A 71,184-nucleotide genomic window follows, 5' to 3' on the forward strand; every position below is an offset into this window, starting at 1 on the left:
ATCGGGCCCCTGCTTTATAGAAGTTGTGATTTTCGTTAAAGCAGGGCACACACACACACGTGTGTTGCTCTGCTTTATAGAAGTTGTGATTTTCTTTAAAGCAGGGCACACACACGTATATATTAGTTATTTATGCCTTCCAATACTCAAAATAGCTGCTATATTTTCCAAATTTTTTTTATATTTTTCCAGATTTTATTAATAACTTTTTAACGAATAACGAGCGCGAGCTGAAACCTTCTGAAGGTCACTCAGGAGGGTGCCATGACCTTGACAACATACTAAAATATCAAGGTCATCCAAGGTGATTCCCCCCATCTAAACAATTACCATATTTATGCATTATAAGTATGCATACGTTTAAAATTCGCACACTTTTGCATGCGCGTGCGACCACGGAGCATGCGCGTGTGGCCGCGGGGCATGTTCGATCGCTACATCACGTCGGTATGACAGGATTTCTAACCTAAGAATCATCAACTTTAACGCTAAATATCTCGCTTCGCAGGGCAGACCGCCGCATTTTTCTGCCAGATTCTTTCGTTTCGTGCCAAAATGCGTCGAATGAGCCTATTTTTATTAATTTTTGAGGTGCAGTAGCTATTCTATATAAATACCTTTTTCCAAATTTCTCCAAATGATTTCCAAACGATCGGAAAAGATAATTATAAATAATTTTTAATTTTTTTGCTAACTATTATACGTTGGTGAAAACATGCTCCGTGTGCCGCTGGCTACTTCATTGAGGTTTGCCAACCAACTAAGCTCTCGCCTTGTTCATTACAAACAGTTACTTACCGAGTTGGTTATCATACAGTTTTAAGTTTTGGGCTGTATTGCGTATTGCTCTATGCTCTCTGAAAAGAGGCAAGAACCGTATCTGGAATAAGATCAAAATTAAAAGAAGAAAAAGAAGAATTATCGCTAGTGGTTGCAAGTTGCAATTGTTTTTTTATATGTTTCGTAGTGATTGTCCAGTATGACAGACGTGAGAAGTTTAAAAGAAGCTATTGAGCAGTATAAAACTCAGGTATGTCAATATCAGAAATTTATATGTATCAACCATTCATGACGAAACATAATTTTCAGTTTATCGCAATTTATTTTTACTTAGCGCCTTTTATTTACTTTTGCAGTTGTCACAAGTAGACACGACACTGTCTACAACGCCAAAAGGACCTGACAGAGACAACTTACTTAGCCTGAAATCTGATATTGAGGAGCTCATATCTTTGACGAAAGAAAGTTTGCAAACTCTTGAAGGGGATGTAGAAAACAAAAATGAAGACGATAATCCTGATGACAAGATAAAAGATCTATTGGACAAAGAATATGCCTTGTTCAAGGTCTGTCTTAGAAATGATTTTTAATCATTGACTACGTTTACACTGCCTGATTTACGCCGAAGTTATAACATATTATAACTTTGGTGTAAATCGGGCCGTGTAAACGTAGTTATTGACGGCAGCTTATAATCCGGTTTAATAACTACTGTATACTATCCGATCCAAAATTTTCCTTTTTTTATCATAATGATTATTTAGATATGAGTCTTGTTTGATACTTAAACTACAACTTTTTTAGTATATAAATATCAAAAATTGATTTAAATGTTCAGAATATCAAGATGGGTTCATATTTAAATGATCAAAAGGAGAAAAATTTTGGATCGGATAATATACGGTAGTTATTAAATAGAATTATAAGCAGGTGTGTAAACATAGTCATTGCCAGTGGACTAGCCTGTTTTACTGTCCTATATTTTTTTATTAATTAAATTAAATTTATTACTATCAAAGATAAATAAATTGACTAAAATAGAATAATATTGTAAAGTATATTTTATTATCACATGCAGGTTTTATTACAGCGTATTATTATCATTTTCAAGCATTATGAATCCATATCTAAAATATTATATTTATATTTGGTATGTAAAGTTATATAATGTAAAGACAGCTTTGACGTATTATTAAACACATTGCTTAAATCTATTAGGCAGAGCTGGAAAACTCATCAGATGTCAGTGAAGATAAACAGGATGACAGAACCACCGCTGCTTCTGATAACATCGAAGTCAGTATACAACTATTCTCTATGTCATAGCAATGACACAATTATACGGTGCAAGTTGACCTTTTAGGATGAATTAAAGGAGCTGGAGGGTATGAAATGTAAAGCTCCTCATGGCAGTACTTGGGGTGGTATTAGTTATCACAATGCTATGATATGTTCTGTTTATAGAGACAGTGACGAAGAGATTAAAGATATCCATGACATTAAGGCAAGTTAACGATACTGATTGTACTAAAAATTGTCATATATTTCAACTTGTTATTTACTCTTGCTTCTCTTTTTAACTCCTAAATTTGATTATTTTAGGTTCGAGTTTTCTTTCTCAATCCGACACACAAAGAAATGATTCCATGTCCGTATTTTCTCAACGGTAGCTGCAAGTTTTCTGACGAGAATTGCCATTATTGTCATGGCGAAATTGTGCCGTTTTCAAGCCTACAGGAGTACAAGTATTTCTTCTTGATCAGTTAAAGCAAATTTATATTATTTAGAACTTACTTCAGTGGTAACTTTTGATTTGCAGGGAACCTGATTTCCGTAACATTAAAGTAGGAAGTAAAGTGTTAACTAAACAAAAGAACAGTATGTGGCATAGATCCATTGTTTTAAAATTGCCTGAAAAGGATGAAGATGAATACAGAGTTAAGTTTGAATCGAGTGGCAAAATTGTAGAAGCTGGTTTACAAGATCTCTTGCTTCTCGGTAAACTAATATTAAAAATTAATTAATGTACACATTTTTTCATATTCAGTTTTTGAAAAAAATATTGATTATGTTTGCAGATGACACAAACTTAGAAATGTCAGATACATCTGATGATAGCGATGACGAAGATGCTAATAATATTAATAACGATTTCGAACTTAATTCGTGTATAAATGATCAATTGGTTCACAAATCTCTTTTGACGTTACAATCCAATGAACCTTTAGGAAATTGGGAAAGACATACACGTGGCATTGGTAGCAAATTAATGATGCAAATGGGTTATGTAATTGGTACTGGTCTTGGAAAACAGAGCGATGGTAGAATACAACCTGTTGAAGCTCAAGTTTTGCCAGCAGGGAAATCATTAGGTTTGTTTAAATTTTTCCGATCGTGTAATACGTTATTAACTTGCTTTATTTTCCAGATCACTGCATGGAATTACGTGAATTTGCTGGCAATGATAAAGATTTGTTTTCCGCGGAACGTAAAATGCGTAAACAACAACAAAAATTAGAGCAGCAAAGAGAAAGGCAGTATCGAAGAGAAAAACAAAAAGAGGATAGCAATGTGTTTAATTTTATAAATAAAACTTTAGGTGATAAACGTAAGTTGAAGAAAAACCAATATTGAATTTATATGATTAATGTATGTACATTATATTTAAGTATTATTAATTATTCTTTTACAGTTAAAGAAGATGCAGCTAATAGTTCGCAAAGTAGAGATAAACTTAGAACAGAATCCAACAGAAATCTAAATGTAGCCAGTTTTCAAATTGGAGAAAACATAAATCGTTTAGAAAAGGAATCATCGAAGCTCAAAGAATCATTAGCAAAGCATGCCAAGGGTAGTGTGCTTTATAATAACATTGCGATGAAGTATAACGAAAAGCAGAAAGAACTTACTAATTTAAGGGCTTCTGAGAAAAGTATCGCTGCCGAACAGGATCAAAGGAAGAACAAGGCTAAATTATCTGTGTTTTGATATTTATATGATAACATAAGAGAAATGTATGTTATGTATGTCTGTATATAAAGCGAATCTAAAATACATTGTTTTATTAATACTTACTGTGGATTTCTTTCGTTATGAGATAAATATCTCAGTAATTGAAAATCAATATATTTGTAATTATTAAGATATTTGTCAAGGATAGCAAGAAAGTGGCAAACTACAAAGAAAAAGTTAAATATTAAAAGTTAAATATATTTTGTATTGAATTAAATTAAAAATGTACAGAATGTCCCGTTTTCTAAACAGTCCAGTCAAATATCTCGAAAACTGAGTCCAGCAGGCAAACATTGTATGGAAGAAGGGACAACTAATGGTAAAATCAATTTTTTAAAATTTAAAGTTATATTCATATATTTTAAAAATAAAATTATATGATTTTTGTTAACGTAAAGAGGAAGGACTTCTTCGTCGATTTGCTTGAAACTTCACAATTTTGTGTATTTTGGTGCATAAAACATGAATCTGTAAGTTAAAATTGTCCCTCTCAATTAGGAAAAAGTTATTAAGTACTAAAGTTTTTTTAAGGGGGGAAACCAGTGTAACAGCTTTAAAAAAAGATTATTTTTAAGGATTTTTTTCTGGCAAATAATTATTGTTTTTCGAATTACTTTATTAACATCACAAAGTATATAATTTGAACTACTGGCCCAGTAAAATGACAAAATTTGGAGGAAATAATACTGACTGGGCTGAAACTTTTTAAACAGGCTTGTTTTAGGGTACTATTTAACATATTAAAAGTCCCCATGTGTAGACGCTACGTTGCGGGCAGGGGAGGGTCCAAAGTTAACGAAATACACTTAAAAAAATTAAACAAATTTAGTAATTTCTGTCGGCTAGCTTCATAGAGGTCTTTACTCGCTAGTGCGGCGATATTCTATCCATGGTGTAAAGCGGGGAGCACACTCTTCTGCACAACGCATAATGCGTAAGCATAAGAAAATTGATTGGTCTATACACATGTGCATAAGGAAATAGACCAATCAATTATCTTATGCTTACGTATTATGCGTTGTGCAGAAGTGTGTGCTCCCCGCTTTAAAGGTGGAAGCACATAAAATTGCAGGAGCCTTGAGCAGAATGCAGAAGCCATATGCGCATGCGCTATGGTATTTGTAGAGCTCTACAGATACCACAGATACGAGCTCTACAGATACCACAGATACAAGGCTTCTGCCTTCTGCTTATAGTTCCTGCAATTTTATGTGCTTCCACCTTTATTTGTCGCGTGCGTCTGTTGTGCGGAAAATAGTTTAACTTTTGCTACTTTAATACAACATACGCAGTAAGTAGTAAATATAATTAATGTTGAGAGGCATTGGCTGCGTTCAGCCGAACCTCTGCTTAGCGAAGCGAAAGGTAGCAATTAAGGGGTTATACGCAGTCAGGAGGCCGAAAAAAATCGAATTTTTGAAAATTTTTTTTGAAAAATCATAAGCATATATTTGTACAGAAGTTTTGTATTTGAAACAGTAACATTTGAAGAACATTCAGTAATTTTTTCGTGTAAAAATATTCATTTATAAGGAAGTTACAGCCGATGTCCGGGAAGCACTTTTTGAAAAGTACTTTTGCAGTGAGCACTGCCGTTCGGAACCAGAGGTTATCTAAAATAAAAAAACCAAAAAGATTTCGTTAGTATATTAGTTTATCTAGTAGTTAATCGATGGAATTTCCGAAATATTAAGTTAAAACAAAATGGCGGGTGTTTAAAGTTAGAGTCTTGATTTTTGCGAAAAAACCGGACATTTTTCATTCATCAAAACGAAAGTATACATAGGAAAAAAAATCCTTCGATTAAACACTAGATTTTTATATCTAAAAAAAGCACAAAAAATTTCAGAAAGATTGATGTAGTAGTTTTTGAGATATTTTGCTCACCGACTTTGAAAACGTAGTTTCGAGAAAAACGCGTTTAAAGTTTCAAAAGCTGATTACACGTAATTAAAACATTTATTTTTTAACTTACACAGAGTCATCTATTCCAGGCCCACACAGAAAGTCTTCAGCTGTAGCTGCTGCTTCTAAAACGTCGATCTGCTTTTGCCTACGAAGCATTCTTCCCTCCCGGGTGTTCTCTTGCACTCTCTTGTTGGAGATGTTTATGCGTTCCACATCTTCTTTCTCCGCAAATTCATGGGCGTTTCGGCCGATACTCACTCCCATGGTGTAAATAGACAGGTGAAGCATTCCCGATGCTGCGCACTCGTTCAGTTTTTGAACCAATCAGCGCGCGACCTTTTTTGCGAGAAAAGCAATATGGCTGCTTCCATCAATTCGTAGTCCGTTACGTCCGTTATCCGTCGCTGTACGTCTGTTGTGCGGGAAATATTTTGTGTTCAACTTTTGCGACTTTAATAAAACATACGCAGTAAGTAGTAAATATAATTAATGTTGAGAGGCATTTATATTGGTTGATATCTGCTAAATAACCCAAGTAGCAAAAAAATATTTTTCAACGTTTTTAAAAACATTTTTAGTAATAAAAAAAATATTTAAAAAACGTTTAAATTAATAGAACAGATCCTTTTTTTTTTAAAAAAGTATTTATTTTATTGATTTTTTCATTATTCACTGGCAATTTAAATTCTTATTTTTGCTGTATTTATTTTAACATTGTAAAAAAAACGTTTTTTTAACATTAAAAAAATGTGTTTTTAATTATTTTAAAAAATTAAAGAATTTATTGCGAAAAATATTACCTCAGACGCTCTTCACGAAATGAGGGAGGTTCCAGATTCGAATCCTGGCTGAGGTAATATTTTTCGCAATAAATTCTTTACAGTTTTTTAAAATAATTAATTCGCGTCGTATTATGTATTATGTATTATGTATTATGCGTCGTATTATGTGCGTTGTATTATGATCATCTAGGAATCATGCCGACTTGTTGCGTGAGAAATTGCAAAAGTCGTTCCGGTGGAGCTACGAAATCGAAAGACATCAAGTTCTTTCCATTTCCGCAAAATCGCGAATTAAAAGAAAAATGGCTCGAAGCTTGCCACCGAGAAGAAGAAAATTTAAACATAAACAGCGGTAAATTTCAAGAATCATTTGAATTCGTATACAGTATAAAAACGTTACCTAATTTTATTCTGTTTGAATAAAATATTTATTTTTTTCGTTACATGTCTTTTTATTATTATTTAAAGTAAATTGCGTTTCAACCGAGGTTTCAACCCTTTTTCCTCACACTATAATTCAGAATCTACACTGTGGACGTGCGGTTAATTGACTCTAATCAAATTACGTAACCGAACTAGAACAGAATTAAAACACAAGTTTAATAAATAAACTAATAAATGTAAGTTTAATTGTCATTAGTTTATTTATTTATTTAAGGTTTTATCTAAAATTTTACATGATTCACACATTTTTATTTCTTATAAGCGAACTTCACCTTAAAGTGAGCGCAACAAAATGGGTCGCCTCCTGATTGGTTCAACCGCCAAAGCTGCCGCCATTATGCGCAATGCTTCACCTTGTTTTTTACACCATGCTCACTCCCATGGAGTACATACATCATCGATAGTAGTGCACTTGTACCTTCATTAAATACGCAGGCAGCAATGTGTGCAGCTAAATTGACAATAATTGAGCCACTTGAAACAATTTTTGGGCTGATTTTCCAGATAAGTTGGTTGTAGCTCTTGTTATTGTTTTGAGTAAAACCGCCTACACATCTTGTCAATAAAGTATCTTTACTCAAATCTTCATAAACAGGTTTTATTGCGCTCAAAACATCATTGTCCCTAACGCAGCTGCCGCTGTATATCTAACCTAACCTAACCTAACCCGCGCGAGCGTTCCGACGGGCGTCTACATAAAAGCCTATAACTTTGTGAATTTTTATCCGATCAACTTGAAACTTTCAGGGAATATTTATAAGATGATATACTTTCAGAAAATGTCTTTTCTAAAAAATCGATTTTTTTGACATTTATGACTGCGTATAACCCCTTAAGTGTAATTTGTTGGATCCAAAGGTAAGAACCAATCACATTCAGTTGCTACCTTTCGCTTCGCTAAGCAGAGGTTCGGCTGAACGCAGCCATTATATTGGTTGATATTTGCTAAATAATATGTATTTATGATCATCTACGCGTGTGAAAATTTATTTGGCTTGTGGCCACAAGGGCTGCGCTGCGTGTTATGGTCCTGGTTCGCATAGCGCAAGCGCCCTGCGCATGAAATCTTAACCTATATATATATATATATATATATATATATATATATATATATATATATATAACGCTATATAACCCAAAGGCAGGGTTGAAGGCGCTTTGCTCCTTCCCAAAGGAGCAGAAACCAAAAAAAAAAAAATATATATATATATATGTACAAATGCATGTGTGTATGTATGATATATTATAAGACCGTGTGTATGATATATATGTATATGTATGGATATTTCCGGAAAAATAGAGAATAAGAAATAAAATGAAAATTAATATGCCTATTATACATTGCATATATGAATAATTTCATCATTATAAATATTGAAAGACATCTAAAATTTCGTTAATTGAAACGACGCTGATAAGCATGTACGATTTTTAATCAGAAAGGGGAAGAGGGTGAAACATAACATTGAAAATCATAAAAAAATTTTATTGATTCGTCAATTTAGACAATTTTTTTTTTACAACAAATTTCTTTGCAACTTTGAGATTTTCTTGGTGGGCATTTTGTCTCATTCTTAGTCGTATGTAATATATTATCGAATATGACAAAATGTCTGAGGCGTGCTCTTTGCAAGGAAAAGTGAATTTAAAAGAAGACATAACTTCATCTAGCGTGCAATCAAAAACATCGCGCCGGGATGCATATTTAGCAAAACATGCCTCTACGTGACGAATTAAGTTGAAAAAACTCAAATTTGCGTGAATCAGTCCTCCTCTTGATTTTAGATCGACCAAATGCGACACTGAAGATGAACTAGAAGAGTCTGATTTTATCGCTTCTTGACAAGTAACGCATTTTTTGTGAATTTTCAATACTTGCTTACATAGGTAACCTGTGAATCCCATATAATATGTAAAGGAGTATGTCGCATGTCCGGATGACATGCAACGAGAGGAAATATTCTAGTCTACGATGATATCTATGAACAAAACTAAAGCATGCAATAGCAATTCATAGCAAAAACGAGAAGCAATATCAGTCTACAATACAAAAATACCTACGATATAAGAAATAGATCTTAAAATAAAAAACCTGTAACGTAGTAAATAATACAGTCAAGGATAGGGGAATCGGACAGGGCATAATCGTGGTCAGGATTATTTTCAATGACGTCATCTGCCTCCCAATCGTCATGCTGCAGAATCTCGTCTAGCTTCGCTCGAATTTCACGTTGATACTTAACACTTTTTGCCTCAGACTTTTGCCCATAGGCTGTTTTTAAATCATGCAATGACAGCAGAAGCTGTGGCGACGATTGTTCGGACACAGTGCAATTTCCAAATTTTGGAGGCTTTATTATGCTATACACCGACAATATTTTATATAGCTGCAAGAACGTGGGGCTGTGTGGGTGATCGTTACACCCTGCGGCTTGACGAATGGTGCCAAAGAATTTCTAGAAAAATCGTACGTACATGTACATTTATTTATTGCAAGTAATTATTGTATTAAAAAAGTCATATAAATTGGAAAGTACCTCCAAGTTATCTTGATTAACTTTTCCTGTTAATAGATATTGGAAATCAAATTTTCCGATGAGATAACAGCACATATCCATAGTAGATCGCAGAGATATTCGCAACGCTTTCGAAGTCTCTCTTGTTAAATATTCATCAGCCGTTATCTCCCCTTTTTGCAATGCCGTCTCCCACTCGTTTAACCATTCAAGAGATTCTTGCAATACCTGAAGTTATAAGATGAAGATAACGCTTGTACGAAAGCAATTGTCGACGAAGATAAATAAATTTTCAATAATTTATGGTAAACTTTTCGAGAAGCATCATATGCATACCTTGAAGTCTTTACTCTCTGGGGTAAGCCCTTCATTCGGAGTTTTGCGGTTCAACGCATCGAACATATCATTCATTCGCTTACAGAATCCGATCGTTTCCTCACATCCTTTCAGAGGTCCTTCCGGATTATAGCGTAAATAAAAATGTAACCCTTGTACCACAGAGTTGCTAAAAACCTGTAACAGTGCAAATACAAAAACACATTACTCATGAAATGGGCAAACTATTTAAAAAAAGTGAAAACGTAAGTGGAACATAAATTACCTGTGTCGCAAGTCGAACGCGCATTTTCGAAGTGCTGTCTAACACAACGTGCCGTTGTGTTAACTTTGGACAGGCCCTCGCATTCCCAGCATGTTGGATGTCAAGGTTGAATAGAGCTGCGATGTAATCCCAACATATGTAATTGTTGGACGATTTAACCTGTGGAATTGAACACATAAACATTAATTTCATTGCGATCAGGTAAGTTACACTCTCGCGTTACTTTCTCAAAATTTTTTTCTTTTTAGTTCGGGTTTCCAGGGATACGTTAGTCAAGCAAGTTTTTCTTTCAAGTAACGAAGGCATTATGAGGGTAAGATTTTTCTCTCCGTGTAGGAATCATGCCGACTTGTTGCGTGAGAAATTGCAAAAGTCGTTCCGGTGGAGCTACGAAAACGAAAGACATCAAGTTCTTTCCATTCCCGCAAAATCGCGAGTTAAAAGAAAAATGGCTCGAAACTTATTGCTACCGAGAAGAAGAAAATTTAAACATAAACAGCGGTAAATTTTAAGAATCATTTGAATTCGTATACAGTATATAATTTGTGTTAGAGCCAAAGCACATAACATGGCGTAGCGATATACGACAGTCGTAGTCCTCGACCTAACAAATCAGGATACGCCAAAGCTTGTGCGTTACTTACGTCCACGACTACGACTGTCATATGTGCTTTGGCCCTTATTCTGAAAACTTATGTGTAATTTTCAGCAAGTATATGTGAGCGACATTTCTCTTCGGACTGCATGGAAAATAAATGGACAAAGCCATTGCACGTACAAATACTCAAAATTAATTAATCACCAAATAATCACTTATTAAATTTCGATAAGGGTACTATTAAATGCATACTAATATTAGCAAATTGTACTATTATGTACTATTTTACATTGCAGCACTGGAGCGATTACTTGTAATAATAATAATTTGTATATAAATAAAACATTAATATTTATATTGCTTATATCTATTTTATTTTATGTCTTTCTTTTATCTAGCAGTCCTGATCCGCGACTTCCGTGTAACGAGTGAAGAATTGCAATTACTTGAACAATTCGAAAAAGATGTTGCTAAACAAACTATTAAAAAAGTCGGGAGGAAAACAAAACATATATGCAATAAAGTTTATATTTAGATTGTTATTTTATTCAAGTCTACATTTTATTTAAAATTATTAGATGTTATTAAATGTGTATTTTAATAATTACAAAAAACGTTCCCTAATTTTATTCTGTTTGAATAAAATATTTATTTTTTTTCGTTACATATGTTTTTTTATTATTATCTAAGTAAATTGCGTTTCAACCGAGGTTTCAACTCTTCCTCCTCACACTATAATTCAGAATCTACACTGTGGACGTGCGGTTGACCCTAATCAAATTACGTAACTAAACCAGAACAGAATTAAGACAGGAGTTTAATAAATACATAATAAATTAATAAACGTAGGTTTAATTGTCAATAGTTTATTTATTTATTTAAGGTTTTATTGTATTTCATTAAGTATATATTTAAAATTTTACATGATTCACACATTTTTATTTTTTATAATCGAACTTTACCTTAAAGTAATGAGCGCCTACAAAATAGGTCGCCTCCTGCAATGATTGGTTCAACCGCCAAAGCTGCCGCCATTATGCGCAATGCTTCACCTGTCTACTTTACACCATGATTCTATCTAGATCGTCGACTCGGGGGTGTTGCCAGGCCGCGGTTTCACGCCGCGCGGTGGGTGTATGAACGAACTGCCGGCGCGTCCGCGCCGTCCGCTGATCGGCTGTCGCCACACATGAAAACATAACCAACGACCGATTCCCCTCCTCACCAGTGCTTCCATGGTGGAATAATAGCGTTTTTCTTTGGCAGAACTGGTGCGCACTCAGTGCACATTAGGGCTCAGTCACAATGAAAAAAATAAGGAAAGATAAAGGAATAAGGCATGTTGCATCTCACTTTAAAGGCCATTGCACGTAACAATGTTTTGGTCATAATCGTAAGGCCATAAAAAATAGACCAATCACACTCGATTATTCTTCGAGCTCAAGGAGAATAATTGACTGTGATTGGTCTATTTTCTTACGGTCTTACGATTATGACTAAAACTTTGTTACGTGCAATGGCCTTAATGTACGTGTACTGAAGTAAGATGCGACATTCCTTTATTCCTTTATCTTATTCCTTATTTTTCTCATTGTAAGGGCTCAGTCACAATGAGAAAAATAAGGAATAAGATAAAGGAATAAGGAATAAGGCATGTTGCATCTCACTTTAATGTACGTGTACTGAAGTAAGATGCGACATTCCTTTATTCCTTTATCTTATTCCTTATTTTTCTCATTGTAACTGAGCCCTTAAAGCCGTTGTATGTACACAAATCAACGTAATGTGTATGTTTAATATTAATGCTAGGTCTACAATGCGAGTTGTAAAGTCGTGAGTCGTAAGAATTGGCCAATCACAGTCGATTATTCTCCTCAAATTAGATTGTGATTGGTCAATTCTTACGACTCACGACTTTATGACTCGCATTGTAGACCTAGCATAACGGGTTAAGTCACGAAAGTCTTAATATTCTTTATTGTATGTACTGTTTGGTAAAATATGTATTGGCTATTTTATCAATTAAAATATTTGCATTATACTTCAAATATTAAAGATTAAATCAGTGTACAACGGCTTTAATGTGCACTAAGTGCGCACTAGTTCTGCCAATGAAAAACGTTATAAGGGCTCAGTCACAATGAGAGGATAAGGAATAAGGGCCTTGGCACATAGAAAAACTTAAGCAGTAAAACTTTAATGCTAAGACTCCATAGACGCGGAAACGCCATGCGGCAGAGTGCGTTGACCAATCACAAATTTTGATTTTGCCGCAGGCGACTTGCGGCAGCCTTCTGATTGGTCAACGCACTCTACCGCACGGCGTTTCCGCGTCTATGGAGTCTTAGCATTAGCATAAGCAGTAAGAAATCAACAGTATGGATTCGCTACCGCTTAAGGGCCGTGCCTTAAGTTCTTGACTGTGATTGGCTGATTTGCTTACTGGTTGAGTTTTACTGCTTAAGTTTTTCTATGTGCCAAGGCCTTAAGATAAAGGAATAAGGAATAAGGGAATGTCGCATCTCACTTCAGTACACGTACATTAAAGTGAGATGCAATATGCCTTAAGGCCTTGGCACATAGAAAAACTTAAGCAGTAAAACTCAACCAGTAAGCAAATCAGCCAATCACAGTCAAGAACTTAAGGCACGGCCCTAAGCGGTAGCGAATCCATACTGTTGATTTCTTACTGCTTAAGTTTTTCTATGTGCCAAGGCCCTTATTCCTAATTCTTTTATCTTATTCCTTTTTATTCTTCTCATTGTGACTGAGCCTTATGGCTCCTGCACACAGGACGCGGCAGCGCGGCATTCCGGCAACGCGGCACCGCGGTAACCAATTACCGTCTTGCCTTTCCGTTCTACTTTTGAAGTAGTACAGAAGGCAGATGGTGATTGTTTACCGCGGTGCCGCGTTGCCGCAATGCCGCGCTGCCGCGTCCTGTGTGCACTGAGCCATTCAAGTTTCCTTCCACCATGAGTGCTTCACCTGACTTCACCCCACTTCACCCCTGTAACCTTATGTTTACTCCTTTACCTCTGTTTATCTCCGGCAATCTCCGGTGTGGAGTCTACAAATAAGCACGTTCAGCAGACACAACTGTTGAGTTCGTCTTATCAGCACTCTGTGTTTAAAATTTGTTGAAAGCGAGAAGAGAAATTCTATTGCGGTCCAATACAACAGTAAAAAAAAAGTACAGTATTAGTCGATGCATAAGATAACAATGACATCAAAAGAAATCTTGTCAAAGGTCTTGAGCCATGGAAAAGATAAAAGTGATCCCGCAACGTTGTCGGAGTTATTTGACAATGCTTTCGAGCTATTCAACAGTATTAATAATACAACAGAACCTACAAACAGTTCAAAAGTACAGGTGAGATCTTAAAACCTCCTCCAATAATAATATTAATCGCCAGACTTATGGGTCTGTTTTCTATTGCTGAACTGGCTGCGCTTGTTCAGAGTTTATCTTTTTCCTTCCAATATGGAATAAAGGGTAATTATTCAGTTTACACCCCTCACAGGGCATGTTCGTAGTCGCTACATGTCGTCGGTATGACAGGAATCATAACCTGAGAGTCGTCAACTTTAACTGTTAATATTTCGCTTCGCGGGGCAGAGCGACATTTTTTTCTGCCAGATTCGGTCGTTTTGAGCAAAAACGCGTCAATTAAGCCTAAGTTCATCAAAATCGGAGGTGAGCGGTGTAAACTGAATAATTACCGAATAAAGAACTAGTGCTACCAGTTCAGCAATAGAAAACAGAATCTATGTATGTATGTACACACATACCACACACACACGTGCACACATACAAAATTGATTTCTATATTAAGTAGGACTTTTCTCTCTTTGCAACATAGATTATAATACTTTGTCTTTTCTTGTCGCAGTTGGACGTAAAACGGGCAATGCACATGTTTGAAGATGCAACAAGACTGGTGTCTATGGTGGACATGTTTAGCGATAACGAAACTTTCGAGGAAGTAGCTACAGAAAATATCAAATACTTTTTATTACCGGCTCTGTTGGGCAAGCTTACCAATCAGATATGCGGTACCGATGATAGGATGCATTTGGTTAAAGTAGCGGAAGTCTACTTTGTAGATTTTTTAAAGCGACTAAAGGTATATGGTCTGACTGATGTTAAAATACCAGAAATTGATTCAACCGATGAGAAGAAGGAAGCAGGAGATAATCAAAATACACCAGAATCGTCATCAAGGATGTTAGAGAATATGGTTGGCTCTTTTTAACACATAATCATAAATTGTTACAGAGCTAAAGTATATTCTGATTCCGCCTGTTTCAGGTACTTCGTAGAAATGTAAAGTTACAAAGGTATCAACAGGAGAAGGATTTGGAATCTCGTTTGGATACTTTAAAAAAAAATTTAGACAATCCAAATATTGATGACGAAATCAAGAGAGAATATTTTGTCACTCTTGTAAAGTTATATGCAGTCCGAATTGTCGAAGATTTAAACTTGTTGAAAACAGAGAAAGCGATTTTGGAGAACATGAAGGCAATGGAACCAATGCATACTTTCGAATCACAAAAGACTCAAAAGCAAAAAACGGCAGCTCCAAAACTGCAACCTATTATCATTACGCGTGACGAGGTTCAAAAGAAAGTTTTTGGAGCAGGCTACCCAAGTTTACCAGTTTTAACGGTACAAGAGTTCTACGAGCAAAGAGTCAAGGATGGAGAGTAAGTGAATATTATATTCAACGAACATTTTTTTTATTAAAACCTGAGAAGAACAGAAAGAAAAATCAGTGATAAAACACGGAATTTGTGGTGTCATTTTAGCTGGCCCGATCCATCGCAGCATAACGCAACGAATTCTCAGTGTTTACAAAATATGACGAACAAAGATACAAGCGCAAATAATGAGGAAAGTGAGGCCGTTTTGAAGGAAGAGATGGAAGAGAAAGACGATCCCGAATATCTTGAACAAAAGCGTGCAATGGATGAATATAAAGATATGCATCGTCGCGGATGGGGTAATCGCGATAATAGAAGTTAGACGTTTGAGAATATATTTAAGATTGACATACGTCACATTTATTCTGTACTTTGGTATGTTTTTGTGTTTTTGTTTATATTCGAAACTGTGACCATTGAATCATTTGTTTTATCGAACTTCGACACAATTGCGAGTCTGTCTTAACAAATGGACCGACAAATGCGTCCTCTGAAAGCGAGGGAGATGTTAATCTTAAAAAAAAAAATTAAAAATGTACATATTATGTACGTGTATCTCATCAGTTAGTAAACCTAAACAAACATTTCTATAATGAAATGGATAATAATTCAGTATCTCCTCGAAATCATTATTTAAGATAATTTTAGCCAATATGCTAAAAAATTTTGCAAAATATACGTATTATATATACGTTTTTGCATTGTGTGTGTTTAACATATAAGATCTCGTCAAGAATATGACAGGAAAACAGAGTTCTTCCTTTGAAAAGAATAAAATAATGACCAATAATACGGGAATTATACGACCGTTATGATATGCAATCATAGATGCAAATAGATTAAGATTAAACTAAATCGCCATTTACGGTTTGCGCCGGATTTTGGTAGCCTAATTATTATAAAATTTTATATATATATAATATATAATATATATATATATATATATATATTATAACACATCTTTTCTCCAACATTATAGGCCAGTCAAATTAGACATTGAGGTCGAAAGTGATGCGAACTTTTTTATTCCTTTTTAGGCGTGTAGGGGGTGTTTAGAAAAGCTTATTTCTGAGTTGTCGGGGTATTTGACCCAGAGCTTTTTGAGGGGGGGGGAGGGAAAACCAAAATTTTCGCGGTTTTTTGCATTTATCTCGTTTCGATTAATAGATAGCACTTTTTTGCTCGTGAGAAAGTTGTAGGGCTTGAAAAAACGAAGAAAATGAGCGGTGATTCGTTCCGATTCGTCAAAAATTGAGCCCAAGGGAACCTCTGGAAGTCGCGCGTGTCGAGCCGAGCGTTCGGAACTCGGCGCGTTTTTCGCTTCTGTCTCTTTTCTGATAAATGCAATCGAAAAATGACTAGTATGAAACTTGTAGAGGATGAAAATACCTACCATTTGCCGCATATTACATCAAAATTCATTGAATTTTTGGGGTCTTCAATTTTTGGAGACTTACCCAGGGGGGGGCTCAATTTTTGACGAATCGGAACAAGTCACCGCTCATTTTCTTCGTTTTTTCAAGCCCTACAACTTTCTCACGAGCGAAAAAGTGCTATCTATTAATCGAAACAAGATAAATGCAAAAAACCGCGAAAATTTTGGTTTTCTCTCCCCCCCTCAAAAAGCTCTGGGTCAAATACCCCGACAACTCAGAAATAAGCTTTTCTAAACACCCCCTACACGCCTAAAAAGGAATAAAAAAGTTCGCATCACTTTCGAGAAAAGGCCTTTTTTTTGTCTAATTTGACTGGCCTATTAGTAAACCGCGCGCCGATTCCTTTGTGACATGTTGACAACCTATTTTGTCGTGCGTGGAATTCTCTTATTATTCGCTCTGTACTTATGCTATAACGTTTAACGTATTCGTGAAATTGACCGAGGAGTAAGATTTGCAAGGAATACCTACATATGCGGAGGAACATTTTCCACTCCTTTTGATAGTCGTCAAACGGCTTGTTTTCCCGTATGTTTAGGCTTCGTTTTATGGTTGTTTGTTGTCGAGGGAAAAGAATAGTCTCCGGAATAGTCAATTTTAGAAGTGTTCTGAAACGATCTATAGTGATTTTTTTTATTGAAATGGCTTTTTATTTGAGAATGTCACGCACGACAAAATAGGGTCATTTTTCGCCTCGATAGCAAGAAATTCATGGCCACGGTGACTATACCCAGGAACCCTATCTAAATAACTGTAAAGAAATTATTGTGAAAAATATTACTGTGGGGTTGTAGGTCAGGATTAGGTTAAGGTGCGTCGTTCCCACAAATAACGAAATGTTCAATTGGATAAAGTCTCGCTATGTTTATTCTTGCTCTATGTACAAAATAATTATATCCTCTATGTGAATGTGTAGATGGTCGTGTGTGTTGGTGTAGGTTATCTTTGTGTAGTGTAATATACGCATTACGATTCTTGGAATAATTGTTTAACGATTGATTTCTTCTTCTCGAAGAATTTCTCTGGCGGGACCACTAGGTTCCGTCCGGGAGTCCTAGGTTTGCTTATTGGGGTTGACGGAATAGGACTCAGTCGGATCTTCAGGAATCGTGGTCGTGTAGGCGTCTTGAAGAGGTGGTCGGTCTGAGTCGCCACAGAGTTCTCAGGATCAATGGGATGAAGAGGGCGTCGGAAACGTGGAGCTCTTGGTGGTAAATCAATGGGATGGAGCTTCCACGGTAAAAAGGTCTCTATCCTGGAGATCGGGATAGCGTCCTTTGCCTGGATCTCAGGAGCCGATACGTCTTCAGGAGCCGGAACGGTGATGGGTATTAACTTCCAAGGTAGAAAGGTTTCTACCTTGGAGGACAAGTTCGGACCTTGTGATGTATCCTCAGGAGCAGGAGCTGGTGTAGGGCTCGGTTGGTCTGGAGTCGGTCTCGAAATGGATGGTGATCTGTTTACCACCGATTGTAGTGTAGCTGGGTCAGTATGACTCCACTTGGCAATCGGGGTAAATCTCCACTTAGTTCTGGATTTGTTCAGTAGGAGACGTTTTTCAGGTGGTAGAGTTTCTACCTTTGTGATCACGATGCGATCCTTCGTCTTGGATACAGGAACAGGAGTCGGGTTCACAAGAGCAGCAGAGGTCGTAGGAGTCGGAGACACGAGAGCCGGAGTACTCGGAGTAGAAGGCAGCGTCTTGGTCTCAGGAGCCGGAGTCAGGTTCGCAGGAGGCAACGTCTTGGACTCAGGAGCCGGATATGGAGTCGCCCGACGGACCGGGTCGCGACGACCCCGGAAACCTTTCCGCGGCAGGATGCTGGTTGTCTATTACTGTATTAACGTCCTGCCAAGCAGGTGTTTTACGAAGGCCCACTGTAGAGCAACACTTCGTAAAAGAGACTTATGTCAGGGGCCCCGAAAGGTAGCACGCCCTGACTGGCGTTCTCGAAGATCGCTGGAGAGGTCCCGCTGAGCTGCCCTTTATATAAGGATCGATGTCGAATCTTACTTACGAGAGAGATACGCCGCGCAGCGGTGCGCGCCGAACTATTCCGCCGGTCGATCTCATGCCGCGCGCCGATCGATATTACGCTACTATCCGTGCTGCGCGCCGCGCGCCTCCCGTCATACTATTCGTGTAGCGTATGTACGGTCGCGCGCACGTGGCGGCAGGCGGACAGCTGACCGCCACATAACCCCCTTGGTTGTTTTAGAGTCCCTGGAAACGGACTGGTGGACGTGAAATACGACCGCTTCTCGTCCGTTGTTGTTGCTGTGGCTCTTCGGGAGTTTGTGTGGTTCCAGTTGATGACTGAGCTGGCTCCGGTTCTTCTTGCTCCAGAATGTAGGCGGGTTTCAATCTATCGATTGACACGTTGACAGGTCGACCATTGACGCAGATTTTGAAGGTTTTCTCTCCTCTGTTTAGAACTTTGTATGGTCCATCGTATGGTGGCTGCAAAGCTCTCGTCGGTGCGTCATGACGGAGGAACACTCGTTGTGTTGTAGCTAAGTCTTTATACATAAAAATAACTTTTTCTCCGTGCCTTTTTAGTTTTGGCTGCAGGTTTCTTATAATTTTATTTAATCGTGCTGCGAAATCTTCCGTGTCGTCAAATTTTGCACAGGTCTCTTCGAGGAATTGTCCGGGTAATCGGATCGATTCTCCGAAGACTATTTCAGCTGGTGTCGCCTGCAGGTCTTCCTTCCATGCTGCTCTAATTCCCATCATGATTACCGGTAGTATTTCTGCCCATTCTTCCGTCTGGTGACTCTTAATGGCTGTTTTCAACTGCCGGTGGAATCTTTCGATCATGCCGTTAGCTTGTGGATGGTACGCCGTGGTGCGAAGGTGTGCTGAACCCGTTAGCTTCGTGAGTTTTTTGAATAGCTCGGATTCAAATTGCCGTCCTTGGTCCGTTGTCACCCGTGCTGGTGTGCCATATCTGGCTATCCAGTTGATGAAAAACTGTCTTGCTACAGTTTCTGCTGTGATGTCGGGGACGGGTATTGCTTCTGGCCACCTTGAGAAACGGTCAATGATAGTTAAGCAGTATTTGAAGCCCTGGGATGTCGGCATGGGTCCCACTATGTCCATGTGGATATGCTGAAATCTTTTGGTGGGTCCTAGGAAGTTTCCTGTCGGTGAGGCTGTGTGCTTGTACACCTTGGCTTTCTGACACTGAAGGCATGCTTGAGCCCATTTTCGACAGTCGTTTTGTATGTTTGGCCATATGTACTTCTGTCTGACCAATCTTGCTGTAGCCTTTATCCCTGGGTGTGATAAGCCATGCAGGCTTTGAAAAACCTGCCGTCTATATGGCTCCGTCACGTAGGGGCGTGCGACTGGTGTCGAAGTGTCACAGTACAATTCTGTTGCTGAGCCAGGTATTTGTATTTTTGTTAATTTCAGTGATGACTGGATGCTGCCATCTAATAACTGTTTAAATTCCGGATCTTCCTGCTGTGATTTTGCCAATCCTTCGAAGTCCGGTGCTTTCTCAATTGCTTCGATGCGAGATAGTGTGTCTGCAACAATGTTGTCTTTCCCAGCCACGTGTTGAATGTCCGTTGAGAACTGTCCAATGAGATCTAGATGTCTTGCTTGCCGAGGAGAGCTGCGCAACAGATCTTGTTGGAAAGCGTATATTAAGGGCTTATGGTCCGTGTAGATAGTAAATTCCCGTCCTTCTAGTAGATGCCGGAAATATTTTACTGCCGTATAGATGGCTAGAAGTTCTCTGTCATACGGGCTGTATTTCTTCTGAGCTGGATTAAGCTTCTTGAATGCCAATGGCTGCCATCCGTTGTCTGTTTCCTGCTGGACCACTGCTCCGAGTGCTGTATCCGAAGCATCTGTAGTTAGTGTGAGCTTGGCTTCAGTTCTGGGATGTGCTAAGAGCGTGGCTTTCGAGAGGCTATCCTTGCATCTCTGAAAAGCTTGTTCGAGCTGCGGAGTCCACTCGATTGGAGTTTTTCCTTTTGCTTTAGGACCCCGTAGGACGTCATGTAATGTGGCTTGGTCCTTTGCTGCTCCCGGAATGAACCTCCGGTAAAAGTTCAAGGTTCCCAGGAATTGTCTAAGCTGCTTAATATTTTCTGGTTTCTTGAAGTCGCGTATAGCCTGGACTTTTTCGGGCAACGGGCGAGTGCCTTCTGCTGATACGAGGTACCCGAGAAACTGCACTTGTGAAGCTCCCAAAACGCATTTGGCCGGATTCAGTTGGACACCATATGCCTCGAGACGACGAAATACTTCTTCTAAATGTTTTAGGTGTTCTTCTTCCGTTGCGGAGGCGATTATGATATCGTCTATGTATGCGTAGCAGTAATCCAAGCCGTGCAGGACCTCGTTGATGAATCTCTGGAAGGTCTGTGCTGCGTTTCGTAATCCAAAAGGCATATATAGGTACTCGAATAATCCGAATGGCGTGATTATGGCTGTTTTGGGGATGTCGTCAGGGTGTACCGGAATTTGGTTGTAAGCTCTGATTAAATCCAAAGTAGAGAAGAATTTCTTCCTGCTCAAGGAATGGCTGAAATCTTCTATGTGAGATATGGGATATCTGTCAGGCTCAGTCCGAGAGTTCACCTTCCTATAATCCCCGCAGGATCTCCAGGAGTTTCCTTTTTTAGGGGCCATATGTAACGGCGAGGCCCAAGGACTTTTGGACGGTCGAATAATTCCTTCTTCTAGAAGTAGGTTAAACTCCGCTTTAGCTGCTTTTAACTTGTCAGGTGCCAACCTCCGTGGTCGGCATGCTTCTGGAGGTCCTGGTGTAGTTTTGATGAAATGCATCGTTGAGTGCGGCTGGTTTTGTCGGTGCGTTCCCGTGGTTCTCGTGATACCGGGAAATCGAGCCAACAAATGATGAAAGGGGGTGTCTCCCATGACGGCTTTAACCGAAGGCATGGCATCTCTATTTGCCGTTCCACTTGCTTTAAGTCCTGTTTTTGCATCTACCAGATGTCCCTCTTTCACATCCGGGAGTAGATGGAAATGCGCCAGGAAGTCGGATCCGATTATTGGCGTAGTTACGTCTGCGATAATGAATCGCCAAGGAAAGGCTCGGCGAAGACCGAGATCAGGCTGCATAGTGAGATCTCCGTATGTCTTGATGTTGGATCCATTGGCCGCAAATAGCTCTCTTGAGTCAGCCCAGCGTCGTGTTCGCACCAACGAGCGAGGATAAACGCTGACATCGGAGCCGGTATCGATGAGATATTGAAGCTTCGTGCTGCGGTCGGTGACAAATAAGCGGCATGGGTTCGGGCAAGGGCCGTTTGCCGCTGATAACGACTGCCCCGTTAGTTTTCCAATGCTTTCTTGAAGTTGCACGGCTGTGTGCATTTCCGAGCTTTCTCCTTGAATCGTCGGTGAAAGTAACAAACGTCTGCTTCCTTTTCTTCTTTCTGGCCTTTTCTGGAACGACTCCTGGAACGATTGCGCTGGTTGTTTCTGTTTCCAGGACGAGACAGCCGGCTTTCTAATCTTTCCAGCTTTTTATTTAGCTCAGCGATTTGATCTTCTACTGAGGAATTCGTTGTCGATTGCATACTGGCGACTGTCGTGGCTCTGCAGGTGACTTCGTGAATTCTGTCAGCCTGCTCGGCTACATCCTCTAGTTTGTCAGCGTTCCGTATGGCTAGAATAGCTTGTAATTGGGATGGCAATCTGCCCATCCATAATGTCCGTAGGAGCTGTTCTGGAATGGCTGAACTGGCCAAGGCCTGTAGGTGCCGGAGAAACTGTGAAGGTCTTCGATCTCCCATTTCTTCGTGCTCTAAGAGCTGGCGGATTTGCTGTTCCTGAGAGGTCGATAGGCGTTGTATTAATGCCTTCTTGATACTCTCATATTTATTTTCTTCAGGTGGCTTTGTTATCAAGTCCTTAATTTTTTTGGCCTGCTTAGTCTCTATGTGTGACAAAACATAAGCATATTTAGTGCCGTCCTGCGTTATGCTTCCCAGTGTAAACTGGCCTTCAAGCTGTGCGAACCATAATTCGGGTTCGTCTGTCCAGAAAGGAGGTACTTTTAAAGCCACCCTGTTGATTTGCGAGCGTTCTCCGTTCGATGTGTTTATTTCTTGTGAGTCCGTCATTGTTAATTTGTTTATGTAATAGAGCAAGCGAGATAGAGCAATATCGGGGTCACCAATTTGTGGGGTGTTGTAGGTCAGGATTAGGTTAAGGTGCGTCGTTCCCACAAATAACGAAATGTTCAATTGGATAAAGTCTCGCTATGTTTATTCTTGCTCTATGTACAAAATAATTATATCCTCTATGTGAATGTGTAGATGGTCGTGTGTGTTGGTGTAGGTTATCTTTGTGTAGTGTAATATACGCATTACGATTCTTGGAATAATTGTTTAACGATTGATTTCTTCTTCTCGAAGAATTTCTCTAGCGGGACCACTAGGTTCCGTCCGGGAGTCCTAGGTTTGCCTATTGGGGTTGACGGAATAGGACTCAGTCGGATCTTCAGGAATCGTGGTCGTGTAGGCGTCTTGAAGAGGTGGTCGGTCTGAGTCGCCACAGAGTTCTCAGGATCAATGGGATGAAGAGGGCGTCGGAAACGTGGAGCTCTTGGTGGTAAATCAATGGGATGGAGCTTCCACGGTAAAAAGGTCTCTATCCTGGAGATCGGGATAGCGTCCTTTGCCTGGATCTCAGGAGCCGATACGTCTTCAGGAGCCGGAACGGTGATGGGTATTAACTTCCAAGGTAGAAAGGTTTCTACCTTGGAGGACAAGTTCGGACCTTGTGATGTACCCTCAGGAGCAGGAGCTGGTGTAGGGCTCGGTTGGTCTGGAGTCGGTCTCGAAATGGATGGTGATCTGTTTACCACCGATTGTAGTGTAGCTGGGTCAGTATGACCCACTTGGCAATCGGGGTAAATCTCCACTTAGTTCTGGATTTGTTCAGTAGGAGACGTTTTTCAGGTGGTAGAGTTTCTACCTTTGTGATCACGATGCGATCCTTCGTCTTGGATACAGGAACAGGAGTCGGGTTCACAAGAGCAGCAGAGGTCGTAGGAGTCGGAGACACGAGAGCCGGAGTACTCGGAGTAGAAGGCAGCGTCTTGGTCTCAGGAGCCGGAGTCAGGTTCGCAGGAGGCAACGTCTTGGACTCAGGAGCCGGATATGGAGTCGCCCGACGGACCGGGTCGCGACGACCCCGGAAACCTTTCCGCGGCAGGATGCTGGTTGTCTATTACTGTATTAACGTCCTGCCAAGCAGGTGTTTTACGAAGGCCCACTGTAGAGCAACACTTCGTAAAAGAGACTTATGTCAGGGGCCCCGAAAGGTAGCACGCCCTGACTGGCGTTCTCGAAGATCGCTGGAGAGGTCCCGCTGAGCTGCCCTTTATATAAGGATCGATGTCGAATCTTACTTACGAGAGAGATACGCCGCGCAGCGGTGCGCGCCGAACTATTCCGCCGGTCGATCTCATGCCGCGCGCCGATCGATATTACGCTACTATCCGTGCTGCGCGCCGCGCGCCTCCCGTCATACTATTCGTGTAGCGTATGTACGGTCGCGCGCACGTGGCGGCAGGCGGACAGCTGACCGCCACAATTACCTCAGCCAGGGTTTCTTTACGGTTATTTAGATTTTAGATAGTTAAATCGAATCGGTTTAATTACGGGGGGGGGGGGAGGGAATTTCACTTCAACGGGAACTGTTATAAGTCTGATAAATCTAATAAGAGTAGTAGGCACGCAGTTTACTAATGTTGGAAAAGATATTTGTAATACACAAAAAAAATTATATATCCGGGACGTTCCATGTCAACCGGGACAGGGCCGTCTCCAAAATTCGATTGAACCGATTAAAATGGTTTAGGGCTTAAAATCTTTGTTTTTGTGTGCTCTATTAAATACAGTGTGGTACTTTTGAAAATTCAATATGGCGGTCAAAATATGAGTTAAAAACACAAATCATATGATTAAATTGTTGTTTCTAATGGAAAAAAGAGGATACATAGCTTGTGAGTAGATAGCACTAAGATTTGGATGTCTCTCAAAAAAATAAAAATAGCGGATCCAATATGGCGGACAAATTTTTCTTAAATTCATCAGATTCACTTGAAACTCGTTACTCGGGGGTTTTTGGGGTCGCTGATTACGAAATTAAAGTCAGTTTAGAGAAATTCAAAATGGCGGATCCTATATATCCAACAAAGGCAAGATGTAATAATCCAACCAACGAAGGCAAGATGTAATGCATAATCCAGCCAGCAAAGGCAAGATGTAATCGACAATCCAGCCAGCAAAGGCAAGATGTAATAATCCAACCAACTTTGGTTACGAACGAATGTATTTGACGTATTCTTATTGAACAGATACAGTAATAGGCTGATACGATACGTTATGCACAAGACTGATGCAATAGACTGATATAAAGAATGTAATAGCGGATCGTAACAATTAAGGCACGCGTGCACGCGGGACGTCTCTCTCTGAGGGCGAGTAGAACGAAACCGGATCTAATGAAATTAGATGGCGTATGCGCTGCCGTCTCGAGCGTTGTCGTCCCGAGCGCTGTCGTCCAGACCGTCCAGAGCGGCCACCTCAACAAAATGGAATGTTAATGAAATGATGATTTGCTGATCGTCTTTTGTTTTCAGGGTTTCGTAACTCTAGGCTGAACTGTTTAAAACGAGACTCAGTCCGCTCGACGCTCACCGCTCCTAGGGTAGAATATAGGTCCAATGTAAGGAAAAATAGGTTCATTGTAAGACAAAATAGGTTCTATGTAGGATCAAAGTAGGTTTAATGTAGTGACAAAGAAGATTTAGTGTTGGTTAAAAGTTAGTTCACCGTTAGATTCGTAATCAGCGACCCCAAAAACTCCCGAGTAACGTGTTTCAAGTGAATCCGATAAATTAAAAAAAAATTAGTCGCATATTGGATCCGCCATTTTGAATTTCTCTAAACTGACTTCAATTTCGTAATCAGCGACCCCAAAAACCCCCGAGTAACGAGTTTCAAGTGAATCCGATGAATTTTAAAAAAATCAGTCCGCCATATTGGATCCGCTCTTTTTATTTTTTTGAGAGACATCCAAATCTTAGTGCTATCTACTCACAAGCTATGTATCCTCTTTTTTCCATTAGAAACAACAATTTAATCATATGATTTGTGTTTTTAACTCATATATGAAGCGCCATATTTTGACCGCCATATTGAATTTTCAAAAGTACCACACTGTATTTGGTAGAGCACACAAAAACAAAGATTTTAAGCCCTAAACCATTTTAATCGGTTCAATAGAATTTTGGAGACGGCCCTGTCCCGGTTGACATGGAACCATATATATATGTAATAATTAGGCTACCCAAGATCCAGCGCGGACCGTAAATGGCGATTTAGTTTAATCTATAAAGTAATCAGTTATTTAATTCAAATCTAATGTATTTATCGGTGGAAATCTGGAAATTAATCGACGCAGATTATTCTAGATTCTTCAGGGAATTGCGCAGCGGCAATTCGCTCATCTCGAAGATCTCATCAGCTCTGCATTCGCATCTCGATATCAACATTGACTACGTTTACAGTGTTTACACGGTCCGATTTACGTCAAAGTTATAACATCAATGTTGTAACTATCTGACTTTAGATGCTGTGTAAACGCTCTTTTACAATAAAGTTACTACGCGTAGTAACTTCGTCGTAAAAGAGCATTTACACGACATATGTTATAACTTCGGCGTAAATTGGGTCGTGTAAACGTAGTCACCCTGATAACCGCCAACGATAGAAAACGATAAAAAATTTCTTATTGTTTTTAATATGGTTATAGTGAATCGTTTATTTACGATACTCTATCAGAAATTTACGTTACAAAATACTTGGGATCCTATTGTAAATGTCTTATCAGCTGCACATCAGTTTCTATCATTTTTAATATGCTTAGTGAATCGTTTATTTACGATACTCCATTAGAAACTCACGTTACAAAATACTTGGGATCCTATCGTAAATGTCTTATCAACTGCACATAAATTTCTATCGTTTTTAATATGGTTTAAGGCATCGTTCTTTTGCTCTAAAACATAATGTAGACTTTTAATATGTACATCAACCGAATCATATTATACATCCCAGTAAGCAAAAAATCATTATTACAATGTTATTGCAACGATATTCTATAACTTGTAATGTTGTTAAATATGTAGTTCTTAATGTTGTATAGAACATCATTATGAACATACTTTGACCACGATTCCGAAATTTCAGTAATGTTGAAATGGGAGTGCCATAACGTTGCAAATAACATTGTGCTAACGTTTTTCTATCATTCCTGCAATGTTTTTGAGATAAAAATTTAAATGTACTATCAACTTTATTACAATATTATATTAAGATTACCGTAATATTAATTTTAACATTTATTTAAAGTTCTTACTGATGTTTTATTTCTATTACAGGCAACATGTTTTCAATAAATATGCAATAGTAATAAAATATCTCAATATTTATTATCTAATTAATATTTAGATTGCTTTTATAGACCAGGCTTGGGCAACTTTGAACTCCAGAACCACGACACTTTTTTTCTATCCACGGAAAGTAGGGAAGTGTCGTGGCTCCGGAGCTCGAATTTGCCCAGGCCTGTTATATACTAATCTGCATTGGGGAATAATTCACTAATTATCATAAAAAAAGTTTTATTTATATAGAAATAATATATACTATATATTACATTTTCAGTTTATCACAATATAATATCTTTGGTGAAGGTCACTGATCCTAATGGAAGGTTTTAGGATAAAACTCATCTTTCAAATAAAAAAATCGAATACGGATACAAACAATCGGAGACGGATTATTAAACCACATACAGGTTTTTTAATCCTTAAACTTTTGGATTCTTAAACCACGAATCCTTAAACCATTTACTTCCTCTTAATCAATCCCTCACAGTGAAACAAGTTAAACGAGGACTCTGTATATGCGGGATGCAGACTGAGTCGAGATCGAATCCTTAAACCATTTACTTCCTCTTAATCAATCCCTTACAGTGAAACAAGTTAAACGAGGACTGTATATGCGGGATGCATACTAAGTCGAGATCAAACCCCTTATTTTGTTACTATAATAATACTATACTATAATAATATACTATCTAATACTAACTAATATACTAATAACTATAATAATATAATAATAATATATCAACGCAAGTAAGATAATATATTTATCACTTCCTGAAAAATAAAAGTAGAATTAAATTAGTGAAAAAGTTACTTATAAATTATAACGCGGCAAACTATAATGATTTTATTTTATGGAGAGTATATACCGAAATACATTACATTACCTTTTTAATGTTTTTTTCTTTCCTTGCGGACGTTTGCAAATCTGAACCACTCCATTACAAAGTGTTCAAAATCTTTTTCTGTACTCCGAGGAAATATTGCTCTAAAAGCTTCTGGAATAAGAAAAATTCAATACAGTTTATTGTTAGATGAAAGAAATAATTAATGTTAATTAAAACTTATGATAATTATTGAAATAACACAAAAGTTTCCGGAATAATTTATATATGTACTAAAACGATCAAAAGTATTAGTTTATGGATATATATTTTTCTTTTATTTCGTAAGAATTTTTAACGTGTGTGTGTCCTGCTTTTTAACGATGATTGCCACAAAAAAAATAGAAGACAATTTTAATAAATTCTGAGACAAAAACAACATTTAATACTGCAGGTAATATATATATATATATATATATATATATATATATATCTCTTAAAAAATTATTTTTAATACTTACTTTTAATGATCAGAATTGTGTGCGTATCTCCAATTTTATAATTATTTTTTTGGCCAGTCCATGAACACATGGAGGCTAAGTCATCAGAAAATGTAACACTCAAACTTCTTCTAATAAAATCCTTTTCATGTTTCCCTTCAATTAACATAACCTTGTTCACCTGAAAAATTTATACTTGTAATTCTATATAATGCAGTTTATTATTATAAATTGCAAAGAAAATAATTCAGAAGACTTTTAAAATATAATAACACATATTATAGGATATTATAGAACATATTAAAGGACTCAAGACTTTATTTGATCGTTTTATACATAAAACATACAGTTGAATACATTATAGAGATAATTAATACAAATGCATATATATATATATATATATATATTATATATATATATATATACCTATATATATGCATTTCCATATCAAATAACTACTAACGCATTCACACTACATTGTTCAAGTCTTTTATGCATATAGATCTTCTATATATAAATGTGTGTTGCTTTGTTTTACCATATTTAGCAGAAAGTTTAAGTATTTATATATAAAAATCTTTTTGCAAACTTTTCATATATTTTTAAGCTTTTAAATTTAATTGAAGTGGTTCAGTAATATTTTTTTACAATTTTCTTTATATATATAATATATTAATTTTTGAAGGACATACTATATTTGAAAACTTTACCGACAAAATTCTACCTTCTTTTAGAAAGTTTACATATATCGTATTGGTTGCATAGAATTACAAATGCTTTTACATAGTAAAAATAGGTGTAAATCAATTAGAGCATTTGCTAAATATATCACAAAAATAATTAAAAAATTTCAAAGTAAAGATCTCGAGCTGTCAGTGTAAATATTTATCTGTTTACAAAAATTGTACAACTTTTATATATTATCAGTATGTTTGCTCCGTTAAAGAAAATTGTAAAAAAATATTACTGTACTACTTCAATTAAATTTAAAAGCTTAAAAATATTTGAAAAGTTTGCAAAAAGATTTTTATATATAAATACTTAAACTTTCTGCTAAATATGGTAAAACAAAGCAACACACATTTATATATAAAAGATCTATATGCATAAAAGACTTGAACAATGTAGTGTGAATGCGTTAGTACTTATTTGATATGGCGTTTGGATGATTTTGTCTGTATGTTACTGATACTTTTAGAGTTTTTCATCTATTTTTTCATCTAATAAATTGTCATAAACAAAAAAATATATGCATGTTACGCCACAATCAAAATAACTATAAACATAGTAGATACAGATAATGCGCAATTACTATCTTTGCTATAGGCACTACATTGAAAATAATACCAAAAAATCGGTAAAAATTACAAGTCCTGGTGATCTCTTTGTCGACTCTAAATTGCAAATATTATATTTATTACTCTTGGAGAAAAAGGGAAAAAGAGGGAAAAAAAGGGAGGGAGAGAGAAAGAGGGAGGGAGAAGAGATATCTCTTACAGTCTTTTCTCTTAATTCTTAAATTTTCAAAGTCTGATTTTATTGTGTAAATTTATATCTACTACGATTATGTAACTACTAACCAGAAATGTTATTTGTAAATGTTTATAGAATTAATTATAATTGTGATAAGCAGCTTTACTTACAACTTGCATGAAAGCTTCTTGATCAGTTTTTAGCATATCTTCAAAAGTCAGAAAATTGTCAATGGAAGATAAGGGGAGATATTGTCCAATTTTTGTATCTTGTACAATACTTTCCTTAGAATATTGCTCACTGTTTATCTTTGCCAAAATCAAATTTGTAGTTTCTTGAATTTGAGATAGTGATTGTTCCTGTTTTTCTTTTATATTTGTCACTTTGGCTTCAATACCTGATAGTATCATTTTAAGGTCGTTTATCAAAGTTATTAAAGCTATGTTATCTTCGAAAAGTACAGGTATATTATCCATATTGTGTTCAGTTATTGTAACATTCCCTACAAATTATACAATTAAATAAATGACTGAATTTTGTACGTTTTTGCTAAAAAATGCTTATAATTCTTCTTACTTACTATTGTCATCATGAACAACTTTTACTGTAGTATTTTCATTCTCTTGTGATGAGTTTACTGTAGTATTTTCGTTCTCTTGTGATGAGCCTGAAAATAAATAAATCCGTTTATATTTCTAAAAAAAGGCATATAAAGTCGATACTCGAATTTATTAAAGTTTATTATTGTTGTTTTTCCGTAATTTTGATTGGTTCTCTTGTGCTTATTTCGTGAGCGGCTGTCATTGCATATTTTGACAGTTGTGTGTATCAAAAGTTTAATAATGAGTATAATATTAATGTGACTCTTTTAGAAAAGGAAAAAGCTAAATATAGCGCATGTGATATTTAGTTTTACGTAAAAAATATAAAGTTTTATTTATTATAAATGTGTCAGAAGTTTTCAACCCTTTTCACTGTCATTGTGTATGTTCACAGAAGATAATTACATCACATAATTATTATGAAATATTGTAAATTATACTATTTTCTGAATAAGTAAACATCAATTAATACTCCTTTCAAAAAATTTGAAACAAAATACCTGTGTAATAAGTATTTCAGAGAGCTACATGTTATTGAAATTTGTAACGTAAAGCATTATTATAATAATGAAAAATTTAGAGCACAGATTTTAAGATCAATAAACAAATGTGCACTATCAAGGTGGTATAGGACTTTTTGACTTGATTTGATCTTAAGAATATTCTGTTGCAATAGTATCCTAACTTTTTTAAATACTTGTTTATACAAAAAAGTTCCAAAGAGATGTCTATACCAAGTTTTCTTTAAAACTTTAAATATCTCAAAAAGTATCAGACAAATAAAAAAATGTTTCAGACAAAAGTTGTTCAAATTAATTAGTAGAAAAAGGAGATGAAATAAAAAATAAGGGTTTTTATTTAAAAAATTTAACTTGAACCTTACTGGGCCCAACATGGGCCTCGAATCCAAAATCTAATATCATCTATTGGCTCCCTTTAAACCCTTCAACTTTTATCTAAAACATTTTTCTAATAAATTAATATTTTCTGAGATAATTTGCTGTTCCGGAAATGTTAGTACGCACAGTATATCTCACCACTGTCTTAAAATAAAAATTTGTAAAAATAAATGATTTCCAATAATATATTTGGACAAATATATGCTTGTGTTATTAGGATTAAAAGCTAACCTGCTGTATCTGATTCACATAAACGGTTCATTCTAGGAGGTTCAGGAACATCAACATAATCTGTGAATTTAGTTCGTTTTCTTTTTCTTTTAGATTCAGTTTCGGATTGTGACGAAGCTACTGCTTCTTTTTCAGCTTTTAAAGCTGATTCATAAGTATCTGAAAATAGACTAAATCGTTATTACGTATTTACAATAATAAAAAACTGTATTATATTATACTATAATAATATATTATAATAATATAAAACTGTATTATATTATATTTGTATTCATATTTTAATACAATAATCGAAATTACACTGATACATACGCTAATACGCATACTATTAGATGGTTTAAAAATAAGAAATTAATGTATATTTTAATAAATTTCAGGCATATATTCAATATTTATAGAAGTATCGTCCACTCAAGAATATTTTCTTATAAATACCATAAGCATGCCATAATACAAATATCTTTGTAGTAATCTATATATTTATTTACTTATTATGTTTACTCAATATATGGCACTCATATTTATTCCAACTACTTTTTATTGGAATTTCTCTAATTATTAGAGTCCTGATATTTCTTATCCCTTCAGGCCAGTAGCAATAATTGGGTTCCTCCAACCAAATTGTTGGAACAACAGAAAAATCGGAATCGTCAAATTCCACCACTGCGTACTGAAAAATAGACTATATTTAGTGAAGAAAATGTATTTTCTTTATTTCTTTTTGCTTTTTTTAAATCAGTAAATGTGAAACAGTTGGTAAGTGTTTAATCATTTCAGCTTAATATAAATTACAAATATTAAGTTCTTCAATATAAAAATTGAAACGTTTTTATTATACAAAGTTCCAATATTAAGCAAATAAAAGCAAGTAGTATTTTTACCTTTGACATCAGTCTGTGTGTAGTATCGATAAAAAACAATTTTCTATTTTAAAAGCTTTTCGTAATATTTCATCAACAGTAGTTATGTATACTTCTTCATCAGTCACTTCAGACAAACCGCACCAAAATACAGTACTATCCATTGGATTATCAAAGTAAGGTGTAAGAGAAACATTTTTATATTTAATATGAAATATGTTATCCATTTGAAAAATATCAATTACTTGTATAGCTTTATTATTTTTTAAAAGAAAATTACAATTGGGTTCTTTAATTTCTATTCTAAAACCTTTATACTCGATGGCTGAAAACCTTTCTACTTGTTTATTGTTCATGAAAAGAAAACCATTTCTTTTGAGAAAAATTTTTTCTTCTACCTTCTGAGAAGCATATTTATCAAATTCGTGTACTCTTTTTATAAACTGTGATAATGGTTTATTAGATGTTTTTATCATCATTTTGATTTTATGCATATAATTTTCAAAAGGAAAGCAACTAAATTTATTTAATGAACCAAAGTTTTTCACATCTAATGTTAAGTGTATAAGGTTATGAATATTATGATTCACATATTCGTCACCGTATAAATCGCCAAAATTTGTTACAAAATATACCAATAACTCGTGTGCGTAATCAATATATTTTCTTATCAAATCGTCACATATTAAAATCCTAATTGCACAGTGCAAGGAAAGAAAATGCTGAAAATAATCAGTTTTTAAAAATGGTTTCATAAGCCACGGACCGTAATACAATAAAAAGGACCTAAATTCAGTAGCTTTCCATCTTTCAAATTCTGTTATTGGCCTAGGTTTTCTTGAAAATTCATAGGGAATTGACTTGTACACTAACTGTAATTTTTCATTAATAACATTAATATCTTCTTTTAATAAACGAACTTCCTGATTTCCCTTAACCTAAAATCCTAATAAGCGTTTCATAATACCTAATAAAACCAAATGCATATAATCTAATGGTACACTTGTAATAAAATAAATTTTTAATTCACATAAAATAGATGTTTCTTTATGATAATCTTCATCAGATTTAGAATAGAATTCTTCGTTCGTTCTTAATTTGGAATTCAATTCTGGGAAAGTTATTCTATTCTTTTGAAATACTCCTTCGGCCCAACATTTAGTACAGCCATGATAAGAATTAAAGTTTTTTACACATAATACAAATGCTTTTGCAGGAGCATCACAAAGAATTTTACTAATTTTTACTGGTAGAATCCTATTACCTACATGTAAACCATCTTTTTGTAATATTTTTATTTCGTCAACAAACCTACGTAAAAAAATGTTACAATTATGAGGTTTCTTTTCCCCATGATAAACACCTATCGGAAATGGTTCCACCATTTTCAACTCATCAATTTTTACCAAAATAGGCCAAAATTGGCTATTACTGCTCTTTGTAAGAGGAAGTCCGTCAATATTAACTGATATATTAATCTCATCAATTTTAAAATTTTCTGAATTAATTTCATTATTTTGAATTAATTTCAACAATAACTTTGCCTTTAATCCAAACTGATAATACTTCCCAGGAGGTAGATTTATTATTTTGTTACCAACATTTTCGGTCTTAAAAATGGTTCGTGCATCAGAAGGTAATGAATTTAATTTTAAATCTGATTTAATTATTTTTAATAAATCTGTCATAGCATTTTGTGCAATATGATGCCCAATTGCCCAACATCTAAAATGGTCTTTAAATGTCTCCAGTGATGAATCAGAATCTTGACACACAGACTGAGCTACATTGAATGAGGAGTTATTTGTTATGTTACTAATTTCCATTGTATTTTGAAGATTCGTAAGTTGTTTCGTAAGTTGTTTCGTCGATGTTTGTTCCAAAGTTACTGTGGCAACTGAAGTAACTGTATTTTCACATATTTCCTTTATGTGAACATATTTTACTCTATTTTGTTTAACATTTTTTCGAATATTTTTACGTATAATTTTTTTTAAATATTTCTCATCATGACAATTTTTATAAAACTAAAAATAATAAATGTAAAATTATTATATAAAATTTCTACCAATTTGTAATAAATAAAAATATATGTACGAAGTTAAGGAAGCTATATTTGAAAAGTAATTCATTACTGTTATCGTTGTTGAAAAGGATGTATAACTGTTATAAATTATTAATGAGAAGAAGTCACCAAAACCGAATCACACTTTCCAATCTGTTATGTGCATGCGTGCGTGCGTGCGTGCGCGTGTGTGTGTGTGTGTGTGTGTGTGTGCGTGTGTGTTTGAAACAGAAGGAGAGAAACACATCTTACCCTTTTTGACTGACCTGCTTCTTCATCTGCCATAATTGTTGAGATATATTCCTTGCCTTCCCCAACATACAAAGTATGCTTAGTTTATTTATACACCTTAAAGTGTAATAATACATTTGTATAAATAAATATAGAAATAAATAAAAAGTCAAAAATTATTATAAACTGTACATATATGTACTTACTTTCTATAAGTCACCTTTTATATAATATAACAATTTCTGGAAAAAAAAGAAATAAAGATAAATTACACAGCAATGTCATTTTTATGTATATAATTTACTATGACTGTGTTCCAGAATTCACTGCCAGCGCTGAAAATCTATAGTATTCGTAACGTATACTATATAGATTTTCAGCGCTGGCAGTGAATTCTGGAATACAGCACATATAAAATACTTTAAAATGAACACAATGCAGTTCATGACTAAAACCGATAACATTCAAAATAATATGTTAATTGCAAATGTATTGTAGTCCACGCATCACAGATTAAGTAAAAGCAGTAAAATATATGTATATGCATTTCTAAATATATGTTTCGATGAAAGACTAATATAAAATAGAACACATTAATAACAGATTAATAAACATTGTTATTGGTCTTGTTTGAATTGATCGTTTGATATATCTAATTTTACACTAAATTATTATTTCGGTGATACATGCAAACACAATGATGTATTAAAGCGATACTTCTTCAACAAATCTTTTTGATGGATATTATACGAGTTTTATATACGTTATTATTTACATATGTATATCGCCAAAATTGAGATTTTATAGAAAGTTACTGTTTAATTGGTGCTATCGAAATCATAACATTAACGAACCTTGACGATATCTTTCATGTGTCCAAGGGCAAGTCTAGAGAATGTTCGGCGTGGATTTCCGCCAGAATGATAAGGATACGTCGTCCTCAATCGAGCCACGGTTAGTAGCTTTGTGTTTTGTGCTCGACCAGAGATTCCGTGAATTTCACAAACACTGTCGTGGTTTGAATCGCTCCGAAATCTTGAGGCGTCGGTAGTCTGCCGCAAACGCGAGACAGAGATCTTGCCGAGCATCGACTCGAGGGACGGAAACGAAGGCGAGATCCGGAACGCGGCGTTCTCTGATTGGTCCGATGATTGACGGAGTTGCGCTGTGGGCACAATTATCGTGGGGCGGCATCGACGCGTGATCGACCACGCGGGACGGCGTGATCGACAACCTTGTGCGGATCGAATCCGTGCCACGAGACTGACAGCAGGCACGTAGCAATCAGCCTCGTGGCCCGATTACATTAAGAATATGTTCGATCTTTAATACTTTGGTATATTTCTTTTCTTCTGCAAATCTCTCGATCTCTTATATAGGTCGAAAAATACATCTTGAATCACCAGCTACCTATTTACAGGGCACATATAGATAATTAAGTTCTTATCATATTAATATGCAAGTTTTAGAATATATTAATTACTTACCCATATAAAAATGTTGTATACAATTAAAATAAGCGCTCGACAGCACAAGCACAAACGTACGTATATATGACACACTCACGCATCATACGTATGTAAGATAATGCCACTACAGTCTCCAGAACTATTACTGCTTCCGATTGGCTGTCGCGACAAGCGTGCGTCTCTGCTCATGATCTTGACGTGCTCAAACAGCTGAAAATAATTGGCAGTAAATTGCAAGAAAATAGCAAATAATTCCATCCAAAGAACGAATTATTTATAGTTAACCTAAATTATAGGTTATGATCATCATATCAACTATTCATAGCACTACGTATGGTTAATTGAGAGTTCTTATTATTAATATACAATTTTTAGAATATAATAGTTTATACTTATACTTATATATAAATAATATACTGTAAATAAAGAGCACTCCGCACTGCTCGATCCACACGCATGTATACGCACTCACGCATCGTAGGATAATAATGTACGCATCATGGCTGTCGCGATAAGCGTTGCGCACAATATAAAACAATAACATTCTAACAACAGAAAATTAATATACTACCAACGTTATTTCCAAGTTCAAATTACAAGGAATTTTGAACTGTTGCATTAATCTCAAATAAATGTCAGAGTAACATTTGAAAAATATTTTCTGTAACGTTTTTAAAATATTTTAACAACATTCAGAAAAATCATATTACGAAATAATATTTTTCAAATATGTGTATAATATTATTAAAAAACGTTTAAAAAATACACATAAAGTCAATATTTCTAAACGTAAATTTAATGTTCCTTGCTTACTGGGATACTTGCGTAAACACGCAATGCATACACATGCACACATGCAAACATACCCCTAGCAAAAATTCTAATATTATTAAAATAGAAAGTTTCAATTGACAACTATTCACTGTACACATAATCGCTGATTTATTAATCTATTTCCATCGTCAATGAAAAAGAGAAAGGCTCGTCGGTCTTTTCAGCTTCCACTCATATTAAGCAGATTAATAAATTCGACGAAAGACGCACGGTACATATAGTATAATCGTCATTGAGAGAATAAACTTCCAGAGACTTCAATCGTTGCTATATTAAATTAATATTTTTGAATAGATTAAATCGCATTGACTTATTTTTGGCTGCGAGAGTTTGCCAGGATACATATACATCCAAAGCGTAATCAGCAGTGTGCAACGGTCCTGAAAATAAGGCAGCAATATTATTGTATAGCGATATACATATTTCGACGTGTAAAGTTATTATCGTCAAAGAAATAAACGGGAGGAAAAACATCTTTTATTATAATTGCTTTGTATTAAAAATTTTTAGATGTGCATGAAAATGCCCTTCCTTGTACCAACATGTTTTGATCTCGGACGATATTGAACACGCAATTATTTCTACACATCATACATCAGCGTTTCTTCCGCCAGAAATTGGATTCAGCGTAACGACAATAGCGTAAAGAGCGTAAAATAACTAGGCGAAAGCTGATACTGAAATGAGACGATGTGATTGGTCGGTGGAAAGTTACGCTTACGCAAGTCCCGCAAGTTACGCCGCATGTAACGGCACCGGCCAGCAGATCGTACTGATTGGCTACAAAATAGAGAGATTCTCGAGTTTCTAGAACTTCTCTATTTTGTAGTCAATCAGTACGATCTGCTGCTGGCTTTTCACTGCCCATGAAATTTCACCTTAAGTACATACAGTAGTGACACTGAGGCCGGTATTCATAGTCTTCAAGATCGTCTTAAGTAATGTCTTAAGACGCTAATACGGCTCTGTGATTGGTTCATGACATCTTAAGATTGAACTTAAGACGGTCTTAAATAACTATGTGAGTGTTGGCACCTTTGATGTAGTGGGTCCCAGGTCACATGACTCGCCGCCATCTTCTGGGCTGCACGAACGCTTAAGAGAGAAAAAGAGAGAAGTATCTTTCTCTTTGTCATATATACGGGCTATATTCCTGGCAGGATGCATGCGCACTGGAAATTGAGTACCACTAAAAAAATTCAGTGTCTCTACTGTGTATATTTATACTATGACGTTATAGAGTAATATGAAACAGGAACTAATCAACCAAATCTTAAAGAATTATATATGAAATAGGGGTAGAAAGACTGAAGAATAAGAAAGTTATATAAAAGTAAAAAAATGTGCAAATTAGGAATTTGCACATTGCTTCATCAACATTTTATTTCGCTCACAAAGCTCCTCTTAATTATGAGGAAGCTATTGTATTTTATTTGTTGTATAATTATTAATATTTATTAGTTTTTCTTCCTCATAGAAGAAGCTTTATGAGCGAAATAAAATGTTGATGAAGCAATGTGCAAATTCGGTTTTAACATTTTTTTTTATTAAGCGGTATCCATAATTAATGTAGAGAATCTAAGCCGATTTTTAGTACTTTTTGAATTAAAAAAAAACCTAAATTTGAGAAAGTTATAGCTTGCTAAAGTTTCTTTGATGACGGTTCAAAAGGTATGACGTCACAGCACATTTTCGTGTACTACATTTTCTTCAATTTTGAAGATATTGCAAAAATTCAAAAAGTTTACAAAGAAAGTATGCCATGATCTATCAGACCGCTTAAGGTAGTTGTATCGCGACAGTATTAGTAAAAAATAATGGTCACACTGCATACGATAATGTACGGAAAACTCTACTTATCTATGTAAAACTTTTGACTAAACTGTACCGTTTTCAACCAATCCTGTATGGTCTTACCAATCTGGCAACACTGTATGCTCGCGACTCGCGTCAGTAATGTCAGTATACCATTGAGGTTAGCTCGCGATGCTCGCGTTATTGAGATTATTGAGGTTATTGAGGTTATTTTGAATTAGAAGAAATATAAGCGAAAATGTCTGTTGTACGTTACAAAGGAAGATTAATGAAAGAAAAAGTATTGAAGAAAAGACTTAAAGCTTTAGCGGCAATGTCTGAAGCAAAGAAAAAGAAAAAGTCCTGTCAAGAAGACAATCATTTATGTGTTGGAAGACGTATTGTAGAAGTGTCCGAGCTTGCCAAAAATCTAACTTGCTGTTACTGTGAAAAAGATCTTTCACTTAAAAATGTAGTAAACGAAAGACGACTTGGTTTAAATTCAATTTTAAAAGTACGTTGTCGGGATTGTTCTACATTTACAGATGTTGCTACAGGAAAAATTCATACATCAAAAGATAACTCTAAACACAGTGATGTAAACACAAAAATTGTATTAGGTAAGTTATAGTCAATACATTTTTTCCATTCGCAAACATTGTATCTATGTAATTTTTATTAATTATTACATAATTTATCAAAATTAATATGTTGATTTAAACTTCTAACTTATAAATGACAGGAGCTGTATACGCTGGAGTTGGGTGCTCGGGTGTAAATAAAATACTGGCTTGTATGAATATACCATCTATAACACCAAATTTATTCAAAAAATATGAACGAGAAGTTGGACCTGCAATAGAAGAAGCTGCTAAAGAGAGTTGCAAGCAGGCTGCAAAAGAGGAACGACGATTAATTATAGAAAATGTTGAAAAGCTCTGTCAAGAACTGTAAGATTTTGTTCTTTCATTTTTATTTTGAATAGAAAAACAGGAAGACAAAAATATGTTTTCTATAAGTGTCTTATACATATGTGTAATAATATGTAATAATATGTGTCTTATGTTAGGTATACGTAATTGATAATTATCAAACTTAATTGATATGTATTAATAATAATAAAATAATTGATAATTATTAAACTGATTTGTATATGTATTAATAATAATAAAATAATTGATAATTATTAAACTGATTTGTATATGTATTAAAATAATAAAATAATGTATTAATAAATCTGATTCTTTTTTTGTCAATAGGCCAGACGAAGTAGCTCACGAAATTTACTCTAACTTGATACCTTTAAAACCTGCATCCAAGGATGCAAATCTTTATATTTCAATGCAAGAGAGCTTTACGCAGTCCGTCCTACCACCAGTAATATCGTCAGAAAACACTTTTCCTCTAAAAAATCTTTGTACACCTAATTATAACAATGTAGATACTAATTTGGACGTAAATAATTTTGACGCAGCGATAGGTAATATTATTAACATAATCGTCTCTTATGACATGGGCTGGAGTAAGCGTGGGAACGGAAGAAGCTATGATAGTCTAAATGGTTATGGTGCCATAATTGGTTTTTTGACTGGAAAAATTCTAGACTTTAGAACACGGAATCGAAAATGTAAATTATGCGATAAGGGCCGAGAAAGAAAAGACCATGATTGCCGATTAAATTTTTATGGAAGTGCTAAAGCTATGGAAGCTGATGTAGGTGCTGAGCTTGTAAATGAAAGCACTATTTTAAAAGAAACAGGTCTAAACGTTCGAGTGTTGATCGGCGACGAGGATAGTTCTACAATCGCAGCCGTTCGTCGTGGAAATGACGAAACAATATTCAAGTTAGCCGATAATAATCATCTTAAAAAACATTTTTCAAAAGATTTATACGAACTGCAGAAAACATTTAAAGAAATGAAAAAACGTGATGTAATTCCTCATTTGAAAAAATGTTTTAACTATGCTGTAGCACAAAACAAAGGAAAAAGTGTAGAATTAGCCAGTACTTTACGTACAATCCCTGATCATGTATTTGGCAAACATGAAAACTGCGGCGCATGGTGTCACCGCGATTCCAATGACAGTACTAATACTCAAAAACAGACGATACTATTGAAAGATTCTAAATTATATACAGCATTATGTGCTATTTTTTCAAAATATGCTGATAACTCAGCAAAATTCTCAGTTGCTGCTAGCAGTCAAGCGAACGAAAGTTTGAATAACATTATGGCACATAAAGCTCCAAAGAATAGATGTTATAGTTTGAGTGAATCAGCTGATTTTCGTTGGGCGAGTGCTGTTTGCGCCAAAAACGATGGACAACAATATTTGCCTCGTGTTTCAGCTAAATTATGTATTTCGCCCGGTAAACATATGGAATCTTTTGCTATAATGCAAGATAAACAAAGAGCACGAAGAGCTGAGTTAGCAAAATTACAAAGTACAAAAAGTCGTCGTAATTTAATGAAAAAAATGCGAGAAAATTTAAGGAAAAGAACAGAAAGAATTGAAGGAATACAATACCTGCCAAACTGTGGTCTTGAAATAGATGCTGGAAATTCAGACAGTGTAGATATCAATAATGAAGTAAACAAGACAAATATAGCAATCGATTCCTGTAAAATAGTTTACTTTGATTTAGAGACTACCGGTTTTGAGAACTCTGCGGATATTTTACAAATTGCTGCAAAAACAGAAGGTCGCACGTTTTCAGTATACATTGAACCTACACAAACTGTGGTATCTTATGCTTCTTATGTGACTGGCTTAAAAGTTATAAATAAAGATCTTTTTTGGCGTAATGTAAAGGTACAAACAATTCCATTAAAAGATGCTCTTGAAAGTTTTAAAGAATTTCTTAATATTTCATCTAAACCGTCAGTCTTAGTTGCTCATAATGTTCAATTCGATGCTAAACACTTGCTTCAAGCAATAATACGTCATTCCATGATAAACGATTTTAAATCTATCATTAGTGGATTTTCCGATTCTGAAATTTTGCTACGGAAACGATTTCCTGATCGAAAAGGAAAAGGACAGTTCAAATTATCAAAGCTAGCTGAAGATTTGCTTCCAAAAAAGAATAATAATAACTTTCATGAAGCATTGTTTGACGTAGAAGTGCTAGAAGAACTTGTATGCTTATATATTTCAACAACAGATTTGCTTAACAACAGCAAATCTTATACTGAATCAATAAATAAAATAATAGGAGCTCGAAAAGTAGCAGAAATAGCACTAACCTTAGATGTTTTAAAAGGAATAATTTCTGAAGGAATGATTAAAAAAATTGCTCAGGCCGGGATCACGTATAATACTTTACAGGATATTTATAAGCAAAAGGGCAAAATCGGGCTGAAACAATTTTTATCAGAAAAGTCGACCAATAAAAAAGTTCGCGTAACAAATAGATCGAAAATATTAAACAATATTATTAATTATGTAAAAGATCATGTTAACTAATTTGTATCTTATTCTACAATTGTTTCATTTAAGGTTTATATATGGTGCGTTTTCTACAACAAGCGACAAAAATCTCGTTCTGTTTTTTTTTTATATTTTATAAAAGATTAATAAATACGTTGTATTACTTTCAGAGTACGTTATATTCGTCGTTCTGTTTTTTTCTTAAATATTTTATAAAAGATTAATAAATACAATGTATATATTACTTATAGTACGTTATATTTGTTGTGCTCAACATTAATATAAATAAATTTATAGTTCTACACATACAATACCTATTATTTTACCTATTATAAAATAAATTAGTACGGTATAGAATAGGATATTGGCTGATCTGAACTACCTTCATATGCAGTGTTGCCAGATCTTTACAGGTTAGGTGTCGTATGCGTCCACCGCTATAAGAAATTGTGTACTTCGCGTAACAATTGCTTCAAAACTAGATAGACAAGGGTCTTGTACTTTTGTAAGAATATTTTTACAAGTCTCTTTTGTTATCTCTTTGTTTTTCATCAAAATCGTATGAGTAGTTTGATCGCTACAATTACAAACGTGATATGGGAAGCCGTTTTCGCCCTACGATACATGTAAAAAGTGCTAAGTTTGACTTCCATTATTTCAACTTTGGTATAGTCAATATTTTTCTACTTGCACGTGTGTGTAGAGCGTGTTTACATTAATATGCTGTTCAAATTTTAAAAGATTCCTATGAAAATGGGTTTTGCGATACAACTACCTTAAGGACGTTCTCCGGTGGCAGTTGTGCTCAACTCAGACACACGGAGTAATGATATGGTTGACAACTACTTCCGTGCGCAAAAGTCTGAAACTCGTCTAGCCGCGCAGCTTTACTCGATCTGGCAAATTTTTGTTCCGTTTCCATTTCTCCAATACCAATCATAAATGAGTACGTTCTACTTGTTTATTGAGCATTCTAAAAGTAAATAATAATGAATCATAAAGAAAAAAGATTAAATAACTTGATTTAAATAACGTTCCCCATAAGATCTTGACGTTCTCTACTTAACCTATATGTCGCAGCGGTAGCAACGTTGCCAAGTCTCGCAGTGATCTCTCCCTCTTCCTGCCTCCGAGCAGACGAAAATTATGTCCGATAGTGTTCTTTAGACGACTATTTCTCAAAAATAAATACCGCTTGCTATATCGAACTTTATTGTCACACGTTACTAATAATATGAGGCATCTTATACTATTTTTTTAAAAAAATTCTAAGAAAACTGTACTTATTATTCATTAAAATGTCCGTGTCGATAGAGCTCAAAATAGGGATCCCGTGTTAAAAATCGGAACTTTGAAGCTGAATATCTCGAATTTTAGTACCGCAAGGGGCATTGAATAAAACGCCTACGTATAAAACGCGTTTAATTAAAAATATACTGAAAGTTTAAAAAAATAATCGGAACTTTGAAGCTGAATATCTCGAATTTTAGTACCGCAAGGGGCATTGAATAAAACGCCTACGTATAAAACGCGTTTAATTAAAAATATACTGAAAGTTTAAAAAAATTTCTAAGAAAACGATTTTGCCGGTGAACGTCCTTAATGATACTTCATATTAAGATTACATGTATAACTTATACACTTTTTAGGTAAAAATCGGTAACCTCTTCACCGATCCTCGCTAAATTCAATAACAACCTACCTTTAATGATACTTTATCCATAAAAAAATTTAACTCGATATCTCAAAATTTGCGGAAGAGCAATCACGTAGATTTTTTTAGACAGAAATCGGTAACTTCTTTATTATTAGCAATTTTACTAATTCTATTATATTCTTTTCTACCCATATTTCATATATAATTCTTTAAGATTTGGTTGATTAGTTCTTGAGTTATAGATAAATCCGTATTTCATATATAAATCCGTATTTCATATCCTATTTCATATATAATTGTTTAAGATTTGGTTGATTAGACCTATAGTTTTATACGCAATTAAAGGTCCATATACGAGGTTTACGAACGAGGTTACGAGAGAAAGCAAAAATGCATGCAATATAGAGAAAAAAAGTCGAGAAAATAACAAGTAAGGATATTATAGTTAAATAATATCTATATGTATATTAACAAATAGAAGAAGTAAATTTAAATGTTTCGACTACACGAAGCACGAAGTCTTCATCAGCCAAATAAATTAAGAAGTAAATAAATAATAAGTATAATAAATGTTTAATGATAAAAAAGTGGTCAGGAATTGTAAAACATAGATAATATAAAATGACAGAAAAGAGAAAATAAAAATAAAAAGTTACTTGTAAAATAAGTCGAGTAAAACTATAGAAGACTACTACACCCTTTGAGTTTGATGAAATTTTACTGATACTTATTGTTAGTATACCCACTAAATGTAGTCGAAACCCACAGTGTTGAGTTGCGAAAATGCTTAGTTTCCGAGAAAAAAATTCAATTATTTGACAAAATTAACATATTTTTCATAATCTTGTAATAAAAAAATTGGGATTTAAAAATATTTTGTTAAAATATATCATTTTATTAGTGTATTCCATGCTTCACGTGGAAAGTTGAAAACCCGAACCGTACATCAATGATGGACCTCGCTTCAGGTCAAGATCGTTAAAAGGGTGAGTCCCCTAAACATGCAGCAGTTTATTTAACCTTATTTTTTCACGTCAAAATCTTGGCAAACCTAGATTAGGCCAAATAATTATAAATTTTTTTCTCGGAAACTAAGCATTTCCGCAACTCAACACTGTGGGTTTCGACTACATTTAGTGCAGGGTACTACATACCTATAAAATTTCATCAAAATCGAATATATACCCGAAGGGGGCGGGTAGTCTTTTAAAGCCATAAATCGAATATCGAAACGTGATGTCAACCAAGAGGGACACGATTACGATAGGCTACCGCCCTTCCCCCGCAGGCAAAGTTGGGTGGGGGTGGATCTCGGTTTGCGTAGAAAGTTGAAAACCCGAACCGTACAATGACAGACCTCGGTTCGGGTGGGGTAAACCTCGGAAAACTTTTTTTATCGGAACATTTTTTAATATTTTTCTCGTGTTTCTCGCCAAAAATACCCCCGAAAACCACTGACATTTCGAGGGGCCAAAGTTATTGTAATCGTCCCACAAGAGACTATATCAATCGTCTATTATATAAAAAAAATGCATGCGTTTACATTCACTTGATGAATCTTCGATTTCGGCGGTGGCACAAAAAATTATAGTCACCTCCTTGCAACCGTTTGATATGGAAGATGGCGTCCAACCCTGAAAACGACGCGGTGCAGCCGGTGCAGGTGTCACTCGGGAACGATAAAAATGCCGCGAGTCGACGGTGCATATACGTATATGTATACATATGTTACATACATACATGCACAGATATTACATATTACAGACACGTAATGTATGTACATTCATACGTATGTATGTACATACACTATATCCGCGCGTGCGCGCGTGTATGCGCGCGCGCGCAACAGGTTGTCGGGCAGTGTTTAAATATTCTTTTTTTTCCACGACATGTTTGCGTGTTTGGAAATACGCAGCGGTTGGCGCCGTGCGAATGTACATATGTATATAGCGGGGAGCACACACTTCTGCACAACGCATAATGCGCGTAAGCATAAAAAAATTGATTGGTCCATACACATGTGCATAAAGAAATAGACCAATCAATTTTCTTATGCTTACGCATTACGCGTTGTGCAGAAGTGTGTGCTCCCCGCTTATATATACATATGCATATGTACAGTACAGTATGTACACATGTATGAACTTCGTTCCCGCCCATGCCTCCGATCAATTCGATCTCCGACACGATGCGTAAACGCGCGTGGAATATATTAGGAATTCTCGGAAGCGGCTAGCCCCTCGAAAGATCACTACCTAGCTCGGTATAGTCTCTGCAAGTGATTCCCTCGCTGGATCGAGAGTGCATTGAGCGAAAAAACGCTTATTATTTCCATCTCTTTCCTCCCCCCCTCTCACTCTCTCTCTCTCTCTCTCTCTCTCTCTCTCTCTCTATTTAAATCCTCCAGAATTTTGAAACTTGCTTCGAAGCATGATAAGCCTGCATACGTCATTAAGTTCCCCCGCAAAGGAATCTCGCTCGCGACGTCCATACTCCATTCATGAAAGAGTCGTCGCAAGGTCAACTGTGTCGATGGAAGTCGCAGGTGATGAATTAGGTTATGTATTACGATATACGTGCGAGGTATGCACTTGTAAACATTATATTTGACGTATGTTTTGCGTCGCGTAAGGTGTTATCTCGATACACGTACATGTGTGCGTGCGTGCGTCTGTGCGTACGTGCGACTCGCGGAGGCTGCGTGCTGCGTGTTTACACAAGCGCGTGCATGCTGCCTATTATCCGAGGCCCGAGGAAGGGACGGTGCGTATGCGAATAAATCACACTCGACTTCTCGTATCCTTACGTCCCTTACATCCGTCCGTCACTCGAGGAGACGTCTGCCGTTCACGAGCGCGTTAGTTAGAAGTTGCACCCGAGTATAGGCGTGATACCAAATGAACGATCTGCGACTGTGCGTGATCGAAGTGTTTGCTAGTGGAATGTGATAGAATACATCGCTTGACATCACTCGGGAAGGATATTCTGTCGCAAATTATTGTTTGCGCTCTTTAATTGCCGATTGTGCGCCCTGATAAAATTCCTCCAGCGTAACTCGTACTCGCAGAGTCGCGTATTTCCTCCCCCAATTTTGATGGCAAGTGATTAGCGATGGAATTAAGTATCTTACAAGTATGGTTCGAATCTGTGGCGTAGTTTCGAACTCTCTATGCCCAGACAATGCATGTCCAAAATCGGGACATAAGACGTCTTAAAGATATCTTTAAGACATCTTTAAGACTTAGTTTGAGTGATTACTTCAAAAAAGTAAAATACTTTTGTTACAAGTAAACTCGACCTGGACGAAATGCGTTTGAACCCTCTATGAGTATCCCGAAAAACAAGAGTATTACTACTCAGATCTGGATCAAATATGTTCGAATCTCTTAAGTATTTTACTAGAAATTTTATTTCTTCGAATCAAAACGTTTGTATAAAGCGTCAATTATTTTAATATATTATTATTTGTATTTATTATTTTTATATATAATATATTATTTTTATATGTATTATTTTTGTTTTATTTATATCAATTATTTTTTATAATTAAAAATATTAGATTATCAATCGTTGAAATTAAATATAACAAAAATATGACTAAAAGTATATAATAAAAATTACTTAAAATTTTTACATACTTATACATTGTGTAAACAACTTTATTCTTAGAGTTTGAGTACCACTTGTAAAAGATTCAATTCTTTGCGATAGAAACTACTTATAAGTACATTTTGAATCCTGCAAATATTTATTTTAAAATTCGAAACTGACTAGTCGGGATCATCGATTATTTCGCGAGTACAATGTATAAAATATTACTTCTTATGAATATTATTCGAATTTTAGAAGATGAAATACTTGATTATTGGATTTGACTCGGATTTCTAAATATATAGTGAATTTAATCCCAGCCCTACAAATGGCGTGAACGTATTGTCTGTTTATTATACAGACTTAAAGTAAATATCCATTAAATGTATACGAATAGATGTCTTAAATAAGTATCTGTTTATGTAAAATTGTTAAACATCTTTGAACAATAAGTGAAAATTGATTGATATAAGAATACCATAAGTAAAATAGAAATGTACCTTATTCGGTCAGGCTAGATCTTGAAACAGTCTTCAATTTGAGCCTGTGTTTCAAGACCGACAATTAATGCGTAGTTTACTGAACGGTGAAGATATGAATTTACCAAAAATATTATTAGGCACAAAAGTTCCAGTCGATGTGGTAACATGTTTGAGGTGTTCAGTAAATCAGAATTGAGCAAACACGGTGGATGTAATAAATCGAAGGAATTTATCTCGAGTCCGGTTTTAATCTGCAAAATATCACTAAAAACATAAAAATTGCAGTTGCATGCCGTTCATACCGTGTTTTGCAAAAAATTACTGTATAATTAATAACAATTGCATTTTTTATGCTACTTCTGGTATTACTCATAATAGAGATAATTTCTTACATTTACCTATGTTGATCAATGATACTGATGTTATCTCTCTGAATCACTCGAGATTAGGCTGAGAAAGACATCAATGAGATATAAGCGGAACAAAACTTGTGACATGATATTAATATCATTTTTTTAGATACCGGAGTAAGAACGCATTTTTGGAAATAAATATTTTTAAATGTTTCCAAAAATTCTTTAGTTGGTGAATATATGTACCCGAACGATAAAAAAAAAAAAACAGAAATATGGATAGAGGACATGGTGCCACCTACGCGGGAGGTGATAACCACCTACTCGAATACTGGGAGGAGTATCAGAAAATGATAGAGGAGACAAAAATGCTGGATGATTATTTAGACGAAGAGTGCAGCCCCCGAAGTTATGACGGTATGTGTTATGAGATAATTCAAATTACGTATTATATACATACAATATAAAAATTATAATTAAAGATTATATTTGAGAATTTAAAAGGATGTAAAAGAATTCTAAAAACCAAAAAATGTTATCATGCTACAATGCAACATTTTATAATATATTTGAAATATATAGAATGAATATTTTTGGATTTTTTTTCATACAGAAGGAGAAGAGGAAGCTGAATGGTTACGCGCAGCAGGTTTAGGGCAATTAACAGAAGCGTGGAAAGCAGGCAGAGAGGTACAACCTGACGAATTGGGAGCGGCTTTGCGTCCTTTGTCGCGGGTTCAAGCAGAAGCCGTGAAACGTCGCGTGAGATCGCTTAATCATACAGTTAAGCAACGTTTTAATCAGCGCCAACGCATTCGCAAACCGGACATTAGGGATGTCTTCAAAGATGTAGAGGTATATCGATAAATTAATTAAAATATTGAGCAATTAAAATATTTTTAATTAATTATATACTTATAAAATGAGTTAGATGGGAAATGTATGTGTATGGAGGGAGAAGGGTTACACAAAAGAGAGAGAGAGAGAGAGAGAGAGAGAGAGAGAGAGAGAGAGTGTGTGTGTGTGTGTGTGTGTGTGTGTGTATGTGTGTTTTATTTTATTTTCTATTTTAAATGTCTTATTTATTAAAACGTCTTATTTTTTTTAAACGTCTTTTAAATAATACGAAAAAAAAGTCAGAGAAAAACATTATTTGTCTCGAAAGAACAAGTATTATGATATATAACAAACAGAATCTTTTTCTTAAGGTTGTATGTTTCCAGATTTTATACTCATCGATTCTTTTAAAAATGGAACTACAAAAAACTCCGCACACATTTTATGGAAAAATGGCCACTCGTCGAATTTGCTGAAACTGTAGTATGATGTAGTTCACGACGTCCTGATCAAAAGTCTTAATGGGCCCGAGATAAAAAAATGGCCAGTTTTTTAGATACAGGGGGTTAAAGGTCAAAGGTCAATAATAGTGCCTCATTCGAAAATTCTACCCTTTATGTATATCCATATGTGAGCAGTGTTGTGTGCGTATGTGCGATTCTGCATATGTGTGTGTATTTGTGTTTGAGCATAGCCCTGGTGTGATAATATGACAATCAATAGTAATATGGCCACCTACGAAACTAGTGCACGGATCGAGATAAAACTTGGCCAGCGTGTTCACCATCGAAAAAGAATTTCATTTTTATTTAAGCATTCGTACCATGAGTGCCATATTGCCGATTTGGCCATATTACCCTCACCGACGTTATATTGCCATCTGATCTCGTACTCCGGTGCGACACGATGGCAGAGTTTCAAGATCGGTTGATGATCCAGCCAATGAAGGCAAAATCAGTTGATCTAGCCAATAAAGGCAAGATTGGTTGATGATTGGATGATCCAACCAATGAAAATTAAACACTTTTTCAACTGTGAACACGCTGGCCAAGTTTTATCTCATTAGTTTCATAGGTGGCCATATTGCGAATTGGGGCTCGATTCTTAAATTCATTTGCAAGAGAAACGTATGCGCAAATTCCACACAGCACAAAAAGTTGAAACAACGTTGCTGAGACGTTGCAATGTTGAATGTTGAAGTATAGATATCTTTCCAGCATTAAACCTATCTCAACATCTTGAGTACTCGCAACCCGTCGCGTCGCGTAAAAGAGTCACGGTCGGTCTCGCTCCGCGTATACTTGGCACGAGACACTACCGTGTCTCTTGATTTGGATTCTTCTACATTGATTCTTTATGTTGATACAACATTGAAACAACATTGAACAAATTATTAATCTTTCCGCGCTAATTTGCAACGACACCACTAGACGGCGCAGTATTATAAGATCAACTCGTAAGTAAATTTCAATACATATAAAGCGCTTCTAGCGAAGCAAAATTACGACATCCGTGTGTGGGTCTTCGGACTCGGCGCTCCTTTTAGATCTAAAGGAATAAATCTGAGCTCAGAAAACTTCCAACAGTTGTAAAAAAACACGTCCTGTTAAATATTAATCAATATATAACAATTTAATTGTTGCATTGTTTTTAATATTTGTCAGTTAATATATCATTACAAGATTTTTGAACACTAAAGATGTGTTATATACAAGTATAGGAAGCAAGAAGGAAGCGTTAGAAGATCACCACTAGCCCATTCGATCATCAAGCAATGTTTTCTGAATGTTGAAACAACGTCTACAACGCATGCAATTCAGCGGACATTAGACGTTTGTGCAATGCCTTTTCAACGTTGAATCTATATTTCGCAACGTTGATGCAATATTGCACATATTGAAATGCAAATGTTTTTGAGATTTTAATTCAACATTTGTGTGCTGTATATGGGAATGTTCTTACAGAAACGTTACAAGTTGATTGGTTAAAAATTATAGCCAATCGACTTGCAACTTTTCTGTAAGAACAACATTTGGGCATACGTTTCTCTTGCGATATACACAAAGGGTAGAATTTTCAAATAAGGCACTATTATTGATCTTTGACCCCCCCTTCGTATCTCAGAAACTGTTCATTTTTTTACAGTCGGGCCCATTGGGGGTTTTGATCAGGACGTCATGAACTACATCATACTACAGTTTCAGCAAATTCGACGGGTGGCCATTTTTCCATAAGATGTGTGTAGGATTCTTTTTAATACTGCATTAACTAAAATCAAGACCGATTCAGTGATCTGTGCTAATATGCCTAGGTAGCAGACAGGTGTCAAAATGACGTCAGAATTTGGTCACAATATGACCAAAAATGATGAATGTAATGACGTGAAAATGACGGATTAATGTCACGATGACGACATTTCAAGACGTTAAAAATCTATCAGATGACCCGACACTTACATTTCCAATAAATATTAATATAATAATACAATTTATATATACAGATATTATATTTAGGAAAAATTAATTTGTAATACAAATTTATTTGTAATGTTTTGTAACATTATTAAATTTCTGTTAGGGCCAAAGCACATAACATGGCGTAGCGATATACGACGGTCGTAGTCCTCGACCTGACAAATCAAGATACGCCAAAGCTTGTGCGTTACTTACGTACACGACTACGACTGTCATATGTGCTTTGGCCCTTAGCATTCTTATATTTCAATTGTCTTACAAAAAATTTATTTATAAAAATTACTTAAAAATCACGACATTAAAGGGGATCCTGCAGTGACTGGCGAACTTCCTCGATGTCGATAATGTCAACCTTTCTAATTTTGTTTTCCCTATATCTGTCTTTGTCTAACGAAATGACATCTGTCCTTTTTTCGATTGCTCGCCATCTTACGCAAGATCCGGCAACTACTGTTGCTGCTCTTCTTGTCATCCTGCATTCGTATTTGCATTACTAAAATAATTATTAGATGGATCTTTTTTTGTACGCATTGAATCTTACTTCTACTTACACGATATTATTCCTACATGTTTTCCCAAGGGTGGATGATAAACATTATGTACGTATAAACTGTAGAATTTTTGTTTTAAGCAAATATTGTCGTCAGGTGACAGCTGTGTATGTGCCCCAATAAGTAATATTTTTAATTTTTTGGAGCTTTCGATATAAAATCGCGTTTTCCACCCTAGATTTTTGTGCGGACTTTAATTCTAGACCAAAAACTTGCAATTCTGTAAAGCCAATTAAAAGATCCATCGATTAACGATAATGTCGGTAAATCATACGGCTGCAGGATCCCCTTAAGACGTTTTTTGTACGACATCATTAAAACGTTACAAAAAAAATGTTTTAAATTCGGTATTATTTGATCATCTGACGTCACCAGTAATGACCAGTTTTTGACGTCACTTTGACATAGGTTACGTAGGCTGGATCTTTATGTGATCTTGAATACAAAAAATACAGAAATGTGTGGGATAGATATAAAAAAGATATAAATAGATATAAATAATAAAATAATAGAAAGGTTAGCGAAAAAAAAACTTATTTTAATAAATTCGCAAAATAATGCCTAAACTTCGATATATTTTATTATTAAAAACAAAACAAGTAGCTTCCTTCGCCAGTATATAAATTCAAAACAGAAGTCGTTTTTGTTCGACTCAACTGGCCAAATAATTAATATATTTAAACTCACAACGTTTCGACCGTAATTTTGGTCCTTCTCAAGTGAGAGAATTAATCAAGTCATACATCCTCAAAAACCGCGTACAAAATATCCATTACATCGCTGACATCGTGCCCTAACTACATCATGCATACGTAAAGCTAAAAAGTGAAATAAACTCACGATAGTCAATAAGATAAAATAATTGGTCAGAAGTCATAAGATGAAAAGTTAGAATAAAAAATAGAATTAAATTAAAGTAAAAAATGTACAGAGTAAAATAAAAAGCTTACATATTCTGTGCGACAAGACAAAAAATAATAACAGTATATACAGCGTGGAACAAAGAACGTCGCAAGCCATATCTGTGAACACATCCGTACAGCGTGACAGTCGAAGTCAATACTGAAATGACCGATACAATAAGCGAATAACTAGATGTGTTCACAGGTAGAAACAAGCAGAACAAAAGTGCAAACTAAGTGACGCCAATCACCCGGTTGTAATTCGCGGGCAGATTTTCCGTGTCTTTTTGAAGATTGATTGCACACAATCGCATTTTTTAATAAAAAACATTTCTGAGATTTCTCGTTTCTTAAATTGTCTCTCCTTATATAAAATTTTTGGTTGTTGCCAATTAAAAGCGTGGTTGTGCGTGAGACGGTGCTTACTAACCACGGAATGATTGTCACTATTCTTCCTAATATCACAGAAATGTTCCTTAATGCGTGTCTCTAGGTTCCTTTTTGTTTGACCAATGTATGCAGCGTTGCAATTGGCACAATCAATCTTATATATCAACTCAGTCTGCTTAAGATTCGGTAGCCTGTCTTTCCCCCTTCTAATAATGCAATCCAACTTCTTTGGAATGGTGAGGAGAGGAGAACCTTAAATTTTGCATCACGCAGTGTACGGCCAACACTGTCGCGAGACCCTTAACATACGGTATGGTGATAAATTTCAGAGGATCCCGGGCTACATTGTCACCGCTAGAGCTATTACTGTTATTATGACGTGTCTGTAGCTTGTTAAGCGGTTAAGCCGGATATTAATGCACTTGTTAATGAATTTTATTGGACAACAATTATTTGAAAGAATCTTTTTTATTTCAATTAAATTAGACTTATGAAAACGTACGTCGGATAAAAGAATAGCGCGGTCAATAAGATTATGTATAATATTAATTTTGTATTTAAGAGGGTGATTCAAAAAATAATTTATGTATCGCCCTGAAAAAGTGAGTTTTCGGTATCAATTCGTAAGCAATACACTCCTTTCTCGAATCACTGTTGTGTCAAGAAAACTTAAAGAACTATTCTTTTCTATTTCATATGTAAATTCTTTTACATTCAAGTACATTAATATCCGGCTTAACGAGCTACAGACACGTCATAATAACAGTAATAGCTCTAGCGGTGACAATGTAGCCCGGGATCCTTTGAAATTTATCACCATACCGTATGTTAAGGGTCTCGTGACAGTGTTGGCCGTACAATGCGTGATGCAAAATTTAAGGTTCTCCTCTCCTCACCATTCCGAAGAAGTTGGATTGCATTATTAGAAGGGGGAAAGACAGGCTACCGAATCTTAAGCAGACTGAGTTGATATATAAGATTGATTGTGCCAATTGCAACGCTGCATACATTGGTCAAACAAAAAGGGACCTAGAGACACGCATTAAGGAACATTTCTGTGATATTAGGAAGAATAGTGACAATCATTCCGTGGTTAGTAAGCACCGTCTCACGCACAACCACGATTTTAATTGGCAACAACCGAAAATTTTATATAAGGAGAGACAATTTAAGAAACGAGAAATCTCAGAAATGTTTTTTATTAAAAAATGCGATTGTGTGCAATCAATCTTCAAAAAGACACGGAAAATCTGCCCGCGAATTACAACCGGGTGATTGGCGTTACTTAGTTTGCACTTTTGTTCTGCTCGTTTCTACCTGTGAACACATCTAGTTATTCGCTTAGGGCCGGTATCACAGTCTCCGATTAACGTGATCCTCCGATTAAACTCACTCTTCGTCTCTTTCTAGGGGGACAGTTAGAAAGAGATGCAGAGTGAGTTTAATCGGAGGATCACGTTAATCAACGTTAATCGGAGACTGTGATACCGGCTCTTATTGTATCGGTCATTTCAGTATGACTTCGACTGTCACGCTGTACGGATGTGTTCACAGATATGGCTTGCGACGTTCTTTGTTCCACGCTGTATATACTGTTATTATTTTTTGTCTTGTCGCACAGAATATGTAAGCTTTTATTTTACTCTGTACATTTTCTACTTTAATTTAATTCTATTTTTTATTCTAACTTTTTATCTTATGACTTCTAAGCAATTATTTTATCTTATTGACTATCGTGAGTTTATTTCACTTTTTAGCTTTACGTATGCATGATGTAGTTAGGGCACGATGTCAGCGACGTAATGGATATTTTGTACGCGGTTTTTGAGGATGTATGGCTTGATTAATTTTCTCACTTGAGAAGGACCGAAATTACGGTCGAAACGTTGTGAGTTTAAATATATTAATTATTTGGCCAGTTGAGACGAACAAAAACGACTTCTATTTTATTATTTATATTTACTTTTATACATTTCTGGATGTGTGTATGTATACATATATTAAATAAAATATATTTTTCATAAATTATAAATACAGGTCTCCAGCACAGGTACACGATCACGTAGCGCTACTCCTGATTCTTTAGATTCAATTCAAGGCGCTACGCCAGAAAATGCATCACCTCCTTCACCCCCGACAGTCACTGTGATCGAAGATGCACACCAAAAGTAAGTTCATTATAGGCGATTTTTGGCGTGACTCTGGTATAAGTAACCAAAGTGTACCAAACTGCACCAGCCCCAATAGCAACTTTGGTATATGTACCAAACCATACCAAACGATCGCCAAAAATTGCCTTATTGTGATTAATTTCTTATGTGATACCTCTTGTTTTTGTAATATAATTTGTTTCTAATTGTTTAAAGCGCTGGTGTTCCGAGTTTTGTTTCTATATTCCATCGAACGTCACATGAAGGAAAAGCGACGGTTCGTCGAACACCAAGTGTCCCCCCAACAGCTCTCAATTCTATGCCAGTGCCTGCCTCGACTTCTGTACCTGTGCAAGAAATTTTCAGGAGGACCGGCAATTGGTCGAGAGGGGATGTCGCAAATGATTCTGGTATTATCGCCTTTGCATTTATATTTAATAATTTTAAGGCAATCGGTAGCTTTATTTTGAAACTTAAAATATTACATATTATTACAGAAGGAATTCAGTTGACTAGCTACCATAGATTGGGAACAATACACATTGCCAGACCAATTCAGAGGCATAATAATGGCGATCTTAACGATGTAACGAATTTAGATACCGAGTCAGTTAGAAAATTAGTCGTGCCAAAGGAATCGACTCTTCGGTATTTCTAGGATAATTGATTAATTATTTCAAATTATTCCCGAAATGTTTCTTCTAATCGTCATCTCACATTCCAGACGAAGCCCAGGAAATCACGCAGCAGTAACACGAAGTCACAGCAGTTTATATGGCTTGACCAGACCGGCGGATGGAAATTTAATAGCTCGTCCATTAAGTCGTACATCATCACACGGTCATCTTAGTTTCGAGGAGATGTGCAAAACCAACGAAGCCAAATCTCAAATGTGGTCTTCCGACAATCTTATGACCGATGACGATTATGCTCGGCAAGATGTAGAATTATTATCGCAACGAGATTTTACGAGATTGCAGCCCCTTTTATGGCTCGAGTTAACGGCGATTTTCGATAAATATAATATACCGCTTACGAGACGAAAACCCAATAAACGACGGAGGAAAAGTATATAATATAATTATACTTGCCTTTCTTGTGCCATGATTCTTTTATGATCGTCATACGTCTGCATATTTGCAGCTGGAAATTTGTTTGGCGTTTCTTTATCGACATTGCTGCTCAGGGACAGTCAATTAACAAGTGAAGAAAATAACATACCATTAGTATTTCAAAAGATCCTTAATGAACTGACAAAACGTGGAGTAAAAGAAGAAGGTATTCTTCGTGTTGGGGGCCATAAGCAAAAAGTAAGTAGATAGATCAATAAATAACTTTATTGATTCGGCTATTTGGCCTAAAGGACTTGGTTTACAAAGTTTCCTAACTTACACATTCTTTCATTCTTTTCTTTTCTCCTTACATTCTTTTCTTAATTTTTCTATCTCTGTCATCCATCCCACTATCTTTCTCTTTCCTTCTTCATTTAGCACATCTTTTACTCTTATCCTAGCCTCGCCCTTTACATGTGTCATTATATTAACCTTCTGCCTCATATTTTGCACTTCTTTCCTTTCTCCGTCAGTCAATACCTATTTCCCTCCTCATTTCTGCATCATCTCGCAATCAATCTTTGGCTACCTTTATATCTTTTTTCCCCTCAAATATTTCGGTCTCTCTATCTTTATTGTGCCCTTACACCCAATAGGCCAGTCAAATTAGACATTCTAGTATGAAAGTGATGCGAACTTTTTTATTCCTTTTTAGGCGTGTTGGGGGTGTTTAGAAAAGCTTATTTTTGAGTTGTCGTATCATGAGACCCAGAGCTTTTTGAGGGGGGGGGAGGGGAACTAATTTTTGACGAATCGGAACGAGTCACCGCTCATTTTCTTCGTTTTTTCAAGCCCTACAACTTTCTCAGGAGCGAAAAAGTGCTATCTATTAATCGAAACGAGATAAATGCAAAAAACCGCGAAAATTTTATTTTTCGGGGGAACCAAAGTTCGTTTTTTTCGCAATAACTCGGCGAATGTTGATAAAAAATGAATGACTAACCCTTCAGCTACAAAATGAGGGGTTAGTCATTCATTCTTTATCGACATTCGCCGAGTTATTGCAAAAAAACAAAAATTTTGGTTCCCCCGAAAAATAAAATTTTCGCGGTTTTTTGCATTTATCTCGTTTCGATTAATAGATAGCACTTTTTCGCTCCTGAGAAAGTTGTAGGGCTTGAAAAAACAAAGAAAATGAGCGGTGACTCGTTCCGATTCGTCAAAAAATAGTTCCCCTCCCCGCCCTCAAAAAGCTCTGGGTCTCATGATGCGACAACTCAAAAATAAGCTTTTCTAAACATCCCCAACACGTCTAAAAAGGAATAAAAAAGTTTGGATCACTTTCATACCAGAAGCCTTTTTTGGTCTAATTTGACTGGCCTACAACAAGCAGAAAGTAAGTACATACAAGTAAAATTAAATAAAATATTTTGTTATTTATATATAATTATTTATTAAAATGATAATTATTTAGGTGGAAATAATTTGTACGGAACTAGAAACAGATTTTTATTGTAAACCAAAAGAGATGGATAAGCTGTTTGAACGTACTCCGTGTCACGATTTGTCGGCCGTTTTGAAAAAATTGTTACGAGATTTGCCACAACCTCTTCTTACTGTTGAGTTGATCGATGCTTTCTATCAAAGTCACGGTTAGTAGATTATACGTACTACACAATATCTCATGTATATAATATGAAGATAAAAAAAAAAACAATTTCGTACGTAGGTGTCAAGAATCCCAACGACTTGGTGTATTCTCTTAATCTGCTAGTGCTATTATTGCCTGTCGAACATCGGTGTACCTTAGAGGCATTACTGAATTTCCTGAAGCTGGTTATCGAAAATCAGGCGTCGAACAAAATGTCGATACACAATGTGGCAATGATAGTGGCACCGTCGCTCTTCCCACCCCGGTACGTTCATCCTCGAGACCATGCCGACCTGACCGCCCAGGTCAACATGGCCGCCATATGTTGTCAAATAACGGAGGCCCTGCTTAATAACGTTGACAAGTTATGGTACGTCTCGACGGAGCTTGTAAATCAATTACGAAGACAATCCGAGGTGGAAAGATATCGCAAATACAAGAAAAAATATTACTGATTATTATAACTTGTTATCATAATCACGTATACATAATTTCTGTTACTTTCATATTAATACGTTGCAACATATTAACAGATCAAATATTGTAAGAGTTCTCTAGGAGATTCTCTTTGCACATGTAATATTTTGAATAATGATAGTGCCCTGCATATCATGAAATATGTAGTGTATTTTTTAATATAAATTTTAAGATATGTAATTAATGTTACTTAAACGATTTTTAATTCGCATTAGTTAATAATGATGATATACAATGTGTCTGCATTGTTGCTGGCATGTTGCCGACAACATAGTATGTGTTGCTATCAGAATTGTGGCAACTGAGTCCGCATTTATCGGCAAGTTGATGCCTTCACGATATAACAATTTTGTATAGTAACTTGCCAGCAACTTGTTGGTAATTTATGTTGCGGTCTAAAATCGTCTGATTCAAAGATCGAGCTGTTGCTGTCATGTTGCTGTAATAGTTCATAGGATCACACAATGCTGTCATATTGCTAGCAACGCGAAGTAAATTTGATGCTGCTCTCTTGCCGATAAATTGCTGGCAATACATATATCTAATGTTGCCTGCGTGTTGCTTCAAATATTAAATTATTCGAAATCAATTGAAGCAAATATACGGCAAGTTGCCAGCATTATAAGCAATCACAGGTTTGCGTGATTTTTCTGGGACACGCTTGGCTATCTGCCCAGATAGCAACGTGTCTGCATTGTTGCTGGCATGTTGCCGACAACATAATATGTGTTGATGTCAGAATTGTGGCAACTGAGAACTCATTTGTCGGCAAGTTGATGCTTTCACGATATAACAATTTTGTATAGCAACTTGTTGGCAACTTATGCTGCGGTCTAAAATCGTCTGATTCAAAATTCGAGCTGTTGCTGTTATGGTGCTGTAATAACTCATAGGATCACACAATACTGTCGTATTGTTAGCAACGCGAAGTAAATTTGATGCTGCTCTCTTGCCGACAAATTGCTGGCAATACATATATCCAATGTTGCCTGCGTGTTGCTTCAAATATTGAATTACTCGAAATCAATTGAAGCAAATGTACGGCAAGTTGCCAGCATCATAAACAATCACAGATTTGCGTAATTTTGCTCAGACACGCTTTGCCATCTGGGTATATTATATATATATATATATATATATATATATATATATATGTATAGAGGTATGTTCCGGGACTGTTTACGTTTTTTGAAATGTCAGTCCTGAATAAACGCAATATATGTATGATTCAAAAAATGCCCGAACGTGCCGTAGGACTGAATTTTTCCAGACAGTCCTGAAACTGCCAATATATCCGAGTAAAAAATAAATCCCGGAACATACTTCCGACCTACATATATATATATATCAGAGAGAAGCCTCTCTGTATATATATATATATATATATATATATATATATAAATATAAAACACACACACACACAACACACACATTTCACCTCATCTGTCATGATTATAATTAATTATATTATTACATTATCGATTGTTTATCGATTTGTACATGTTATATGATAGCCCGTCGAGATATAATAATTTAGCATGTACAGATAGATTCTTTTTTACTAGATTAAAAGTTAAGCATAATGTTTTATACACATGTAACACACACAAACTGATTGTGAGAAATTTTATTTTAGTTGAGATTCTATGTCGTAACAAATATTGATTTGTATATTACAATTGAGTGAAATATTAATTTATACACGAAAGAATATTTATATTCTTGCGTTGTATCTATAAATATCTTTGTTATAATATTTATTTATGATTGATTGATAACAATTAAGCAGTATAGCAAATGAGATATGTGACAGTAAATTCATGTATCACGTAATTTTGTATAATAATATAATACAATTAAGTGGCATTTCAAATATTATAGCATTAAATTTTATAATTTATTATAATATCATTAATTGCAGTCTATACATAGAAATTCAGATAGGGATAGTTATAATTTTAATTCTTTATTCCAAACAGATATCTCTCGATTAATTTACATGGCAGTTTGATAAAATCAATTATAAATGATATATATCGGTTTGTATAAAAAAAAAAAAACATAGAAAATTAATTGGAAGAAAACTCATTTTATTAGATTTTGTTAGTACATTTATGAAAACGATCTAAAGAGTGATCTATATGCCACTATTGGCAATTGTGCCCAGCAAACACAGAATACACCGAGTGCGCAATTTGATAGCAAATTACGCACTCGGTGTATTCTGTGTAAACGCTGGGTGATAATTGATAATCGTGATTAGGTCTTCTTCTTCTTCTTGAATTTATATTGGCTCCTGCCTCTAATACGAGGTCAATATGGCCAGCATTTGCCCCTGTTTGTTCAGATAACTGAGAGCGGTGTACTATCGTATTTGATGTTGACTCTGTCACTTGAGTCGGACGTATATGGTGGGGGGACTATTCAGGGAGTAAAGGCCTTCATACACAAATCGACGGAAGACGTAAGACGTAAATTGTAAGGAAATCCACCAATCAGAGTCGACTATTCCCCTCTTTAAGAGGGAAGAAGAGGGGAATAGTCGACTCTGATTAGTGGATTTCCTTACGATTTACGTCTTACGTCTTCCGTCGATTCGTGTGTCCGGGGTTTAACTAAGGAAAATGTGGGAATCCGGAGGCCATTGTTGCGCGCGCGGGAGCGCGCGTGCTTACAAATGTATGTCTGTTGACTTGCAAAATGCCATGATCAGACTGCAAATTCTAGCTGTAGGTTTTTTCAATGCAATGAGAAAATCGTTACAGTGTGGGCCCACGAGGGTTTCCACCACTCGCCGGAGACCCGTGGCTCGTCCAGACGTCAGAGGACAATGAAAAATGATATGATTTATATCTTGCGCTGGATCACCACAAGCGCACGAGCGCTTCGACTATATTTTTTCTGAAAAGACTGTGATTCAGGTTGTAGTGATTTGCTCTCAGTCGGGAGACCGGGACAATTGCGTCACGTTTTAAATTTAGTTTATAATACCACGGTTTCGGTGAATTAACGTATATTGTGCGAAAGAAGTGATTGCCTTTATGCTGTGCTCTTTTAAATAAATAATTGTAAAATTCTACAGTTAATTTTTCCCTTTGTTCAATGAATAAGTCCGAATGGGGAAGCTTAAACGTAGGTAGTTCTTTACCGAAACGAATAGCTTTTCTGGCTAGCTTATCGGCTATTTCATTGCCGGTGATACCCTTGTGTGAGAGAATCCAGATGAATTGGATGGAATTACCACGTTCTTGGGATGCCATGATTTTAGATTTGATTAGGAGAATTAAGTAATTTGAACGGCATGCTTCCGGGTTAGAGAGGGCTTCGAGTACACTTTCTGGGTCTGAAACTATAGTGTATTTGGATTGATTTAAATTTAACGAGAGCAGTACCGCGTTATATATTGCCCACGCTTCCGCTGTGAATACTGACGCACGCGAGGGGAGCTTAAACATTAAGCATTTCTGGAGTTGAGGGGAGTAGCACGAAGCTCCCACCCAGCTTACCATATCAACTTCAGAGCCGTCTGTATAAACAACAACAGAGTTGTCCATAACAGTTTTAAATGCATCCGTGAAAAGGTTCTGGACTGAAGATCTGTATGGGGATTCACTAACTCCTTAACGACAGTTTCGGTATCGTTGCGCAGGTATTATATATGGTAAAAAAGCTGCGCAACGATACCGAAACTGTCGTTAAGGAGTTAGAGAATCCCCGTACTGGAACCCTTTCTATGACCTCAAGGAGGTTTGAGGCTGAGCGGTATAAGGAGGGAGCAAATAAAATAGTTTAGAAGGAGTGTTGATAGGGAGAGGGGGCAACTGCGGAATGGAAAGAGGGTTGAAGGGCCCGAGTGCGTGTAAACAAGTTAAATAGAGGAAATCTTTTATGACAGCATTCGTAGTTAGCTGGGTTGTCTCGAGTAGTGAGTGCAAGCTGGTATAGCGCCTCTGTTACCGGGTGATTAGTAATGGATAGAGTTTTAATTAGGTATTTGGATGCAAGGAACTGAAGGCGGAGCTTGAGAGGTGCTTCTTTAGCTTCCGCGAACATAGTGTTAATGGGCGTTGATATGCGGTACCCTAGACACGCTCTAATGGCTTTGTTTTGGATAATTTCAAGACGATAGAATCTGGGGATGTCTTTGAGAGCAAAAATATGGGTGGCGTATTCTATAGATCCTCGTAGCACCGCACGATAAATGTTAAGGAGGAGTTGGGGAGATCCCCACCAACCCCTCTGAGAGTTGAGATGACGTCCGCGGTTTTCCTAGCCTGATGATTGATAACTGAATTCATATGTAATTCACCTGAAAGCTTGGGGTCTAGAGTGACTCCCAAGAAGCGAACGGAATCCGAGGGAAATATGGAGGCGTCCTCAATTTGAATTTTGTGCTGCTCAGTAAAAAGAATTTTACTTTATATACCCCAAGGGGCCTTAAAGGGCGTTTTGAAGGGACGTACCCAACCCTAACCTCCAATTTATCCACTTCCTTACTGTTTCCTCCTTTGGACCAACGGTTTAACGCTCTCTTCCGAAAGACGGAGCCCAGTTTTCTCCGCATCTTGCACGGAAGAGCGCGGTTTTTTCGGAAAAAAACTTTTCCATGATTCATGGCTCTAGTGGACTCGAACCTGGTTCTTCAGATTACGAGCCTGGCGCTCTACCACTAGATCACTACACCGCCGCCCTCGTGCTGCTCAGTATTGGGAATCTTTTTAGAGGAAAATATCATGAGCTGAGTTTTTGATAGCGAAATTTCTAATCCGCGACTGCGCAGGTATTTGTTGATGTTATTTATAGAGGACTCTAACCATTTGATGATTTTTTTGATCTTTTTAGCTGAGGCGAAAATGACGATGTCATCCGTAAACTGAAGGATTTTTACGTGCTAGCTTAGCTGGGCTGCTATATCTTTAAGGTAGAAGTTAAATAGAAAAGGACTGAGAACTGACCCTTGGGGCGTTCTTTTTCGCGAAATGTGGGGAGTGATATTTTGCCTTCTATCACAAACTGTACGATTCTTTCCGCTATGAGATTCTGCACAAACTGACATGTTTTGCCAGGAAATCCGGCTTGCAAAAGATCATCTATAGGTATGCTAGGGATGACGTTATCAAAGGCTGTTTTAATGTCTATGGAAAGCGCTGGTGTTGCTTTACCAAGGAGGTTATTGTTATGAATCTCAGATGCGAGTATGGTGAGATTATCAGAGCAGGAACGGAATTTACGGAACCCGAATTGATGTTCCGGAATCAAGGTCGCATTGCCCGACTCCACACACCAGTGTATGCGGTTGAGAATCATTTTCTCTAGGAGTTTTAGAGTGCAGGAAGTAAGAGGTATTGGGCGTACTCCTCTGCCATGAGGTTTGGGGATTAGGTAGACCAGAGAGTGAGACCAGTGATCCGGAAAGTTGCCTTCGGCAAAAATATTGTTAAGGATTCGAAGAAGTAATTTTCTAAGCGAGAGAGGAAGGGATTTTAATATTTTATAATCGATTCGGTCGATACCGAAGCTAGAGCCGCTTTTGGAAAAATTTAGGGCATGATGAAATTCGCTATACGTGAAGGGGCTGTCGAGCCAGTTCAATGGATTGTCCATATCTGGTCGGTCGCTTTTTGCCAGGTTTGTTCGCTCTTCCGAACAAGCTGGTGGGCAAATATTGGCCGTGGTGACGTCGATTTCTTCCTGATTGACGGAATAGGCATCTGCTTTGGGAGCCAACTTCCTATTGTGAAACCTCTTAATCATTTTCCAAATGGAAGGAGTGGGAGCTTAAAATCAAGAGAATTGCAATATTGTTTCCATCCCTCTCTTTTGGCGATTCTTAGGATTCTTCTGGTTTCGGTCATTTGCTTCCGATACAGATGATAGTTGGCGACCGTAGGGTTTTTTACGATATGTTTTATATGCGGATTTTTTTGCTTTGACTGACGCTGTGCAGTCTTCGTTCCACCACGGGGAGGGAGGGGGTTTGTTGCTTGGACTATTGAGATTGCTGTATCTGTCTGAATGTGAATTATTATTCTGTGGAGAGAAAATATCAATACATTCTTGTAACTGCGAGATGAAAATTTTATATTGCTCCAGAGACTCATTATCTGCGATCTTTAACACACTGGTTTAAATGCCCTTTGCTCGCACTTCGAGCATGTGAGTAAATTCTTTGAGTTGTTCGCGGGTGAATTTACACTTGTGGGAGAAAATATTTTTGGTCTTAATCTTAGAGTTGACAGCAATCTTGACAGGCAATCTTGATCGCTGCTATAGGTGTTATCCAGGATGTTGACGTCTACTAAGGTGGCGAACCAGCAGAGGCAATAGCCAAATCGATTAAAGAGGGGGTAATACCAGGAGGGGGGGGATGAAAGTAGGCGTTAGGGGATTAAGAAGAATGAAGGGGAATTGATCAAGTAAATCCATGATAACTTTTCCTGCAGAGTTGGACGACGAAGCGCCCCAAAAAGGGTGATGTGCATTGAGGTAGGTATCCGATAAGGAGAGAATGCGAATAAGAATTAGCCAATTGAAAAATTTAAGCCAGGAATTTTGAGGGCACGGACCTCCAGGGTGCCTATAGATACCGAACAGCGCAGTGCTGACGCCATCCACAAAAATTTTTGCTCCAATAGCTTCAATGGTCGCATTTGAATTTAGGATGTGATCAAGATTGATGAGAGAAAAGGTAATATTTTTTCGAATCAGCATGGCAACTCCACATCGGCCCGCTTCCGAGTCGTTTCGTATTACATTAAAGCCAAAAAAGGAGAAGAAATGTTGATGTTTTAAGGGGATGCTAAAGTGACTCAATTACCGACAATTACAGTCAAAGGTCTAATTTTGAAACGGCTTTATAGATCGCAAAATCCTTTTACAGGAGTAAAGTATAGGTACTAATGAAGGGTGGGAATGTAAAATAATTAGTAATAATTGAAAAAAATTAAAAATGCTGTTACCTTATTTTCTAATATAAACAGTTGTATAAGTAATATGTACGAAATGAAATGTTCCCACCCTTCAGAAGACGTGCACAAACAATAACGTACCTTTGAAATTGAGATTGAAAGCCTGGAATAAAAATGAGAGCTTCGAAGAAATTATAACCTATAACTATGTCTATCCTTGCCTATCATCATTGTCTATACAAGGACAGATATAGAATTCGGTCGGTAATACAAACGTCTTTAGGATCCCCTTAAGAGGATCCTGCAGCCGTATGATTTACCGACATTATCGTTAATCAATGGATCTTTTAATTGGCTTTACAGAATTGCAAGTTTTTGATCTAGAATTAAAGTCCGCACAAAAATCTAGGGTGAAAAACGTGATTTTATATCAAAAGCACCAAAAAATTAAAAATATTACTTATTGGGGCACATACACAGCTGTCACCTGACGACAATATCTGCTTAAAATAAAAATTCTACAGTTTATACGTACATAATGTTTATCATCCACCCTTGGGAAAACATGTAGGAATAATATCGTGTAAGTAGAAGTAAGATTCAATGCGTACAAAAAAAGATCCATCTAATAATTATTTTAGTAATGCAAATACGAATGCAGGATGACAAGAAGAGCAGCAACAGTAGTTGCCGGATCTTGCGTAAGATGGCGAGCAATCGAAAAAAGGACAGATGTCATTTCGTTAGACAAAGACAGATATAGGGAAAACAAAATTAGAAAAGTTGACATTATCGACATCGAGGAAGTTCGCCAGTCACTGCAGGATCCCCTTAAGGGGATGCTAAAGCCGTTCAAATTACCGACAATTACAGTCAAAGGTCTCATTTTGAAAAGGCTTTACAGATCGCAAAATCCTTTTACAGGAGTAAAGTAGAGGTACTAATGAAGGGTGGGATTGTCAAATAATTAGTAATAATTGAAAAAAATTTTAAAATGCTGTCACCTCATAACCTTATTTTCTAATATAAACCAGTTGTATAAGTAATATATGTAATATGTACGAAATGAAACTTTCCCACCCTTCAGAAGACGTGCATAAACAATAACGTACCTTTGAAATTGAGATTGAAAGCCTGGAATAAAAATGAGAGCTTTGAAACGATCGTGTATATTTTTCACAAAAATATTCACGCTGAGCAGCAATCATGGGTGCGTTCCGAGTTACGCATGAAGCGCGTAGACTGCATAGAAAGTCGTTCCGATTTAGCCAATGCGCGCATTGGGAGCGCTTTGGTAGCGCAGAGAATTCCCTAGATTGTACTGACCGTACTGAATTCTTAGCACTCCTCTCAGCGCATTGACTACTTCTATTTCGACTTGAAGCAGTTGATGCGTCTGATGCGTTTATGCGGTCTATGCGCTTCATGTGTAATTCGGAACGAACAATCGTTCTTCCAATAAATCCGTTAACCTGTCCCTTCGCGATGGAACAGCAACTGCAAGAATTTCCGGTTATAATAGAAGAAACTAACGAAGTAATAACGTTATAATTAAGTACAGAAGATGTGGAGAAAGCAAGGGATGGTAAAGTTAATGTATTATTTACATGGATTTATTTAATGTATAGGTTATACGTTAGTTTAACCATTGTGTTGTTTTTCATAGACTCAGAATTTTTGCGGGACCTTGTTGCAAAGGCACAAGGCGTAAATAACAATAATATCGAGCCTGTAACTGAACTGGAAGATTCAACAAGTGAAAATGCTGTTGACAAAAACAATGCCGGTAAGATGCACACTTTATTTTTGTGTAACCAGTGTCTATAATCAAGTCTTTAATTTTGTATAAAAGTATGTTTATGCAAGTTTAAGAATAAATATATATACTAATATTTCTTGATGATCTTTTGTGTTTACTTTTTAATTTAATTTTTAGATGAGTCAAAAACATTCGTATGGCTGGACAAAGCGGTACTTTTATTAATTGAACTGTATAGAGAAAAGGAGGAAGAGTTCTCAAGTGGTTTCAAGCGTAGCAACAAAATTTGAACTGAAATTGCTGCTGAGATGAACAAAGCCAATCCAGCCTACGAAATAACAGCACAGCAATGTTCATCAAAAATGGCTGGCTTGAAGCGGACGTATAAAAATATTGTTGATCTGAATAAGAAGAGCAGCAATAATAGAAATTCATGAGCATTTTTTTCGGTATGTTTTATCACGCACGCACGCACGCACGCACGCACGCACGCACGCACGCACGCACGCACACATTTTATTTATTGTATGCGATATTCACAGGTGTGCAACAAGATATATTTGTATATTATTTAACACATTATTCCCATCATGCACTAGGTTATGAATTCATTATTTGATGACAAAGCGTCCATTAGGCCTCTTGCAATTGCTACAAGTGACGGTCCATCGGACCCAAATCAGGAAGGATCATCGTTATCAATGATTTCATTTCCTACATCGAAAAGTAAGACTTTTCACTTGTGTACACTTGTAGTGTAAAGTGCTCTTATCGCGGCTTACAGCGCTTAAGCGTCAAGACAAACGCAGCCTTAATATTAATTTAATTCGGTTCTTATTATTTATTATAGTATAATAGTCGTTTTTGTATTGTTTATTACAGGTCCGCCGAAAAAAGAGAAAACGAATGGAAAACGTTATGGAAGAGTTCTTGGCCAATATTGCGATAGAAAAAGAAGAAAAAAAAGAAGAAATGAAAAGACAAGAAAAGATACGCGAAGAAAGAAGAATACAACGTGACAAAAGGCATGAGGATCAAATAAGCGTACAGAAGTCATTAGTCTCCATATTAGGACAATTATTTAAAAAATGTAGTTTGTACTCTTCTTAAAAGAAATGTTTAAAGTTAAGCGTTACTAGTTGGAAGCTTTAAAAGATTTATTTTATATTAATTACTTTATTTAATTACGAGTTTTAAATTGGTTTAAGTGGGTTGTAATTCTCACAAAGTATGATTTTATGTTACGTTATGCTTACGAGCAATAGGTCTCGCCTATCAAGGGATATCTTTTAAACGCTTTTTTAAAAAATTTTAAGAAAAAATTATTTTTATTTTTTAAAATGTGAAAGTACAAACATTTAAAATACTAGTTATTTTGTTCACATTTTAAAATACACAAAATGTACGACTGAAATTCATAAGACTGAATAATATAATAGAAATAAAACCAAAAATTAAACATAACTAATGTCGGTTTATCAATCAAAAATGTTTATTCATAAAAAAACAATATAAAATCCTTTGTATTACATCCAAATATTTATTATCGATCAATTGACGAGCCTCATTTGCAATGCACATTATTCTTGTTTTTTTAGCATTTCCCATGTCAGTGTTATTGTCGCGAACAGGTGCCTGTAATTCCTCATTTTGTAATATGCAAATATTATGTAATACGCAACATGCTATGATAAACTCTGGAATTTTTTTAACACCCGTCAGTGGTAGACAATCTAATAGTATTCTAAAACGTATTTTTAATTGTCCAATCGCACGTTCAACTGCCATTCTTGTTGACGATAGACAATAATTAAAATTTTTTGGTCGGTTCGACAAATGACCATTGTCTCGAAATGGGACCAACAGGTGCGGATGAATTGCATATGCAGCGTCTCCGATAATATGGGAGTCATTAGGGAAGTATATGTCAGGCATCTCTAGAAAACGTGCTACTGGCGAGTTTCTAAAAACTCGAGCATCGTGAATTGATCCTACTTGTCCTGCATAACAGTGCGTAAAGAGGCCACGTGAATCACATACTACTTGGAGATTTAAGGATGGAAAACCTTTTCGGTTTATATAAAAAGCTGAATCAACTAGCGGAGCTCGGATTTTAATGTGTGTTCCATCTATGGCATCAATGTCATTTGGAAAGCCGCAAGTCCTTTTGAAATGTTCCATGATATCTGCAACAACAACTTCTTTGGGCCACTGTATAAATCGTGGTGCGATGCAATGAAGTGCGTAGGTAACACGTCTCACAGCCCTAAAAGCAGTTGCTTTACCAACTCCAAATTTGACACAAACGGATCTGTAACAATCCAGAAAAGTAAGCAATGAGAAGCTTGTCGCAAAACAATTTAATAGCATTTTTCACTGGCCGCATTGGTGCGCACTACATAACAGCAATGTGTTTTTATTTTGGTACACAAATTCGGCACTAGCTACAAGACATGGTGTCAGTTGAATGCAATATGGCACTCAGTCCCAGACAGCATACATGTCTAAAAGATATCGTAAAGATATCATTAAGATTGTCTTTTAGATATTATCTCGGAGGTGCTACTGAGTGAAAAATGCTATAAATATGTGGTGATTACACCAGTATAGAGCACAGATGGGTTTTACATACCTGTACGAATCGGGAGTAGCCATAAACTAAAGAGCAATATATAGTTGTTTCTCTGCTGAAATTAGTTTTTTACCAAATATGGTACCTGTGGCATTTAGTGCTGGTCCAATCAGTGATAAAAACCATTTCAAATGTAGCCGGATACAGCCTAGAATATTAGGTTATGATATAAGTGAAATAAATTTAATAAAACCAAATGGAAAATATTACAACTTTATAACTTAAAGACATTTATGTTTAATACCTAAAATGTTCTTTAAATATAATATTCGTGTAATTAGGAATCACGCGATCGACGTAATCCGTAATTTTTTCAACTACAATTTTTTCTCCACGTGATTTACTTGCTATTAGCATAGAAAACAACGTCTGCATATCACTTAGAGATATGTCTTCAACTTTATTTTCATTTTCACTGTCGCTTGATTCGGAATTATCACTTTCATCGTTTTTGTTCAAAAGTATTATCGAAGAAATTACAATTACTGGAATTGCTTTGTTGACGTTTTGCACGGCGTCCATATTCTTAATTCACATTAGCGCGCAGAGCGCGCAAGCAACCGTTCCGAATAACTAAAGCGCTTCATGCGCATTGACAAAACGGAACGATTTTGAAGCGCTGCGCAACAGTAATGCAGTCTATGCGTTTCATGCGCAACTCGGAACGCACCCTAAACAATCGCTGGTTAATCCGTCTCCTGTAGCACAGATTAATAGACAGATAGCCAAAGGTCCGGGTTGAGACGAGACCAGCATTTCTCACTGGTTTCAGCGCCATACCGTGTAGCGGCCAATGCAGTAACTACGTTCTTGATAAAGCAGGTCATTTTTGGACGAAGTTGCTGTAACTCTTATAACTACAGTTTCGTTATCAT

The 71,184-nt window shown here is 36.0% G+C and overlaps 6 protein-coding genes, 2 long non-coding RNA genes and 1 pseudogene across 21 annotated transcripts; 6 read left to right on the forward strand and 3 right to left on the reverse strand.

Annotated features, from left to right (window-relative positions):
- The first annotated feature begins 451 nt into the window (after positions 1–451).
- LOC139820148 (zinc finger CCCH-type with G patch domain-containing protein) lies at positions 452–3,850 on the forward strand. 2 transcript variants are annotated; one of them, XM_071790167.1, is made up of 10 exons: positions 452–1,030; positions 1,137–1,346; positions 1,859–1,930; positions 1,999–2,076; positions 2,144–2,284; positions 2,383–2,525; positions 2,600–2,778; positions 2,859–3,152; positions 3,209–3,388; positions 3,473–3,850. In XM_071790167.1, the coding sequence occupies exons 1-10, from the start codon at positions 980–982 to the stop codon at positions 3,766–3,768; spliced, it is 1,644 nt and encodes a 547-aa protein (XP_071646268.1). In that variant the 5' UTR covers positions 452–979; the 3' UTR covers positions 3,769–3,850. The 2 variants fall into 2 exon arrangements, with proteins under 2 accessions (XP_071646268.1, XP_071646269.1); XM_071790168.1 differs by lacking the exon at positions 1,859–1,930 and having other exon boundaries at positions 455–1,030.
- Positions 3,851–7,300: 3,450 nt separating this feature from the next.
- LOC139820327 (uncharacterized) lies at positions 7,301–10,972 on the forward strand. The gene is made up of 3 exons (XR_011733944.1): positions 7,301–7,784; positions 10,380–10,544; positions 10,753–10,972. It is a non-coding gene; the product is annotated as an uncharacterized lncRNA (long non-coding RNA).
- Positions 10,973–13,607: 2,635 nt separating this feature from the next.
- Tap42 (immunoglobulin binding protein Tap42) lies at positions 13,608–15,893 on the forward strand. The gene is made up of 4 exons (XM_071791693.1): positions 13,608–14,014; positions 14,535–14,882; positions 14,954–15,351; positions 15,454–15,893. The coding sequence occupies exons 1-4, from the start codon at positions 13,850–13,852 to the stop codon at positions 15,668–15,670; spliced, it is 1,128 nt and encodes a 375-aa protein (XP_071647794.1). The 5' UTR covers positions 13,608–13,849; the 3' UTR covers positions 15,671–15,893.
- Positions 15,894–22,097: 6,204 nt separating this feature from the next.
- On the reverse strand, positions 22,098–22,892 carry LOC139820876 (uncharacterized). Its single transcript, XM_071791464.1, has one exon. The coding sequence runs from the start codon at positions 22,890–22,892 to the stop codon at positions 22,098–22,100; it is 795 nt and encodes a 264-aa protein (XP_071647565.1).
- Positions 22,893–27,446: 4,554 nt separating this feature from the next.
- On the reverse strand, positions 27,447–38,045 carry LOC139821010 (uncharacterized). 9 transcript variants are annotated; one of them, XM_071791701.1, is made up of 11 exons: positions 36,402–36,885; positions 35,769–36,324; positions 35,121–35,156; positions 34,950–35,031; positions 32,260–32,428; positions 31,759–31,917; positions 30,607–30,693; positions 30,197–30,423; positions 28,575–28,734; positions 28,117–28,227; positions 27,447–28,003 (listed from the first exon to the last, which is right to left on the reverse strand). In XM_071791701.1, the coding sequence occupies exons 4-10, from the start codon at positions 35,001–35,003 to the stop codon at positions 28,121–28,123; spliced, it is 963 nt and encodes a 320-aa protein (XP_071647802.1). In that variant the 5' UTR covers positions 35,004–35,031; positions 35,121–35,156; positions 35,769–36,324; positions 36,402–36,885; the 3' UTR covers positions 27,447–28,003; positions 28,117–28,120. The 9 variants fall into 9 exon arrangements, with proteins under 9 accessions (XP_071647802.1, XP_071647799.1, XP_071647800.1 ...); XM_071791698.1 differs by having other exon boundaries at positions 30,197–30,528; positions 36,402–36,881; XM_071791699.1 differs by having other exon boundaries at positions 30,197–30,528; positions 34,936–35,031; positions 36,402–36,879.
- Positions 38,046–38,999: 954 nt separating this feature from the next.
- LOC139820877 (uncharacterized) lies at positions 39,000–42,243 on the forward strand. The gene is made up of 4 exons (XM_071791465.1): positions 39,000–39,631; positions 39,754–39,961; positions 40,271–42,152; positions 42,229–42,243. Exons 1-4 carry the CDS (start codon positions 39,271–39,273, stop codon positions 42,241–42,243), a joined length of 2,466 nt encoding a protein of 821 aa, XP_071647566.1. The 5' UTR covers positions 39,000–39,270.
- A 4,232-nt stretch (positions 42,244–46,475) lies between these two features.
- On the forward strand, positions 46,476–59,190 carry Conu (Rho GTPase-activating protein conundrum). 4 transcript variants are annotated; one of them, XM_071791690.1, is made up of 10 exons: positions 46,476–46,863; positions 48,693–48,943; positions 49,140–49,381; positions 55,718–55,848; positions 56,047–56,240; positions 56,328–56,478; positions 56,555–56,898; positions 56,974–57,140; positions 58,357–58,534; positions 58,612–59,190. In XM_071791690.1, the coding sequence occupies exons 2-10, from the start codon at positions 48,802–48,804 to the stop codon at positions 58,986–58,988; spliced, it is 1,926 nt and encodes a 641-aa protein (XP_071647791.1). In that variant the 5' UTR covers positions 46,476–46,863; positions 48,693–48,801; the 3' UTR covers positions 58,989–59,190. The 4 variants fall into 4 exon arrangements, with proteins under 4 accessions (XP_071647791.1, XP_071647793.1, XP_071647792.1 ...); XM_071791692.1 differs by having other exon boundaries at positions 46,476–46,657; XM_071791691.1 differs by having other exon boundaries at positions 46,476–46,645.
- Positions 59,191–67,347: 8,157 nt separating this feature from the next.
- On the forward strand, positions 67,348–69,141 carry LOC139821012 (uncharacterized). 2 transcript variants are annotated; one of them, XR_011734162.1, is made up of 5 exons: positions 67,348–67,503; positions 67,585–67,704; positions 67,855–68,126; positions 68,277–68,403; positions 68,560–69,141. It is a non-coding gene; the product is annotated as an uncharacterized lncRNA (long non-coding RNA). The 2 variants fall into 2 exon arrangements; XR_011734161.1 differs by having other exon boundaries at positions 67,855–68,403.
- Positions 69,142–69,145: 4 nt separating this feature from the next.
- On the reverse strand, positions 69,146–71,006 carry LOC139821008 (putative nuclease HARBI1; annotated as a pseudogene).
- Positions 71,007–71,184: the final 178 nt, after the last annotated feature.

Source organism: Temnothorax longispinosus, chromosome 10 (assembly GCF_030848805.1).
Source record: "Temnothorax longispinosus isolate EJ_2023e chromosome 10, Tlon_JGU_v1, whole genome shotgun sequence".
Taxonomy (NCBI): Eukaryota; Metazoa; Arthropoda; class Insecta; order Hymenoptera; family Formicidae; genus Temnothorax; species Temnothorax longispinosus.

Bases quoted from the DNA above. Each gene is read 5' to 3' on its own strand.
- Conu (XM_071791690.1), top strand. From the start codon at position 48,802: ATGGATAGAGGACATGGTGCCACCTACGCGGGAGGTGATAACCACCTA. The intron at 57,141-58,356 runs GTAAGTAGATAG...ATAATTATTTAG, and splicing joins TTGGGGGCCATAAGCAAAAA to GTGGAAATAATTTGTACGGA. The intron at 58,535-58,611 runs GTTAGTAGATTA...TTTCGTACGTAG, and splicing joins TGCTTTCTATCAAAGTCACG to GTGTCAAGAATCCCAACGAC.
- LOC139821010 (XM_071791697.1), bottom strand. From the start codon at position 34,968: ATGGCAGATGAAGAAGCAGGTCAGTCAAAAAGG. The intron at 34,646-34,935 runs GTAAGATGTGTT...TATTATTTTTAG, and splicing joins AAGCAGGTCAGTCAAAAAGG to TTTTATAAAAATTGTCATGA.
- Tap42 (XM_071791693.1), top strand. From the start codon at position 13,850: ATGCATAAGATAACAATGACATCAAAAGAAATCTTGTCAAAGGTCTTG. The intron at 14,015-14,534 runs GTGAGATCTTAA...TTCTTGTCGCAG, and splicing joins CAAACAGTTCAAAAGTACAG to TTGGACGTAAAACGGGCAAT. The intron at 15,352-15,453 runs GTAAGTGAATAT...GTGTCATTTTAG, and splicing joins CAAAGAGTCAAGGATGGAGA to CTGGCCCGATCCATCGCAGC.
- LOC139820877 (XM_071791465.1), top strand. From the start codon at position 39,271: ATGTCTGTTGTACGTTACAAAGGAAGATTAATGAAAGAAAAAGTATTG. The intron at 39,632-39,753 runs GTAAGTTATAGT...TATAAATGACAG, and splicing joins AAACACAAAAATTGTATTAG to GAGCTGTATACGCTGGAGTT. The intron at 39,962-40,270 runs GTAAGATTTTGT...TTTTGTCAATAG, and splicing joins GAAAAGCTCTGTCAAGAACT to GCCAGACGAAGTAGCTCACG.
- LOC139820876 (XM_071791464.1), bottom strand. From the start codon at position 22,892: ATGACGGACTCACAAGAAATAAACACATCGAACGGAGAACGCTCGCAA.
- LOC139820148 (XM_071790167.1), top strand. From the start codon at position 980: ATGACAGACGTGAGAAGTTTAAAAGAAGCTATTGAGCAGTATAAAACT. The intron at 1,931-1,998 runs GTATGTAAAGTT...TAAATCTATTAG, and splicing joins AAATATTATATTTATATTTG to GCAGAGCTGGAAAACTCATC. The intron at 3,153-3,208 runs GTTTGTTTAAAT...TTTATTTTCCAG, and splicing joins GCCAGCAGGGAAATCATTAG to ATCACTGCATGGAATTACGT.